At 44.7% G+C, this 53,091-nt stretch overlaps 3 protein-coding genes across 3 annotated transcripts; 1 reads left to right on the top strand and 2 right to left on the bottom strand.

Annotated features, from left to right (window-relative positions):
• Positions 1-22,754: 22,754 nt before the first annotated feature.
• LOC119338836 (ALBINO3-like protein 2, chloroplastic) lies at positions 22,755-30,874 on the bottom strand. The gene is made up of 15 exons (XM_037611056.1): positions 30,411-30,874; positions 30,062-30,168; positions 29,584-29,711; positions 29,288-29,359; positions 28,531-28,632; positions 27,624-27,683; positions 26,840-26,905; positions 26,321-26,368; positions 25,342-25,455; positions 24,995-25,129; positions 24,850-24,905; positions 24,658-24,775; positions 24,499-24,564; positions 24,305-24,414; positions 22,755-23,276 (listed from the first exon to the last, which is right to left on the bottom strand). Exons 1-15 carry the CDS (start codon positions 30,872-30,874, stop codon positions 23,114-23,116), a joined length of 1,809 nt encoding a protein of 602 aa, XP_037466953.1. The 3' UTR covers positions 22,755-23,113.
• A 179-nt stretch (positions 30,875-31,053) lies between these two features.
• On the top strand, positions 31,054-33,030 carry LOC119340097. Its single transcript, XM_037612007.1, has 5 exons — positions 31,054-31,232; positions 31,338-31,411; positions 31,504-31,607; positions 31,716-31,784; positions 32,433-33,030. Exons 1-5 carry the CDS (start codon positions 31,159-31,161, stop codon positions 32,694-32,696), a joined length of 585 nt encoding a protein of 194 aa, XP_037467904.1. The 5' UTR covers positions 31,054-31,158; the 3' UTR covers positions 32,697-33,030.
• Positions 33,031-33,363: 333 nt separating this feature from the next.
• On the bottom strand, positions 33,364-41,092 carry LOC119340972 (fanconi-associated nuclease 1 homolog). The gene is made up of 15 exons (XM_037612874.1): positions 40,882-41,092; positions 40,643-40,793; positions 39,769-40,304; positions 39,585-39,689; positions 38,005-38,266; positions 37,861-37,923; positions 37,599-37,673; positions 37,397-37,515; positions 35,958-36,028; positions 35,793-35,880; positions 35,567-35,707; positions 35,261-35,484; positions 34,515-34,788; positions 34,153-34,386; positions 33,364-33,952 (listed from the first exon to the last, which is right to left on the bottom strand). Exons 1-15 carry the CDS (start codon positions 41,023-41,025, stop codon positions 33,503-33,505), a joined length of 2,937 nt encoding a protein of 978 aa, XP_037468771.1. The 5' UTR covers positions 41,026-41,092; the 3' UTR covers positions 33,364-33,502.
• Positions 41,093-53,091: the final 11,999 nt, after the last annotated feature.

Here is a 53,091-nt window from a genome sequence, read left to right on the forward strand (position 1 = left end):
AGGCTGCAGCTAAGCCTCCGAGTGAGAGGGTTGCTCTTCACTCGGTAGGATTTTTATAACTTAGGCGAGCACGAGGCTGCAGCTAAGCCTCCGAGTGAGAGGGTTGCTCTTCACTCGGTAGGATTTTTATAACTTAGGCGAGCACGAGGCTGCAGCTAAGCCTCCGAGTGGAAGGCTGGCTTACCACTCGGTAGGATTTTTACAACTTAGGCGAGTGCTTGGACTGCAGCTAAGCCTCCGAGTGGAAGGCTGGCTTACCACTCGGTAGGATTTTTATAACTTAGGCGAGCACGAGGCTGCAGCTAAGCCTCCGAGTGAAAGGCTGGCTTACCACTCGGTAGGATTTTGATAAACTTAGGCGAAACGGATTCGCAGCTAAGCCTCCGAGTGAGAGTCTGGCTCACCACTCGATAGGATTTTTACAAACTTAGGCGAAACGGATTCGCGGCTAAGCCACCCACTGAGGGGAAGTTTTTATGCGGACAAAAATAAAAAGTGATGACACAATTATTTCTAAACCCATGAACTACAGAAGTACTTTATTGCAACTCATCCGAGTGATAAAACTTAAGTGTAAAATGGGCGGAGTAGCTCCGCGTTCCAAGCTCGGGGCTCATCGATATTATGCTCGACGTTGTAAAGACGGTACGCCCCGTTGTGGAGAACCTTGGTGACGATGAAGGGGCCTTCCCAAGAAGGAGCAAGCTTGTGTGGTTTGTGCTGATCCACTCGGAGAACCAAATCCCCTTCCTGGAAGGCTCGACCTCTCACATTTCGGGCGTGGAAACGGCGCAGATCTTGTTGGTAGATGGTCGACCGGATCAGAGCCATCTCCCTTTCTTCCTCTAAAAGGTCGACTGCGTCCTGCCGCGCTTGTTCAGCTTCTGCTTCGTTGTAGATTTCGACTCGAGGAGCATTGTGGAGAAGATCACTCGGTAAGACTGCTTCGGCTCCATAGACCAAGAAGAATGGAGTTCTTCCGGTCGACCGATTGGGCGTGGTCCGCAGTCCCCAGAGCACAGATGGAAGTTCGTCGACCCAAGCTCCAGCCGCGTGTTTGAGATCACGCATCAGTCGCGGCTTCAGTCCCTTGAGAATCAGTCCATTAGCTCGCTCTGCTTGCCCATTCGACTGCGGATGGGCGACTGATGCGTAGTCGACCCGTGTGCCCTGGGAGTTGCAGAAGGTTCTGAATTCCTCTGAGTCAAAGTTCGACCCATTATCCGTAATGATGCTGTGCGGGACTCCATATCTGAATATTAGTTCCCTGATGAAGCTAACAGCAGTACCGGTGTCGAGGCTCTTGATTGGTTTAGCCTCGATCCACTTGGTGAACTTGTCGACTGCCACCAGTACATGCGTGAAGCCACTTCGTCCTGTTCTCAAAGGACCGATCATGTCCAGCCCCCAAACTGCAAAAGGCCAGACGAGTGGGATGGTCTTCAAAGCTGACGCAGGCTTGTGCGACATATTCGAGTAGAACTGACATCCCTCGCACTTATCCACTATCTCCTTTGCCATCTCATTCGCCTTGGGCCAGTAAAATCCGGCTCGGTATGCTTTGGCCACGATGGTCCGAGAGGACGCATGATGACCACAGGTCCCCGAGTGAATATCATTGAGGATGAGTCGACCTTCTTCTGGTGTTATGCACTTCTGACCAACTCCAGTCGCGCTTTCTCTGTATAATTGTCTTTTGATTACGGTAAAGGCTTTAGATCGACGGACGATCTGTCGAGCCTCTTCCTCATCCTCCGGAAGCTCTTTCCTCAAGATATATGCGACATACGGAATCGTCCAGTCGGGAATGACCACCAAAACCTCCATGATCAAGTCGACCACTGCTGGGACTTCAACTTCAGTCGGATCTGTGGCGCTCTTGGGCTGCGGAGTTTCTTCGATGAAAGGATCTTCTTTGACTGACGGAGTGTGTATATGCTCCAAGAACACACCACTCGGAATGGCTTCTCTCTTGGAACCTATCTTTGCTAGATCATCAGCTGCTTGATTTTTCAGTCGGGGTATATGATGGAGCTCCAACCCCTCGAACTTCTTCTCCAGCTTCCTCACTGCACTGCAGTATCCAGTCATGGCTGGGCTTCTCACGTCCCACTCTTTCATCACCTGATTGACCACTAGATCCGAGTCACCATAGACCATTAGGCGACGGACGCCGAGTGAAATGGCCATGCGCAACCCATATAGGAGGGCCTCATATTCTGCCTCATTGTTGGAGGAGTCAAAGTGAATCTGGAGCACATATCTAAGCTTATCTCCTCTGGGGGAAACCAGGACGACCCCAGCACCGGAACCATTCAACATCTTAGAGCCATCGAAAAACATGGTCCAATGCTCCGAGTGAACTTCAGTCGACTGCTGTTGTTCAATCCACTCGGCGAGGAAATCTGCTATCGCCTGGGACTTAATGGCTTTCTTTGCCTCAAACTTGATATCAAGGGGAAGAAGTTCAATCGCCCATTTGGCCACTCGACCAGTTGCGTCTCTGTTGTGCAAAATCTCTGATAGTGGAGCGTCGCTGATGACTGTGATGGAATGGTCAGAGAAATAATGAGCAACCTTCTTTGTGGTCATGTATATTCCATACACAAGCTTCTGATAATGAGGATATCTCTGCTTGGATGGAGTCAAGACTTCAGACAAATAATACACTGGGCGCTGAACTTTGAGAGCTTTTCCTTCTTCTTCCCGCTCGACCGTTAGCACAGTACTGACGACTTGTCCTGTGGCTGCGATGTAGAGCAACAGAGGCTCTTTGCTGATTGGAGCAGCAAGCACCGGCTGGGTGGAAAGCAGAGCTTTTAGCTCGGCAAACGCTGCATCAGCTTCTGGAGTCCACTCGAACTTGTCAGCCTTCTTCATCAGTCGGTAAAGAGGCAGTGCCTTTTCACCGAGTCGTGAGATGAATCGACTTAATGCGGCCAAGCATCCAGTAAGCTTCTGGACATCGTGCACTCGCACAGGGCGTTTCATTCGGAGAATAGTGCCAATCTTCTCTGGGTTAGCGTCGATTCCCCGTTCGGAAACGAGAAAACCGAGTAACTTGCCACCAGGAACTCCAAATGTGCACTTTGATGGATTGAGCTTGATATCATACCTTCTGAGGTTGGCAAATGTTTCGGCGAGGTCAGCGAGCAGGTCGGAACCTTTTCGTGACTTGACAACAATATCATCCATATAAGCTTCCACATTCCGACTGATTTGAGTGAGTAGACACTTCTGAATCGTTCGCATAAATGTGGCTCCGGCATTCTTGAGGCCGAATGGCATGGTGATATAGCAGAAGCACCCGAATGGAGTGATGAAAGCTGTTTTTACCTCATCGGGCCCGTACAGACGGATCTGGTGGTACCCGGAGTAAGCATCTAAAAAAGACAACCTCTCGCATCCCGCGGTCGAGTCAACAATTTGATCTATGCGAGGGAGAGGAAAGTGATCTTTCGGGCAGGCCCGGTTGATGTGCTTGAAATCAATGCACATTCGGAGCGACTTGTCCTTCTTAGGAACCATGACGACATTAGCGAGCCACTCGGAGTGGTATATCTCTCGGATAAATCCTGCCGCCAACAGTCGAGCCACTTCTTCACCGATGGCCTTTCTCTTCTGGACGGCGGACCGCCGAAGATGCTCTTTGACTGGTTTTGCAGACGAGTCGACTCTTAGGCGATGCTCAGCCAGTCCCCTGGGAACACCTGGCATGTCAGCGGGCTTCCATGCAAAAATGTCCCAGTTCTCACGGAGGAACTGGGTGAGCGCTTCTTCCTATTTTGGGTCGAGTGTTGTGGAGATGCGGGTCGGAGCTGCTTCGGGATCGGTCGGGTGAATGTGAACAGGCTTCGTCTCACCGGACGACTGGAATGCAGACTCTGTGGCGGGCTTCTTGGATCGCAGCAAGTCACTCGGGTCTGCGTTTTGCTTGTATTCTTCGAACTCGACCGCTGTCACTTGGGAATCGGCAATCTTGGAGCCCTTCTGAAAGCACTCCTCTGCCTTTTTCCTATCACCGGTGACAGTGATCACACCTTTGGGACCGGGCATCTTCAATTTGAGGTACACGTAACATGGTCGAGCCATGAACCGTGCATAGGCCGGCCTCCCCAAAATGGCATGATATGCACTTTGAAAATCCACGACCTCAAATGTCAACTTTTCTTTGCGAAAATGCTTCGAATCACCAAACACTACGTCCAAAGCTATTTGGCCGAGTGACTCGGCCTTCTTCCCTGGTATAACTCCATGGAAGCTCATGTTACTAGTGCTCAGTCGGGACATCGGAATGCCCATACCTTTCAATGTGTCTGCATACAATAAGTTCAGCCCACTTCCACCATCCATCAGCACCTTTGTCAGTCGAGTGCCTTCGACAACTGGATCGACCACCAAAGCTTGCCTCCCGGGGGTGGCAATATGAGTCGGGTGATCAGATTGGTCGAATGTGATGGGTGTTTGAGACCACTTCAGATAATTTGCCTTTGCTGGGGCAACCATGTTAACCTCTCGGTTAATCACTTTCAGTCGACTTCTGCTTTCCACATCTGCGAAGATCATCAGAGTGGAGTTGATATGCGGATATCCTCCCTCACTGTCCTCTTTGTCTTCGGCCTTGTCCGGCTCCTTCTCCTTGTCCTTAGACTGTTTTCCCTGAAACTGCTGGATCAGGAGTCGACATTGGCGAGTGGTGTGCTTTGGGTAAATGATATTCCCCTCTTCATCTTTCTTCGTGTGAATATGACACGGCATATCCATCACATCGTTCCCTTCTTTATCCTTTACTTTCTTGGGGTTCCAGGATCCTTTTGGTTTCCCCTTAAACTTTCCTTGAGTCACGGCCAGAGCCTCTCCAGGAGCTGCCGGTTCAGCCTTCCGCTTCTGTTTCCGACTGGTGTTTCCTTTTTCCGACTGACTCGGCTTGTGCTTGCCGCTTCGGAGTCGGTCTTCTTCTTCGCCGTTGGCGTACTTGGTAGCAATCTCCATCATCCGACTCAAGGTCATGTCACCGGTTCGACCAGATTTCAAACTCAGTTCTCTGTTCTTGACACCATCTTTGAAGGCGCATACTGCCTGATGGTCAGAGACATTTTCCACAGTGTGGTGCAAAGTGATCCACCTCTGAATATACTCTCTGAGAGTCTCATTAGTTTTCTGCACGCAGACTTGCAACTCTGTCAATCCCGCTGGTCGCTTGCAAGTCCCTTCAAACGTTCTGACGAACACTCGGGACAGATCTTCCCAAGTGTGAATGCTGCTAGGAGGTAATTGAGTCAACCATGCCCTGGCAGAACCTTCCAACATGAGGGGCAAATGCTTCATGGCCACCTCGTCGTTCCCACCACCGATCTGAACTGCCACTCGGTAGTCTTCAAGCCAAGTTTCAGGCTTAGACTCACCAGTGAACTTGCTGACTCCTGTTGCCAACCTGAAATTGGGGGGGATAACTGCGGCTCTGATAGCTCTGCTGAAACATTCAGGACCAGAAACATGTACTCGACTGCTCGCGGGTACATCTCTGTCGAGTGCACCTCGATGGGCTCTGTTCCGGTCGACCAACCCTTGCACGATAATGGATCGCGCGTCGAAGCCTGGCTCTCTGGGGTCAACTGGAACCCTACGCCCTGTACTGTACTGACGCCTATCATCTGGCTGCCGAGGAGCGTAAGACCCACCCCTCGGAGGGGAATAGGGCACTCGACGCCTATCATCTCGGTCGAGTCTGTCGCCATATTGATCTCGCCGATTCTCACGCCCTTCGCGCCGCGGAGGCGATCTGGGGCTGTGAGCCGACTGAACCGTATTCACAGTGACGGATCGACTGTGAATTCTGTTGCGCGACTGAGACACGGCTGAATTCTGATCTCCTGCTGCTCGGAGCAGATCCCTGATCTGCAGCAAACCTCTGCCAGCTTCCGACTGCGAAGGCTGAATGGACTCTGCTATACGGGTCGCAGCTGCTAAATTCTGAATTGGGGTTCGATATACCTGAGTCGGCGGGAAGAGTTGACGTCGACTGGTGTCGGGAACTCGTTGCCGCGCGCGCTCGTCGAGTGCTCGCTGAAGGTTCTCCAGTCGAGTGCGCTCGGCCAAATTGGCGAGACGCGCCTCCTCTAAGGCACGAGCCTCGGGGGTTTCTCCTGCAATGGGAATACGCAGGGGATCTTCGTTCCTGCGGCGAAGCTCTTCTCTTTGCAGAGAGTCGAGTGGCTCGGGCTGATACTCTTCGTAGCCTCGTGCAGGATCGCCGCCGTCACCTGCTCCACCACCACGGGCGAAGCCAGGAGGGCTATGGGGCCCGTCGACCATCAAGATTTCCGCCGCTGGATCACTGCTTCCGCACTCGGATGCAGTCTCTACGGAGCCAGTCGACCGATCGAACAAGCCGTAGAGAGATTCGTTGGGCTCGATTGTCGCAACTTGGGTAGTGGCCGATTGGCGAGCCACCGCGTGACTCACCCATCGCTGAAGCCTCGACCGGCCTGAGCGCTTGCGCTGGCGGGAGACCGGGAGGGTGGACGATGGAGGAGCTGACCGATACTGGGTCGACGGTTGCCGCAGCAGAACGCCGCGGACACATGCGCGAAAATGCGTCGCACCGCGGACGGGGAGCGCATCTACGTCGAGTGGAGCCTCCTGGAGCCATGCGGAGTCGTCGGCGATGAAGGTGAGAGTGCCGAGACGGATCTCTTGACCCTCGACCAAAACTCCAGCAGACACCATGATGAAAGTACTCGGAAGAATCGCAACTTCTCCACAAAATCGCTAAAACACCAGCCCCACGGTGGGCGCCAACTGTCGTGGTTCTAAGCCTGACAGTAGAGTGGGGGGTAGGTATGGAGAGGCAAGGTCCTAGCTATGGAGAGGTTGTAAGCACAAAGGATGTACGAGTTCAGGCCCTTCTCGGAAGAAGTAACAGCCCTACGTCTCGGAGCCCGGAGGCGGTCGAGTGGATTATGAATGTATGGATTACAAGGTGCCGAACCCTTCTGCCTGTGAAGGGGGGTGGCTTATATAGAGTGCGCCAGGACCCCAGCCAGCCCACGTAGGAGAGGGTTTAAGGTGAGTTAAGTCTGGGGCGTTACTGGTAACGCCCCACATAAAGTGCCTTTACTATCATAAAGTCTACTTAATTACAGGCCGTTGCGGTGCAGAGTGCCTCTTGACCTCCTGGTGGTCGAGTGAGTCTTCGTGGTCGAGTCCTTCAGGCCAGTCGAGTGAATCCTCGTTGGTCGACTGGAAGGCGACCTCTTCTAGGGATGTCCTAGGGTAAGTTACTTGGAACAGGTCCATGACCCTACCCTAGGTACATAACCCCATCAACAACCCCAAAGTCCTGTCTTGGTTTAGTGTTCGAGTTACTGGCCACTACCGCTTGCACAAGCTATTCAAACTCACTGTCTGAATCATTTCGGTTTCTTGAGTCTCAACTACAAGCTGAAAGACATCGATCAGCTATGCTGTGACAAGAAGCGGAAGGACTGCGGAAGTCCCTGGAGCATTCAGATGCATACTTTCTAGTGCAATAGCAAGCGTTGGAGGATTTTAGCGCCAAACAGGACAAAGCTAATCAGCTTGCTAAGCTTATTGCCAGCATGGTGGATACCCAGGATAATGTTTCTTGAGCTCTTCTGAAGTTGTTTCAGTTATGCTCTTGTTTTACTGCCGTGTTTATTTGCACTGGTGACCAATTTTGACGGCCAAGTGTATGTAATATGCTGCTTTGTTCCCTATATTTGCACTGGTGGCGAACTTTGATGCCTAGTGGATGTAATATGTGTAATAGTAGTAATAGGCTAGCCTTAATTGCTTGCTTATTTATTTCCTTATTGTCTTGTTTAGTTGTTTGCTTGTAGTCACTGTAGTTCTTTTTCTGTGTTTTTCTAGTGGCCACAATAGCCTATTTTTGGTAACTAGGCCAAAATAATCATGGCAACACACGGACTATTGTAACCATGGGCCTCCTGCAGGCCTTATGATCCATGGGCCTTCGTTCGGCCATAGGACCATTGGCCTTCTATACGGGCCGTAGGATCCATCGGCCTTCTATACGGGCCTTAGGGATCAATGGGCCTTCTACGGGCCGTAGGATCCATGGGCCTTCTACGGGTCGTACTATCCATGGGCCTCATACGGGCCGTAGGATCCATGGGCCTTCTACGGGGCGTATCATCATTTCGCCAATCATGGGTCATACTACTCGTGGACCATAACGGGCCGTTAATAGGCCGTATTTGATAACTCTATGAAAACAGCCCAACGGGTTTTTTTTGACATGAAAACGGCCCAACGTATTAATGGTCCGCAAACTGGCCGACTATAACGACGGGCTGAATTTGGCCCACAAGCAGAAAATGACAGTAACGGGCCGTATGTAACCGAATGCTGCAAATGAGCCCAAGAATTAATGGGCCTGAGAAGGCCGAAAGATAACTTGGGCTGGAAACGGCCCAATGGAATAACGGGCCGTTAATGGGTATAAAGTGATACACTGTTCATTACGGGCCAGTTTCACCACGGGCCGTTAATGGGCCCAGAGTTACAAAGGTCATCATATGGGCCGAAAGAAGTCATGGGCCACACACGGGCCGGAAGTTAAAACGGGCTGAATCATATTGGACGGCCCAGATGACGCTACTGGGCCTAATTCGGATAGGGCATAACGGGCCCTGGGTTAGCGGGCTGTAAATGGGCTATATGCGAACAGGTCGTTAATAGGCTTTCCGTGGGTCGGCCTTTTCATAGGAAGGGGCCTTTGTTGGGCCGTGCCACGTGTTGTCGTATCATAGGCGCCTTCGGTCCAATGAGCGGATGACATCTGCCCCAACGGTGAGCCAACACGTGTTTCCTCCAGCCAATGATGATTTTACACGTGGAAAATCCCCATTGGTCGGGGCTGTTAACGGGTTATCGGATCCAAAACCCGACCCGATAGCTTAAAAGCGTTCCGTTACAGTGGATGCCACATGTCGGTCACCCTTGACGAAAGCAGTTCTGTGACGCGTGATTTATCATCATGGAAGTGGACACTTACGTGATGATAATTTTGGTAATGTCATGGAACACTTCTACGACAGCACAGGTATGACTATCTTGATTATGTCATAAATTTGTCATGGATGTACATGCATGACAAAAAATGCGACCTACTGTGACAAACACGTATCATCACGGAAGTGTATTTTTTTTGTAGTGACAATGCTCTGCATGGAGCTACTCTAGCTAAATGCTCCCACTTTCGATATGTATCCAGATTGAGACTCAGAGTCATCTGGATCGGTGAAAAAGCTTGCATCGATGTAATTCTTTGCGACGAACTCTTTATCACTTCCATAACAAAGAAATATTTTCTTAGTCCTCACTAAGGATAATTTTGACCGCCATACAGTGATCCACTCTTGGATCACTATCGTGCCCCCTTGCCAAACTCATAGCAAGGAACACAACTGGTCTGGTACATAGCATGGCATACTTTATAGAACCTATGACTGAGGCATAGGGAATGACTTTCATTCTCTTTCTATCTTCTGTCGTGGTCGGGCTTTGAGTCTTACTCAATTTTACACATTGTAATATAGATAAGAACTCCTTGTTTGACTGATCCATTTTGAACTCTTTCAAAAACTTTGTCAAGGTATGTATTCATTGAAAAATGTTATCAAGTGTCTTGATCTATCTCTATAGATCTTGATGCCCAATATGTAAGCAGCTTCACCGAGGTCTTTCATTGAAAAACTCATATTCAGGTATCCCTTTATGCTATCTGGAAATTCTATATCATTTCCAATCAACAATATGTCATCCACATATAATATTATAAATGCTACAGAGCCCCCACTCACTTTTTTGTAAATATAGGCTTCTCTTAAAGTCTGTATAAAACCATATGCTTTGATCACACTATCAAAGCGTTTATTCAAACTCCGAGAGGCTTGCACCTGTCCATAAATGGATCGCTGGAGCTTGCACACTTTGTTAGCACCCTTTGGATTGATAAAACCTTCTAGTTGCATCATATACAACTCTTCTTCCAGAAATCCATTCAGGAATGCAATTTCAACATCTATCTACCAAATTTCATAATCATAAAATGCGGCAATTTCTAACATGATTCAGACAGACTTAAGCATCGCTACGGGTGAGAAAGTCTCATCGTAGTCAACTCCTTGAACTTGTCGAAAACCTTTCGCAACAAGTCGAGCTTTGTAGACAGTAACATTACCATCAGTGTCGGTCTTCTTCTTGAAGATCCATTTATTTTCTATGGCTTGCCGATCATCACGCAAGTCCACCAAAGTCCACACTTTGTTCTCATGCATGGATCCCATCTCAGATTTCATGGCCTCAAGCCATTTCGCAGAATCTGGGCTCATCATCGCTTCCTCATAGTTCGTAGGTTCACCATGCTCCAGTAACATGACTTCCAGAATAGGATTACCGTACCACTCTGGTGTGGATCGTACTCTAGTTGACCTACGAGGTTCGGTAGTAACTTGATTTGAAGTTTGGTGATCATCATCATTAGCTTCCTCACTAATTGGTGTAGGAATCACTCGAACTGATTTCTGTGATGAGCTACTTTCCAATTCGGGAGAAGGTACAATTACCTCATCAAGTTCTACTTTCCTCCCACTCACTTCTTTCGAGAGAAAACTCCTTCTCTAGAAAGGATCCATTCTTAGCAACGAATATCTTGCCTTCGGATCTGTGATAGAAGGTGTACCCAACAGTTTCCTTTGGGTTCCTATGAAGACGCACTTCTCCGATTTGGGTTCGAGCTTCTCGGGTTGAAGCTTTTTCACATAAGCATCACAGCCCCAAACTTTAAGAAACGACAACTTTGGTTTATTGCCAAACCACAGTTCATAAGGCGTCGTCTCCACGGATTTTGATGGTGCCCTATTTAACGTGAATGCAGCTGTCTCTAATGCATAACCCCAAAATGATAGTGGTAAATCGGTAAGAGACATCATAGATCGCACCATATCCAATAAAGTGCAGTTACGATGTTCGGACACACCATTACGCTATGGTATTCCAGGTGGCGTGAGTTGTGAAACTATTCCACATTGTTTTAAATGAAGGCCAAACTCATAACTCAAATATTCTCCTTCACGATCAGATCGTAGAAACTTTATTTTCTTGTTACGATGATTCTCCACTTCACTCTGAAATTCTTTGAACTTTTCAAATATTTCAGACTTGTGTTTCATTAAGTAGATATACCCATATCTACGCAAATCATCTGTGAAGGTCAGAAAATAACGATACCCGCCACGAGCATCAACACTCATTGGACCGCATACATCGGTATGCATTATTTCCAATAAGATACTAGCTCATTCCATTGTTTCGGAGAAGGAGTTTTAGTCATCTTGCCCATAAGGCACGGTTTGCAAGCATCAAATGATTCATAATCAAGTGCTTCCAAAAGTCCATCTTTATGGAGTTTCTTTATGCTCTTTACACCGATATGACCCAAACGGGAGTGCCACAAATAAGTTGCACTATCATTATCAACTTTGCATCTTTTGGCATCAATACTATGAATATGTGTATTACCACGATCGAGATTCAATAAACCATCAACATTGGGTGTATGAACATAGAAGGTTTTATTCATGTAAATAGAATAACAATTATTCTCTGTCTTAAATGAATAACTGTATTGCAATTAACATGATCTAATCATATTCATGCTCAACGCAAACACCAAATAACATTTATTTAGGTTCAATACTAATCCCGAAAGTATAGGAAGTGCTCGAGGATGATCATATCAATCTTGGAACCACTTCCAACACACATCGGCACTTCATCCTCAACTAGTCTCTATTTATTCTGCAACTCCTGTTTTGAGTTACTAATCTTAGCAACCGAACAAGTATCAAATACTCAGGGATTACTACGAGCACTAGTAAGGTACACATCAATAATATGTATATGAAATATACCTTTGTTCACTTTTCCATCCTTCTTATCCGCCAAATATTTGGGGTAGTTCCACTTCCAGTGACCATTTCCTTTGAAGTAGAAGTACTCAGTTTCAGGCTTAGGTCCAGCTTTGGGCTTCTTCACGGGAGTGGCAACTTGCTTGCCATTCTTCTTGAAGTTCCCTTTCCTTCCCTTTGCCCTTTTCTTGAAACTAGTGATCTTGTTTAATCATCAACACTTGATGCCCTTTCTTGATTTCTACCTTCGTCGATTTCAGCATCACGGAGAGCTTGGGAATCATTTTTGTCATCCCTTGCATACTATAGTTCATCACGAAGTTCCAGTAACTTGGTGATGGTGACTAGAGAACTCTGTCAATCACTATCTTATCTGGAAGATTAACTCCCACTTGATTCAAGTGATTGTAGTACCCAGACAGTCTGAGCACAAGCTCACTAGTTGAGCAATTCTCCTCCATCTTTTAGGCAAAGTACTTGTCAGAGGTCTCATACCTCTTGACACGGGCATGAGTCTGAATACCAATTTTAGCTCTTGGAATATCTCATATGCTCCATGATGTTTCAAAAACATTTTTGAAGTCCCGCTTCTAAGCCGTAAAGCATGGTGCACTAAACTATCAAGTAGTCATCATATTGAGCTAGCGAAACGTTCATAATGTCTGCATCTGCTCCTGTAATAGGTCTGTCACCTAGCAGTGCATCAAGGACATAATTCTTCTATGCAGCAATGAGGATACACCTCGGATCACGAACCCCAGTCCGCATCATTGCTACTATCATCTTTCAACTTAGTTTTCTCTAGGAACATATAAAAAACATAGGGAAGCTATAACGCGAGCTATTGATCTACGACATAATTTGCAAAATACTATCAGGACTAAGTTCATGATAAATTAAAGTTCAATTAATCATACTACTTAAGAACTCACACTTAGATAGACATCCCTCTAGTCATCTAAATTATCACGTGATCCAAATCAACTAAACCATGTCCGATCATCACGTGAGATGGAGTAGTTTTCAATGGTGAACATCACTATGTTGATCATATCTACTATATGATTCATGTTCAACCTTTCGGTCTCAGTGTTTCGAGGCCATATCTGCATATGCTAGGCTCGTCAAGTTTAACCCGAGTATTCTGCGTGTGCAAAACTGGCTTGCACCCGTTGTATGTGAACGTAGAGCTTATCACACCAGATAATCACGTGGTGTCTCGGCACGATGAACTGTAGCAACGGTGCATACTCAGGGAGAACACTTGTACCTTGAAATTTAGTAAGGGGTCATCTTATAATTCTACCGTCATACTAAGCAAAATAAGACGCATAAAAGATAAACATCACATGCAATCAAAATATGTGACATGATATGGCCATCATCATCTTGTGCTCATGATCTCCATCACCGAAGCATCGTCATGATCTCCATCGTCACCGGCGCGACACCTTGATCTCCATCGTAGCATCATTGTCGTCTCGCCAACTATTGTTACTACAACTATCGCTACCGCTTAGTGATAAAGTAAAACAATTGCATGGCGATTGCATTGCATACAATAAAGCGACAACCATATGGCTCCTACCACTTGCCGATAACTTTGTTACAAAACATGATCATCTCATACAATAATTTATATCACATGATGCCTTGACCATATCACATCACAGCAAGCCCTGCAAAAACAAGTTAGACGTCCTCTACTTTGTTGTTGCAAGTTTTACGTGGCTGCTACGGGCTTCTAGCAAGAACTGTTCTTACCTACGCATCAAAACCACAACGATTTTTCGTCAAGTGTGTTGTTTCAACCTTCAACAAGGACCGGCCGTAGTCGAACTAGATTCAACAAAAGTTGGAGAAACAAACACCCACCAGCCACCTATATGCATAAGCACGTCGGTAGAACCAGTCTCATGAACGCGGTCATGTAATGTCGATCCAAGCCACTTCATCCAACAATACCGTCGAATCAAAGTAAGGCGTTGGTGGTAAGCAGTATGACTATTATCACCCACAACTCTTTGTGTTCTACTCGTGCATATAACATCTATGCATAGACCTGGCTCGGATGCCACTGTTCGGGAACTCGGTAATTTCAAAAAAATTCCTACGATCACGCAAGATCTATCTAGGTGATGCATAGCAACAAGAGGGGAGAGTGTGTCCCCGTACCCTCATAGACCGAAAGCGGAAGCGTTAAGTAACGCGGTTGATGTAGTCAAACGTCTTCGCGATCCAACCGATCAAGTATTGAACGCACGGCACCTCCGCGATGTGCACACGTTCAGCTCGGTGACGTCCCTCGAACTCTAGATCCAGCTGAGGCTGAGGGAGATTTCCGTCAGCACGACGGCATGGTGACGGTGATGATGAAGTTACCGGCGTAGGGCTTCGCCTAAGCACTACGATGATATGACCGAGGTGGAAAACTGTGGAGGGGGGCACCGCACACGGCTAAAGATCAACTTGTGTCTATGGGGTGCCCCTGGCCACGTATATAAAGGAGGGGAGGGAAGAGGTGGCCAGCCCAAGGGGGGCGCGCTAGGTGTGGGGAATCCTACTAGGACTCCCCAGTCCAAGTAGGATTCCCCTCCTCTTTCCTATTCCTAGTAGGAGGAGGGAAGGAGGAGGAGGAGAGAAGGAAAGGGGGGTCGCCCCCCAACCCTAGTCCAATTCGGTTTGGGCTAGGGGGGCGTGCGCCACTCCTTAGCCTGCCTCCTCTCTTCCACCACTAGGCCCATGAGGCCCAATAACTTCCCGGGGAGGGTTCCGGTAACCCTCGGTACTCCGAAACTTATCTGAAATGACCCGAACCATTCTGGTGTCCGAATGTAGCCTTCCAATATATGAATCCTTATGTCTCGACCATCTCGAGACTCCTCGCCACGTCCGTGATCTCATCCGGGACCCCGAACAAACTTCCGTCATCAAAACACATAACTCATAATACAAATCGTCATCGAATGTTAAGCGTGCGGACCCTACGGGTTCGAGAACTATGTAGATATAACCGAGACACATCTCTGGTCAATAACCAATAGCGGAACCTGGATGCTCATATTGACTCCTACATATTATACGAAGATCTTTATCGGTCAAACCGCATAACAACATACATTGTTCCCTTTGTCATCGGTATGTTACTTGCCCGAGAGTCGATCGTCGGTATCATCATACCTAGTTCAATCTCGTTACCGGCAAGTCTCTTTACTCGTTCCGCAATACTTCATCCGCAACTAACTCATTAGTTACAATGCTTGCAAGGCTTATAGTGATGAGCATTACCGAGAGGGCCCAGAGATACCTCTCCGAAACACGGAGTGACAAATCCTAATCTCGATCTATGCCGACCCAACAAACACCTTCGGAGACACCTGTAGAGCACCTTTATAATCACCCATTTATGTTGTGACATTTGGTAGCACACAAAGTGTTCCTCCGGTATTCGGGAGTTGCATAATCTCGTAGTCTGAGGAACATGTATAAGTCATGAAAAAAGCAGTAGCAATGAAACTGTAACAATCATAATGCTAAGCTAACGGATGGGTCATGTCCATCACATCATTCTCCTAATGATGTGATCCCGTTCATCAAATGACAACACATGTCTATGGTTAGGAAACATAACCATCTTTGATTAACGAGCTAGTCTAGTAGAGGCATACTAGGGACAATATGTTTTGTCTATGTATTCACACATGTACTAAGTTTCCGGTTAATACAATTCTAGCATGAATAATAAACATTTATCATGAAATAAGGAAATAAATAATAACTTTATTATTGCCTCTAGGGCATATTTCCTTCAGGTGCGCCCCCTAGGGCCGGCCGGCCTCCCCCTCCCTCCTTTATATACGGGGGCAGGGGGGCACCCTAGAACACACCAAGTCTTCTCTTAGCCATGTGCGGTGCCCCCTCCATAGTTACACACCTCGATCATATCACCTTAGTGCTTAGGCAAAGCCCTGCGCCGGTAACATCATCGTCGTCGTCGCCACACCATCGTGCTGATGGAACTCACCTTCATCCTCAACTGGATCAAGAGCACGAGGGACGTCATCGAGCTGAACGTGTGCTGAACATGGAGGTGTTGTGCGTTCGGTACTTGGATCAGTTGGATCGCGAAGTAGTTCGATCTACATAAACCGCGTTACTAAACGCTTCCGCTTTCTGTTTACAAGGGTACGTGGACACACTCTCCCCTCTCGTTGCTATGCATCTCCTAGATCTTGCGTGACCGTAGGAATTTTTTTGAAATTACCGCGTTCCCCAACAAATGAAACAGGGACAGATGCCATAGTGCTTGAGGAAGAAGCCTGCCATGGTCTGGGGTGACCTCTTGCGGATGTCGGGGCCGGAGGAGAGGCAAAGACATGTCTTGGAAACACACTTGAAGTGGCATGGTGACTTGTAGGTCACCCGGGGACAGGATCTCAACAGTGTGGCCCTTAGGGAGGCTCCCAACAGGGTGCTTCTCATGCTCCTACTCCTACTTGTGCTTCTTTTTATTCTCTTCTTCTACAAATAATAGAGACATCTCGTTTAGATTCCTAATTCCCTTTCATGAATCAAAGATTGGAACAAGAAACGGGAGGGGAGAAAACCTCAAAAGCTACAAGAACAGTGAGGATGGACTGTGACATATTATGGGACGGAGCGCCCTCGTCGTGGAGTTCGGTCATCGATGGGTTGTCCTACTCTATGCAACAATGCTCTCCTTCTCCTCCTCCTCCTGGAGGCGTCGACTCCTCATTGGCTCAGGGACCAGTGCCTCGAGGGCCTCTGCTTAATCATTGTGGGCAAGCCACCGTGACTAGTACGAACTCTAGGGTTTAGGAATGGGAATAGAGCGGCGGTTGTGTCCTCGTCTCCGATCCCTGTGGGAAGGCTGGGCATCATGACTTATTTTCCGCATACAGCAACCCTATGGACCAGCACAGGCTCCCATATTTAATTAATAAGCTCACAAATATCTACATAAATAATAGGGCTACAAATAATTAAAAATTAGTAGTGCTCACTCTGTTATTTTTATAAGGTGTATTAACTTTCCAACAGTGAAACCTTTCTACATTTGATAAGTTTATGAAAAATATCAACATCTACAATACAAAATCAGTTCCTTAGATCCATCATGAAAGATATTTTCATATTTCATTTAGTTAGTGTTGTAGATATTGGTATTTTTTCTATAAACTGGTTAAAGATAAAAAAATAACTTCATAAAAAGGAACACAAGGAGTAATAGAAATGTAGGGAAGAGGCATATGTTTTAAAATAGTTATTTTTAAAGTGCATCAAATTCTCGCTCATAGAAATAAATGTAGGGAAAAATAAATTACTCCCTCTGGTCCAAATTAATTGACGTTGGTTTAATACAAAGTTAGTACAATTTTGTACTAAACCAGCGTTAATCAATATGGACCGGAGGGAGTACTTTCGCCCTATTTGTTTCGAGTTAGAGTGTATGACAGAACAAACGAAGGCTAAATAGAAGAGAAAGAGTTACCATAGTTTCCCAGATTTTACTGTTCTTATAACATACTCCCTCCGTCCGGAAATACTTGTCCGAGGAATGGATGTATCTAGATATATTTTAGTTCTAGATACATCCATTTGTATCCATTTTTACGACAAGTATTTCTGGACGGAGGGAGTACTCTTTTAGTTGACTGATAATGATTCGTTCTTTCCACAAAAGGAGAATGTTAAAAAACAGGAATTGATTACGATTGGTAAGCAATAATAATGATTGATTAGCATTACAGCTACATGTTTTGAATCTAGGCCTTGGACAACAATTTGATCCATTGCAATTCTTGAAAAATGACATGATCACTAATATTCTTAAGTAAATACAAGAGTTCAAAAGAATATTAGTGATCATGTCATTTTTCAAGGGTGGCTGAACATATAAAGGGAAATAGATAGAAACTAAGTAAACTAGATGATACCTCGTGCGTTGCTGCAGAACTGTTAACAAATAATTTGATGTTTAAAAACATGAAAAAATTTATGAAGCATAGTCTAAGTTGATGACAAAGAATTTTGTTTATAAAACTATTGTTAGAATAAGCATCTAGAGAAAATTTGATGAAAAGGTCAAAAATGAGTCCAATTTTTTTCTATTAATTTATTAGATTGAGAATATATCAGGGATGCTATATGAGACGGAAAAAATTGAGTACTAACAGTAGAGACATCTGAACCCTTGGCTAAATCTAAAACAACGATAGCAACTATATATGTGCATTCATAAAGAAGCATAGCTCACATAGAAAAATAAAACGTGAGTTCACTCTTAATTTGATTTTTAATATAAAAAAGAAGGTCGTTTATTAATCATGAGGCTGAGTAAGTCATACGTCTCACCAGATCAACCATGTGCAGTGTACTGCAGCCATTCATCACAATATACCCATGTAACTCTAATTCTTGCCCATTAGTTGACTCTTAGTTTTATCACTAAAAAAGTCTTATTAGAGCATCTACAGCCGGAATTGGCAAATCTGATCCCTCAAACGTCCGCGGATGAACCCGGGCGCGTCCGCAGACGGTGAACGGTTACCCTCAAAAAATGTATTCCACATCCAGATACCTCAAATTAGAAACATCAAATCCATATTATTACATGCAACACAACGATCTTTGAGTGGAACTTCGTTCGGTTCCGCTCCCCGCTCGCCCAGCTCCGTCCTAGCCATGTCCAGTGGTCGGCTGCGCCCCTCAGAGTGTTGGTCCGGCGCCGGCAAGGTAGAGTAGGGCATGAGACACAAGACGGCACACGGGACTCAAGGCGCCACTCCCATGCCCTACTCTTCCTTATCGGAGCCCGAAACCCGAACGGTGCTGACGTCCAGCACGATGCGGTTGCGGCGCCCGGACTGATGTGCCATACAGGGCGCCGAAGAATGTGACTCCGCACTGCCTCCCGCGCCCGGTGCCTAGCACGGCGGGCACGCCATGCCATGTTCTCGTCGAACAAGGCCGATGGTGCGTCCCGGTGCTCGGCGCGCCAACATAGGGGTTGTGCGTCTAACACCGTGTTCAGACGCCAGACGAGCCGCACAGCCTAGTGCCAGATCCATGCGCCATTTGGGCGAATGCAATGGATTCACGACGGAAGGAGTCCGAGCGCTGCCGTGTATGGGCCTCCTCGGGCGCAGCGGAGCGTAAGTCAGACGGACATCTCCTCCTCGGGGTTGCATGGTATGAGCTCGGTGTCAACAGATCTGGAGGTGAAGGACTCGGATCCACTGCCCGCCATGCCGGAGACGGCCGGAAGGCGCCGGAGACGAGCTTGGGTGGCGGAGGGAGTGGAGTGAAATGGCTAGGTTTGATCCGGCGAGCGAATGGGGAGGAATTTATGTGGGGTCGGTGGGCCAACGTGGGTCAAGTCCGATGTGACGGGCATGCCCGGGCACCCCATATCCGCCCCATATTTAGGCTGGATATGAGAGGTGTCGGTTAGCCCGGGCGTTTGAGGGCCGTTTGAGGCGCCCATCCGGGTCAAATTTTGTGACCGGGCGGCCTGCCCGGGCACATGAGGCGGGTTTGAGGCTCCCGGTTGTAGATGATCTTAGCTACTTGGGTGTATGCAATTGAACTAGATTGAGACTAAAATGTTGCATGGGAACAGTGGATTTGATGATCCACCTCTCTATACACAATGTAATCAAATTGGAATGTAATGTTTGCTTGGAATACTGGAGGTTCAAGGGAACAAAGGCATTTGGAAATTTTTGTGGCATGTGGGCAGAAAAAAGGCATGGACATGAAGCTCAAGAGAAGGGGAATGATAAAAGACGGTCGTTTGGGCTTCCGGAATTAGACGATCGCATCAACACTAAAGTCAACCAAATGGTTGGACAGGGACTCATGCTAGTTGTCTGGAGTGGATCAGATGACGCCAAGACATATATAGATAGCAAAAGACCTAGCATGACGTTGCTGATTGAGATTACCTGAAAAATAATAATTAATGATTATCGTGGCAGGTTGCATGCACATGAAGAGTTAGAAGGATCATGCACATACTGAGTTAGTGGGAAAGCATCTTTACATGTTAACTTAATGATGTAGATAGATTGCATGTCAAGATAAATAAAATAGTGGGATCAATCCGGAAATCCCTTTTGGAGCTCGGCCTCCAATGAGGCTTCCAAATTCAAAATTCAAATTTATCATAATTCATATTTTTACGGTTCAAAATTTTTTGAAAAAACACAGATATACATGAAGGCATAACACACATGTGTGTAAATTTTCAAGTCAAAATACATTGAAATGAGGGCTGTGCAAAAAAACAAATTTGAGGCTGTTTAAAACATGATAGTATTCATACTCACAGGCCACGAATTTGTCTTTTTTGTGCAGGTCACAACTCAAGGTATTTGAATGTTTACACACATATGGGTTACATCCTTACATACACGCATAATTTTTTTCAGAATTTTTTGAATCATAAAATTTGAATTTGAATTTTTCAAAAATAAAGGCCTCCATGCAGCTCGGCCTCCAAAACGCCTGTCTCGGATGAACCTCTTTACTTGTATGAAGCTCAAGCCCGTGCCATTTCTTCTGGTCTACTCATAAATGTGAGCAGTAAGTACTAACGCCGGAGCACCGGAATATTCCTCCCATGGAAATGCCTCCACTTGATGTTTTTTCCTCAGTAAGTACTCCCTCCATCTGAAAATTCTTGTCTTAAATTTGTTTAAATACGGATGTATCAAATCATGTTTTAGTATTAGATACATCCGTATCTAGACGAATCTAAGACAAGAATTTTGGGACGGAGGAGTACATAACAATTCTCATCTCTTTTGTGTAGAAGCACAGCACCCAGTCGCAAGAACGCCACATCGTGCAAATATTCGAAATTTGAACTTTCCTTTTCGTCGTCAACATGTTCATGGAAAGCAAGTTTGCAAAGGAATCATTAACGCGATGTCGCATTTTTTGGTGGGGTGACGAAGACAATCATAAGAGAATGCATTGGATGGCATGGTGAAAGATGTGTGTAGCAAAAGACCAAGGAGGAATGGGTTTTCGAGACATACATTGTTTCAGTTTGGCCTTGTTAGCCAAACAAGCGTGGCGCCTGCTTGATAACCCTGATTCTCTATGTGCCACCATTTTGAGAGCTAAATATTTTTCGGATGGAGATTTAATGAATGCAAGTCTTAAAAAAAGGATCTTCATTCACTTGGCAACGCATTATGGCGGGAGTGAATTCTCTAAAAAATGGTTATACTTGGAGAGTTGGAAATGGACAAAATATTGATATTTGGAGAGATGTATGGATCCCTAATGGGGCAAATAGGAAAATTATCACTCCTAGAAGAGGGCAGCTTCTGACATAAGTTGTTGACCTTATAGATCCAATCAACAATTGTTGGGATGAAGATTTGGTAAGACAAACGTTGTGGCCAATTGATGTCCAGAGGGTGCTTGCGATCCCCCTCCCCACATATAACATGCCGGATTTCATAGTTTGGAGTTTTACAAAGAATGGACTATTCACGGTTCGTTCTGCTTATCTGGAGGAATGGAAAAAGCAACATGGGAGGAAGTTGCAACATTCTAATGGCATGGGAGGAATAAATGTCAATACTATTTGGAGAAACATTTGGAAATTATCTTGTCCAGCAAAAGTGAAGATTTTTATTTGGCATACCTTACACGGAACCCTCCCGTGTCGTATTACACTTGCTAATAGACATATGAAAGTTTCGTCCACCTGCCCATCATGTTCGAACGAACCTGAAGATACTAAACACTTGTTATTTATGTTTCAAAAGGCAAAAGAGGTGTGGGAGAAGCTGGCACGAAGCCATTAAAAAAGCTTGTGCGGTCGATCGTGCGGGAGAGGCAGTACTCGAATTTTTACTTCTTATGCCAGAACACGAGCTATCTATAGTGGGCATACAGAATGTTCGTGAACTGATAAATGCATACCAAATTTCAATGGGAGCATGTGCTATAATGACAAACTATGTTATTGCCCAATCCTCCGGGGCAACGAAGAGAACAGAGGGATGGACGAGACCCCCTCTAGGTTTTGTGAAATTAAATGTCGATGCTCCGTTCAATCAAGACATGCTTAGAGGAACAGCGGGAGCTGTACTTAGAAATGATAAAGAAAGATTTATTGTGGGAGGGAATTGGAAGATGGATTGGTGCGCAGATGTTTTAACAGCGGAAGCCATGGCACTACGTTTTGGCATATTACTTGCACAAAAGACGGGAAGCAACCGACTTGTTGTTAACTCCGACAATTTGGAAGTAATTGACACAATGAAGAATGGAGGACATACAGCGGGAGCGGCGGCGGTTGTGTTTGATGATTATTATTTTATGGCTTGTGTAGTTAGATTTGAACATTGTAATAGGGAAGCAAATAAAGTAGCTCATGAAATTGCTAGAGTAGCTAAATTTTCTGAGACAAGGGATTGGTTTGAGGAACCTATGAGTGATATTGTAAATTTTCTTACAGACGATGTAACCATTATTACTAATAAATAAAAGGATGTTTCATTTCAAAAAAAAAAAACTGGCTGCCTTGGTCGTGTTAAGAAGGATTTACAGAATGAAGGGCTCGTTAAGGATTTGATATTACTGCACCAGTATCTTAACAGTATTGGCAATATGATGTGCCACGTGACACAATATGAACGTATTGTTCACAATTTTTTCATTTTTTGTGTGCGGTTCATCTGAGACTGGGAGCTACAGGTCTGACATGTCAGCATGCATTGTGAAGGAAAAGCATCCTCTCGACACATATTCAACTCATTTACTCGGTACACTTTTTAGCAGCTGATTCCAGGCCATCTCTGTTACAGATTCATTATATTTTGTGGCTGGGATACCAAGAACATCCATGCAAAAATATATGACACCCTAATGTCTATGATAATAATACAATCGCTGGCGACATCTGTGTCGCGTATGGTTACCCTACAAAATTAGAAGCGCCTATATCATCCCAATACTTCCAAGGGATTCAGGGTTTATTAGGCGATTGACCCTATCCGATTTCAAACACCTTCTAAAAGTACTACAAGGATGAAAATGAACTTGCCGAGTAGGAAAACACAGTTAAACTGCCCATCAAAACTTGTGGAAACAGTATATTGTACCCTAATGTCTTACGGCCCTTTCAGGTTGGGTGGCTCAGTGCTCTGCTGACTTGATTGATCTTCCATTGCTTCCTCACATTCCTTCAGAAATCTCTCAACACCAGGATCATAAGCAGTAGCCGCCCGCAGGTATTTCGCAGCCTCAGATTTCCGTCCTTCATTTGATAGTATACTGCAAACAAATGTAAGTGGCTTCAGCTACTACATAGCAATTAGGTTTCTCTTCCAAAACCAAGGGGTGGAAAAATATAATAAGTCAATTTCATATTTTACAGGGCGCAAAGATTTCTGCTCCTTTTTGTTTCAGAAGGTGCGCATACTAGTCCAACTGCAAGACATAGCATTAAGTCACCCCCTCCCGTTCTAGCCCTGTGCAGCTATTTCTCCACTCATCGTATACACATGCATAATATGGTGCTTACAGAGTGCGTGTGAGAGTGACCAACTAGTTGGAGTGGAAAAAGATTCAGCCGATGCATACCTCCCATGCAAGGTTCGTCTAGTTTTTTTTTCCTCAATACCTCTCTTTTGACGCACCTTAAGAGCATCTCACTAAATTGTGCTTCGAGTAAAATTTACATCACCAAAAACCTCCGAACTCCAACAGATGATGTAAAATTTACATCACCGTGGAGACGGCCATGGTGAGGTGCGCCGGAGCAGCGTTGGCAGTCGCGAGGTCTGAAGAGGTGTCCATGGGGTCTGACAGCGGACGGCGGGCAGCGGGCGCTCGGCGGGAAGGTTCCGCACGGCAGTTGGGGCTGCGCGCGTTTTGCTCGAGCAAATCTCGAGTAAAAACATTTGTATCTACATCATCTGTTGGTGCAGCTTTTTGTGCGGCTTGGTGATGCTCCAATCTTTGTGTTGGGTAACTAGTCATGGAGTTAAACTAAGTTTCATAAGTTCACTACAAGCAGATAACCTGAATAACAGTGGACTAACTGCGTTACTAAATTGGCTACATGCAGCTGACACTACAGCACAACCTAGGTATACCAAGTGTTCAAACCAAACACAACAGTGAACTTATGTACGCCCGCACGCTCCTGCTACTTATAAGACACAAAAAAGATGCAATACAAAATGGGGGAACTGGCAAGTGTTCCTAGCTCATTTTGCCACGATCAATACTCGGAAGAGTGGAGACTACTCAACTTGTAAGCTTACATTGATAAAATGATCTGAAAAGGGTTTAGTTACCTTCCTAGAGCAATAAAGCCTTGGAAATAGCATGCTTTGTTCATCACTTGTTCTGGTTCCTTGAGCTCTGTTAGTCTTTGCAGGAGCTTGATTGCCGTCTCCTTATCGCCCTACAATGGGAAGTGATGATGGAAGCGCTTATGTTATTCACTGCTATTTCTAATGGCTTAAAAACAGGTGAACGGATACCCTACCTGATTTTTACGTGAAAGACCCGCACTAAAGTACGCAAGCACAAGAAGAGGATCTTGTTCTTCAATCTACACAACAGAAAGCAGTAAATCTACTGTGTGTTATATTACATCAATCCATAACCAACAAAGTACCAAAGAACATATGAGATTACAACATACCTTTGGTATAGCATGTTCAAAACACACTGAGGCTTCAGGAAACAACTTATTTGAGAACAAGGTTTGCCCCATTCCAATCAAAGCTATATGTAGATCTGGGTTTTTCTCTATTGCTGTTCTGTAGTAAAAGACTGTTCATCAACTTGTACTGTTTGCAGATGAACCAAAAAGGCAACCAGATACAAATTATACCTGATAAGCGGAACAGCTTGATCTTGGCAGCCAGCTCCCAAATATTGTAACGCTTGCTATCAGAAAAAATACAGATATATGCTTCAGAATTAATGATAAAATAATATTCCATGACAAAGATTCTATAGATTGCAGTCATCCATACTTGAAGAAGCTCCTCAGGTGAACTGGACTCAGCAGATACATTTTCATCCATTATTTTACTATCCTCAAACATAAACTTTGGAGTTGTAGACGATTCCAATTTCGATTGCATGCGAGAATCTCCAAGGGGCCACCGCTGCAAGTTATATTATAAGAGAATAAACCAAATTGCAGCAACAAAACAGGTATATACTAAAAAAATGCAATAATTTGTTCTAGCTGAGAGGAACAGGATGGAAAATTATCAAATCAATAGTTAGATTAGCATGACGGCAACTGCACATGATGCATATAAATATAATAAGAACTGCGAATGGCTACAACATTTAAACCTTCAGATGGTTTTACCTGCATTATCTTCTGACCCTCGTGAAGAGATTTTGGAGATGTATTACCAGCGAGAGCTCCAGTATCAGGCAATCCCAACATCTTGCGGACAATATCATTTCTGAGGGACAATTGCTGCATTTTAATCATTTAAAAAATTAGAATGCAATGTAAAAGCAAAATACATACTGTCAACTGCACAGTTAAGTTTGTTTAAGTAAAACGTATGAGAAGCTACCTGGCCATTTTATTGACTATTGGAACAGCAATATAAAAAATCTACAGCATAACTATGTACTCCCTCCGTTCCTAAATAATTGTCTTTCTAGAGATTTTAACAAGTGACTAGATACAGAGCAAAATAAGTGAATCTACACTCTAAAACATGTCTACATACATCCGTATGTTGTAGTCCATTTGAGATGGCTAGAAAGACAATTATTTAGGAACGGAGGGAGTACACATTAGAGGGCAGGCCTGGCGCAGTGGTGAAGCCCTCCCCACTTGTGCCAAGAGGTCCTGGGTTCGAATCAGCCTCTCTGCAGTGCACTTTGCAGGGGTAAGACAAGGTTCCCATAATCCCTCCCCAGACCCCACCTTGTGTGGGAGCTTCTATGCACTGGGTCTGTCCTTTTTAACTATGTACACATGCCAAAATCACTGATAATAGAACATATACTGGACTAACAGCAAGCTGGCAAAAATGAAAGAGAGAACTGGTGGGCCTTAAAAGCATTCCTTGCATTACTCTACCAGATCTGTTATGACCCGTGTTCTCCCTTTTCTACATAATATGTAAAATTAGTCCATGCCACATAATTATATTTCCAACTCTAGAAAAAAATAACGTAAAAGAACTGGTGGGCCTTAAAATGCATTACTTGCATACATCAAATATATACATATATGTAAGCATGGGGTTCTTAGAAAACTGGTGCAGCAATATCCAAAGTTAACAAAGAAATGGCTTCCATTGCAAGAATGAAAAACTTCAGCTGACCTGAGCTACGTGAAATAAACCATTGGTAGTCCAGTAGACCAGGCTCCCCTGCGAATCAAAGAGAATATGAGTAAACAAAATGCATCACTATCATCTGAATGTGATCTGAATGAAACAAAATTTGCACTAAATAATGATTCTTCTTCCAGTCTGTTGGTTGATGATGCATGATTACGTTTAAGATAATAAAAATCACCTTCTATTGAACTCTTAGTACAACAACATCATTACTAATATTAGCTTAAAGCTCTGCCCCGAGAACTTTGATTACTTCAAACAACTAGAGCAGTTAACATTTCAATATGATATGCTTCCCCCTCCAATTGCAGTATCTTTAATTTATCCAATGCAACGCAGTTTGCTAGGATAGCGCAAACAGGGATAAGTGGATGTACTTTTCAGTACTGTGCACTGAAAAGATCGTAATGTGGGGCAGAAATTGTCCTCGAAATAGAGCAGAAAGATATAACTATCTAATTTGCAGAATTAATATGTCTAAGCAAATTGGAAGGAACTGACCTGAGGGACCACATATGCGATAAGAAACAAAGGAATAGCCAGAATATCAAGGTAAATCTTGTAGTACTGCAATCAAGATAGAAATATTTTCACCACATCAGAGTGAAGATACACATAAGATCATTCCGGAATAAAAGTCATGTGCATTCAAATGTTATTGAGCAAGTTTTCTTAAATAAAAAATGAATGTCATATTGCAGATAGTAAGGCCAACACTGGAGCTTTCACCAAACAAAGTCCATGCCTACGCAAGGTTTTATTCATCTTACCGCAGGACCATAACTTCTACTCCCTCCAATCCATGTTAATTGTCGCTGCTTTAGTACAACTTTGTACTAAAGTTATACTAAAGCAGCGACAATTAATATGGATCATAGGGAGTACTATATTAAACCAGAAAGTCAGCATAGCAGCTCAGCAACAGCAACATTAGCATGCCCATAACAGTACAACATTTCTTTAAGTGAATAACAGTTAAAAAATATATGCCATTTGAAAGAGGAGGATCAAATATTCAACCTTGTGCAATCTAGTTACACGCAGAAAACATGTGGAGTGTGCTCTTGGTAGTACTGACCAACTAAACCCCATAAGTGCACAAATCCATCCAGTGCTACTTACTGAAACAATTCTAGTAAAAATATGTACTTTGGCGAGTGAGCTGCCAACCATTCATGCTCTTTACACAAGATGTTAGCAATATGCCAATTATGCGAGTAATTTACAGGTAACTTGCGACACCTAGCAAACTGTATCAAATATGCCATTGGTTTGAGAAACATGCCTTTGCTAATAAACCTAAAACTCCAGGGTAGTGCTTTGCCTGGCTTTTCTGGAAGGAAATCTGACGAAGGCAAGAAAACAAAGTCAAAGATAGTTTACTGCAAACTGGAGCAAGTCCTAGCTTCATTGCATATATAAAGTAGTGTTATCATCCAGTTAGCAATGAAAAGAACAGATAACCTTTCAACTCTCATCAGAAGAGATCTCACATATAAACTCTCATCAGAAGATATTTTGTGATTAAATCAAGAGAAGTGATTTCATCAGGAAACACAAAAGAAAGATTGCTACTCTAGTGTTAGGTTAATTCACAGATGGACTGATAGCTCAAACTTTGATATCATGGTCCCTCCACTAACAGACAGATGGTCATTAGCAACCAACCAAAAAAAAAAACTTCTAATCGGCTCAAAACTAGTTAAAGCCCTAATTGCAATATCTTAATTCACACTCACGTGATGAGTTCCAACCTACAGCTCCCAGGTATAGCAGTTGGACTTGTAAACCTGAATGTCCAATATTCCAAGACATGCCAACCTCTTTTCAAGAGAAAATTACTAACAGATGTGTCCAGACATTGAAATTAATGATCACAAGATGTAAGACAACACATAGTCCCTCCGTTTCAAATTGTTGGGCACATTTCGACTCCCCAATTTAAAATTTTGACTGCAATTTTCCAGTATAATATTGTTCATATTTCATAAAACCGATATCATAAAACGTATTGTTGATTACTAATCCAATGATATCAATTTTGTGTAACTTAACCCATATTCGGCATTCACCTTTTACAACTGTGTGTTGGCCAGGCAATGATAGGTAACTAACTAAAAAACTAAAAAAGGGGGAAATGGCGAGCGAAATCTTACACACACAAAAAAACTCGATACAAAACAGCAGAGTACCTGGACATTTAAATAATGGAGCCCAGCAACTAAGATAGGAAAAACAGGACCTAAAGCGCCATGTGGAAACTCGGTCAAGTTATTAAACCACAGAATACCGCCCTGTGTAATTGTCAAGAAAAACCAACAGAATATTATATATATCGCTTGAAATCAAAATTAACTTGTCAAATATGAATATTTATATCACAGATAAAAGAACCAGAAACCTTGAACATTTTCCACTACACGATGTATCTTATTAATAAAGATGCAAGAAATTTCTCTCTTTTGCCACAAGAAACAATGCCAATGTTAAGAAAATTTCTTACAATTTCCTATATGATACAAAAAATATCAAATTGCATCACTTATAAGTTATGTGAGTTCAGCTCATCAACTTTCCTTCGTTTAAATGTGAATTAAAGACATTAGTAGTTAAGTTGGTGTGAGTGGCAGACTTTGTTCTCATATAAATTACATCCGTTGGATCATGATCGAAATTTTTTAAAGAATGCTGCTGCATATGAATCATCATCTCTGTAATGGAAATTTAAGCTGCAAAACTATCCAAGTGATTTGTTTCCAATGAAATGAAACGCAAGTCTTTTGCATTCTCCCGATTAAAAACTACTCAAGTGAGCATAGTTCATGAATGCCTATACAACATTAAATATGCACTGAAAAACATGTATGGTTACAAAACCAAACCTTCACAGACGAATACTCTTTTAAAGAAGCTTAGGAAAAATTGGATACAGAGATACCTTGAACATACATTATCTAATCCAGGGTGATTACTGAGGCACATACTCCGGATGCTTGCCATCCACAGTATAAAGCAAGGGAACTGCATATACGACCAAACAGCTGAGTGAAGAGACGAAAACAAGAAAGTGCAGAATTAGTTGGTGTTGAATGCTCTTTTAATTGCTTTTGAAACAACGAATAGGGGGGAAAGGAGATCAGGAACAAGAAACATACAAGGGGCTCTTTGGAAAATCAATTGCAATGTTATCTATTCTCAAACAGTGTGAATCATAGAAGATTTTATCACGAGATTTGTATCATTACCTGAACTGAAAAGTAGGCAAAATTCCAAAGAAAGGAGGGGCAACCAAGCTCTCGCCTTTTCTTCTGGAAAAGAGAGTATTGGTCACGATAACTCCTTCCTGATAGAGGAGGGGGCAATGGAGGGGGCACTTTAAAAGGAGATATATGAGAGTAAAATCAGAGACACATAAACAGAAACAGAAACAGAAAATATAAACAATCTGAATTCAATCAGACAGGAATAGAATAGACTCTGGGAGGCTCAGCTAAAATAAACATTTCGATTTCAAGAATAGAATAGGTCTGGAAGGGGTATTCCCCCACAAATTAAGTTTACCAGTTGGTAAATGCTATATATCCGGAGATTTAAGAATAATTTAAAAAAAGATAAACACTTAAACAGCAGTTGTCTGAATCATGTATTCTGCGGCACCAGCAAGCGAATGCACACCAAACATTTGAATACAAGAAAGTAAAGTGAGAAGCTGGCGGAACATACATTTTCGAAAAAGTTGGCCGATTTTAGCAGTCTTATGAAATTGTACTATCAGGGCGGGGAGTATGATTAGCCGCATGGCCACAGTGGAGGCGGAGATTGTTATCCACCTGCAATGAAAATCAGCGGTTACATTCACAACCAAAGTTGTTCTTAGACATAAAGGATCTGGCACATTCTGAGCGAAGAGGTCGACAAGTCACAGCACACGCGAGTACCACAGAGGAGCCATGTAATCGCATGAGAAATGCCTAATCAAACCTACTAAGTTCAAATTAACACCGGCTATGGTAGCAGCAGCAATAACAACAGTAACGGAAAACTGACGAGCCTTCCACCGCACAATGCCTACCATGGCAGACCGGTGAGATTATGGAAGCCGTCGAGGACGCCGATCAAAGAGTCCATAGCGAACCCCGACAGGCCGCCTCCATTGCCACCTGCGGCCACTCCGACGGCGGCATCCGCCGCGCCACCTGCGGCGGCGGCGAGCTCTTCACCGTAATCGACGGTACTCGCATCGTCCAAGTAAACGAACTCCTTCCCGGCGCTCGCGCCCTCGTTAGCCGGGGCCCCCTCAGCCGCGGCGGGGGCGGGGGAGCGGGAGTACCAGGAGAAGCTCCGCGCGGGCACGGCGAAAGGGGGGGCGGGAGCTGGGAAACGATGCAGAGGGGCAGGAGAGGGCGGCTCGTGGGTGGGGCCTCGGTGTGGCGAGGCGGCGGAGAGGTGGGCGAGGCCGGCGAGCGGCGGCGGGAGGCGGCCGCGGCGGCCGCCGCCGCCGCCGATGCGGCCGAGGAGTCGGAGCGGGAGTGCCATGGGGTCTGTCAGTCCGTGACGTGGCCAAGGGGGCAAAGAGGATCCAAGGCTACAGGCACGTGCACGCGCTCCTCCCAGCCGTCCGATCGAGATCGGGCGGCCCGGATCCGCGATCGCCTGCCCTTTTTGCCAAACGGCCCTCACTTTGCTCGATATAGCGTACACGGGCCTCCGCCTCTCCCCTTCTGCTTTGCTTCCGGTAACGAACCCTAGCCCACTCACCGCGGCGCGACTCACAGGGCAGCCGATCTCGCGCTCCGGTCGGCGGCGGCGGCGGCGGCGAGATGGTGGTGGTGGGGGGTGGCAGCGGGAATGCGTGGGCGAAGGAGATGACCCTCCGCCGGAGGATGGCCAGCATGTATGTGCGCGCTCCCTCCCTCTCCCCAGGTTCCTCTGAACAAAATTTCCGCTGTCGAGGCTGCTAGGCCTGATTCTTTTCTGTGTGGTGTGGATGCGGGCGCAGATTCAACAAGACGCTGGAGCACTTCCCGTCGCTGAAAGACTACAACGATTACCTGGAGGAGGTGGAGGATATGAGTGAGTTGCCCATCCATCCCTGTTTGTTCTTGGATGCAGCAGTTGGCAGGATTTTGATCGGTGCTTCGATTTTTTTTTCTCTTTTGATGAAGCATTCAACCTCATCGAAGGAATCGACGTCGAGGCGATCGAGGCTAGGATTGCCAGGTATCAGCAGGAAAATGCTGAGCAGATATACTTGTCGCGAGCTAAAAGGGTATGCTGTTCTTACATACATTCAGTACAAACTCAGTAAAAATGATGTTACTGTAATAAGGCTTGTCGGCCCTGAACCCTGATTGAGAGTTTTCTGGCTGATGTGCAGGCTGAAGATCTTGCCGCGGCGCTTAAAGCAAGCAGAATGGTCACTGTGAAGGCTGGCCCGAGTGATACGGTTAGTTGATATTCGCAGTCTATGATACACTTCATATGTCCAGTTCCATCAGCTTTGTGGAATTGCAAGCCTTCATGTATGGAGAATATCCAGTACTTTTATTCTAAAGTTACTAGTTGTCAAATATTAGAACTAACAAAAGAATTTATGAAATGGTATCAGTGAAATGCTAATTTTTGAAGTGCCAACTTTTTAGATCTGAGAACGCAATGCGCATATCAGATATTTGTCAAAATCTAGATGAAATATGCTAGCTGGTTTGTGATGGAATGGTCAACTTTAGCAAGCTGGATATTCCACTAGCATTTTTCAGTTTGTGGTGAATTTGCATTTCGTCCCCAATTTATCATCCTGTCTTCAAACAAATTTTGCGTAGAGGTATTGCAACTTTAGATATGGTTGTTTAGTTGTCTAATCATCAACAGGCTATTGTCATGTTAACTTTGTGCCCTGATTTTCGAGTCGCTTATTATATTCAGTTATTTTATTTACTCCACATTGACTACTTGCATATTTACCTGTAAACCATAAAGATCTTGAGTCCTCTTCAGCTTTCCGATGATTTATGTTCTGTGCCACTGAAAGTTTTTGTTTCAATCTATCTGAAGTGATTCTTGTATTTTTGTTGTGCAAATGTCAATGTAACAGGCGGCTGGAACCTCCCAAGGTATTAGTGGTGGAGCAGGAGTTCAAGGCCAGTATGCACCTGCCGCCGTTCCTGGTGGGTTGAATCAGCCTCGTCCGACTGGTAACGCCCCGCAGCCAATCGGTGGTTCATCCGATCCTCTACATGGATATGATGAGGAGACCATGCGACTACGTGCGGAGAGAGGAGCTCGGGCAGGTGGTTGGACTGCTGAGTTGGGCAGGCGAAGAGCACTGGAGGAGGCATTTAACAGCATATTCGTATAAAGGTTAGATCAGGCGCAGCAACTGTCCCAGAGGATGCATGGTTAACTTATTACGACCCTTATACCACAGCGCGTACTTGTCCAGCTATAACCTGTTGGTTGTGGCCTACATTTTGGACATCAAGCAGAAGGGATTGAAGTGTCTGATCAGCATCAAGCGGCCCAGTGGTCGTCCCTTTTTGCGAGTCGAGAAGTTGCATATTGATGTACCTATGATCATGCCAATGACTGAAACTTTTGTCATTGCCCCTCTGTAATGGCATGATTTTTGTTTTTCGTCAAACCTCGGCTCCTTTTGAATATAATATAAGTGCTATCAGTATCACTTTTTTTTTTGTGGCAGTTTGTAGTACCTGATCGTGTTTACCAGCTTGCGTGATCTCTGATATCACCCTTTCACTCTAGTGCGGTTATGAGTATGCTTATATTTCTACTCCCTCCGTCCCATAATAAGAACGTTTTTGACACTACACTAGTGCATGGGATGGAGGGAGTAGTATTGAACCATCAACTCTAGTGCTGTTACGAGTATACTTATATTTCTAGTTTTCTACATATTTCATCATCAAATCAAATTAATCCAGGCATTTCTCAGTCCTGAGCTTTTCGAGATCTGACGATAGTTTTGTTAGAATGACACCATATAAACAAATTGTAACAAGGTTTTACTCCGGACAACATCAATGCAAATATATGCAAATATCAAGAACATTGTTGCTTTTACATGTTACAGCTTTTGGTCTGTTATTTCAATACATTTGCAGAATAGATCAATGCAAACATCAATACATTTTGTATAAAGGAAGCTTATCGCCGCTTAGAAACTAGGCTCACTTTGCAAACTTCCACATCAAACCCAAAATCCATCAGGACGAAAATCCAAGCACGTTGCTGCTCAGAGAGCTGATCCTTTGGTCCTTTGACCTCCACAAGTTTAGCTTCAGCGCCACCTCGTTCATCCAGGAAACGCCATAGCAGCAGATCGGGCATCCCGCTGGACCAGCTCCTGTAATCGAGGGCTAGATGCCGGAGAAGTAGTGCCAAGCGATGCCCACCAACGCCCGCAACGACAGCCCGTACATCGGCCATTGGATGCCGGTCCCAATTGACACCCCTGCAGGATGTCCCTTGATGTAGCTCCCAGGAGCTGATGAGCATCTCTTCGGCCATTCCATCTTGTATCCTTTTCAACTGTGATTCTATAAGGTCCTTTCTTGACTTGTAGAAGTTGTCTGTTTCAAAATCAAGAGGGGCTGTCTGCAAGAGAACACACAAATCAAGGTGTACAAAATCGTTACAAGGAAGCCAGGTAAAAAGACCATGATCAAAAACAGCATTCACTGTTAACTCAAACGTGCAAGCAGTACCAGTATCAAAAGCATAGTCGTTGCAACATGCCGACACAATGCAGGTTATGCAACTCTTAACAAAAAAAAAATGGTCCATAAGTCAAGTACCTGAAATTTAGAATGGAAAACATCGCATACTTCTGAGAATATTACATCCCACATTAGAAGGCCAAAGATTGTCATCCATATGCCACCTTCTGAATGGGTACCTTGCCAGCCACCTCCTTCATCAGCATAATACTGCAAAGCTAATTGCTCTACCCCACAACGGTCACCATCATAGCCATAAAATACATTCTTTGCTCCTATTTCACAATTCAATGGCCTTCCTTCAATGTTCACCTGGTAACAAAAGATATGTGACGCATCCCAATGATAGATTATTTAGCATTTCCATGTTACCACCTCAATCCAGTTGACAGAGACACACAAAAAACTTTCTCCTGACTGACCATCAAAGCAATAATTACCTCTTTTATGTTTCTCTTAAGAGAATCAGCATAACTGGGAACTTTCCAGCGCCGTGGAGGTTTGCCTAAACGCAGAACTCTCTTCTGCAGTGCAATCTTTGACCCAGCACGGATCCATGGATCGGTCACTCCTCCTTCAGCTATTGAAAGGCTCTCATTAGGGCGACCCATATGCTCCAAATCAATAGATAATCTCAGTGTCCAATATCCTCGCCGTCTACCAGAAGCAACTTTACTAAGTAGTATCTTTAGAGTCCTTATTGCATCTGCATACCTGCAGAATAGAGTCAGCGTGATATCTAGTTCCCCCAAAACTAATAAGATAGGTACTGAGTGAAACAGCACACTCAGAAGCTCTTTAAAATTATAAATTTCAACAAAAAAAGGAAATGATCCCTCCTGTGAATGCATTCATATATTCATGAGAAGATTAGGTTTCTTCATGAAAAAAACTGAGCTTCAGTTCAAAACTTTACATTAATCTATAATTTGCATACAAGATGAAACTCAGCCTGCCTAGTGTAAGTGTATGCAACTAAATATCTTTTCTTTTAAATAGTGCAACTCAATATCTGACAGCTGTAAGAGAGCTAAAGCACCCAATTATGCATACAGCAGACCAGAAGACATGTCCACACAACCAAGAAATAGTATAGTCAAGAGTTCCAGTTCAATTGAAATTGAATGAAACACATAAATTCATGCAAATATCAGTTGAGTTGATCCATAAGTTTATCACAACTTACCTGCGTTCGCGTTCGTAAACAGAGACCCCTAATGTGAGTATTTTGGAATAGATCCAGGTAGATGAAAAGCATGAATAGAATGATGGAGGAGAATCAGCTAAACTGCTATCTTCTTCTTTTAACGGAGTGCATAGTCGATTCTCAGACAAATCAGTGCATCTTGACACTAATTCCATGTTATCATTATCAAGAGATTCATCCATGAACTGTGCCACTCGAATTGCCTATTTGAAACATAAGATGTTAAACACATATGCAGATCGGCAGGTTATGCTTCTGTTATTTAGAAAGAAATGAAAAGTTCACCTCTTCATACTCAAGTAAATCATTTCTTTCTTGAAAAATACGATGAACAACGCTGCATGTGTATTCTGGGAATTTCACCAGACCAAGATCCACTAATAGAAAGGATGAAAGGTCTTGATCACCATTTAGAAAAAATAGCCTCTGCATGGTTGCTCTCAATCATCAGACTGTTGGATGTAATAATACTGTAAATAGGATAAACAGTTTAAGCAAGATCTATATTCACCTGAACAAGCCAGACAAGTTCATCAGCCATGTTGGAGACTCTTATACAGGTTCCTGTCCATTTAAAAATTCGCTTTGGTAGCACTGTGCTGCATCAGGAGGTGATTTTGTTTACAGGGCCATAATGTCCAAGAATGACTGAATGAAACAAGGAAAGAGCCTTTACCAGGTTCCATTATTGTACATAGAGAGAAGGGTGCTAAGAAGCTCATGTCGACGAGTGCAGTTTGTGTTATCCTGGGAAGCAAAATAAAGGAATGTGATATTCATTGAGAAAACCAGCTTGAGTATAGAAATCAACTGCAGGTTAGCGCAGAGAGAAAAACAACTTGCAGTAGCTGGTAGTTGATCAAAATATCAATCAGTTTTCCGGGGGTTTTTTCAATATATAGAAATGTGATGCTTGTATTCTTGCATATTAGAGGAACACTGTGTTAACAATGCCTCGAGACTTGTGGTGATTGTGACAACTTCTGAAGGAAACCTAAAATTGAATAGAACACTTGAAATAAGGTATGGATGGTAGTTACAACGTAACACTCCGATGCTAATACATATTGTCAGGCTATTCCTCTACCAATTAGAGCAAGATTACATGTTTCTAAATATCTGTCTTTCACTGGTGTACATTATGTGCTATCAAGTATCATACTCAGAAGTTGTTGGGCATATTTAAAGGAAAAGGTGTAGTTGTATACCCACATCATTTTCTCTGAGCATTGGTAGGCAAACATTATGGATAAATGACTGATATTCTATTTATTGCTAGATCATATGCCTAAGTTGTTTTGCAGGTTATGCATTATCATGGTTGTGCCATCACTGACATGCTATTGTGTGAGTATATGTGAATCAGGATGTGTGGATGCAATGTAGATCAACAGCACTACTACCAAGCTCGCACTGATATGCTGCCATACTGGTATTAAATAAACTAGTAATCCTGTACGTGCAATGCAATGCACGTCGGTATTAAGTAGGACATTAATTGCCCACTTGATATTAGGTAGGATATTAAATGTGTGTTAATCAGGTGGTTAGCAGTGATGTTTATAATAGTTATGATATTAATTGCATGCTAAGCATGTCAGGCGCTCAACATTAGAGCCATGTAGGTCACTGGATTGACATGGTTTGATGGCCAAGATTGGTTGGATCTGCCGTTTGGGTCTTTTTATATTGGTATAGATATAGTGCAGGAGTAAGGTTTGCCTCATACTCCCTCCGTTCCTAAATATTTGTCTTTTTAAAGATTTCAAATGGACTACCACATACGGATGTATAGACATATTTTAGAGTGTAGATTCACTCATTTTGCTCCGTATGCAGTCACTTGTTGAAATCTCTAGAAAGACAAATATTTAGGAACGGAGGGAGTATAATCCTTCCCCAGACCCCACCTGGTGTGGGAGCTTCTAGCATTGGTTCTATCCTTTTTTATAGATATAGATGTGCTACTACCAATCCTAAAGTAGTGTATAACTTCCCTAAGTAGCAACATGAACAAATGGTGATTCTAAACAACAATAGGAAAATGATTGGGTTGGAAAAGGCAAACGACATACTTTTGCATAATAAGAAAGGAGTTAAAGATAAGATTGAAACCTTACGGAGCTCCTTTAGGATTTCCTTCATTTCAGGAACACTTAGCACATTGAGAATCTCTTCCATATCATGTTCAAATGGAACATCGGTGCAAGAAAACATGTCTATGTAACCTGCCACTATAAAAAAAGAACTTCCAGTTCAAATACCTAAAGAATGGCAACATGCCAGTAACAAAAAATGAGTAGGGCTACGTTATTACACTTCAACTCCATGGCTGCATGCTCAACATCTGATATCTCACGATACGAAATGCTGCTCAACCGAAACCATGGCCCTGCAAAAAATTCAGTTAGTCAAGTGCAAAGTTATGTTTGCTTAATAAATGGCTCCCTTTTTCTTAACCTACTAAAAGTAATACATGCACTAAACTTAAGTCGTTAGCACTATACACATATGGAACATGAATGGAGCCAATTCAACATTTTACCTATCAATGGACATTATAGACATCAGGAGCTAACCTTTTCGAGTGTAAATCTTCACAAAAAGCCTTTGGCCATCATTTGATAACGACTTAAAAGATCCTATTGGATGTTAAAACATATACTTTGTCATTAAGATTTCTTGATCATAAGATGGAATGGGAAGGAAATAAAATAAACAACCTAAAAATGATGTTTCCGTATCACTGAAAAGGTGTGTATGGTTGGTCATAACATCCAATAGCATCGTATTGAAATTTGCCTGGTATCTTGCACTGCTAGGTTGCTGGAAATTTCCATTTCTAACAACACCAAGAAAATTTTCCCACAAGGATTGTTGGTACCTCAGATCTTCATAATTCTGATTGTCATTTTCACATTTCTGACAAGTTAGCTGGATGGGCACATTGTCAAGCTGTTGTTCAGGCAAACCAGCCACAAATCCCTAACAAGATAGGAAAGTAAGCAATCAGGAGTTGGATGGTTATCCAGTTGTTACAAAAAAAAAATCTGGCAAAAAGCGATGCTCGAAGTTGCAGCAAAAACCTCACGGCTTTCCTATAGCAAACACAATAAAAAAAAATTACTGCCACCAAAATCGATGGCATCAGAAAATCTGACACAGAAGTCACCACCAGATTTTTTTTCCCTAGCCTTGCTGGTTTAAGGGAATTAATCTCAATAAAAACTATCAAAGCAAACTTTCAGGCTCAAAGAGAGTGTTACTTCTGATTAAGGATCTGTTTACACCAGAGTATATGCGTTATTCTACTTAAATACTTTCACAGCTAGCATGGGCTTCCAGTGACTTGAAGGGCTGCTTGCCCTGAGTATAAATGGATATGAAGTCGGTTCAGTCCTTTCCAGGGATTTAGTTAGGCAATGTACCTCCCGATCCTACAAACCTTTATTCAAACTGAACTTTCTCTACAGGTAGAGTAGGTTTCCATACAAAAGAGTTTTAGGTGGGAGCTTGTATATGAACATATGAACTTTGTTGGAATCCTGATTAAAACAGTGGCGATGTGCCTACAGTTTGAGAGAAATACCCTAAACTGCCTGTCTGAGAAAACTCGTTGAGACCGACTACTGACAAACAGCTTAAATTACAGACACAAGACAACCACCTAAAGTCATTAACATGGTGACATAGCTCACAGCTGAAATTAATGCAGAACAGGAGATGCGCTAGACCTTCCTTACAACTGCTGCGGTATGAAAAGGACAGACCCAGTGCTAGAAGCTCCCACACCAGGTGGGGTCTGGGGAAATATTATACGAGGCAAGCCCTACACCTGCCCAGTGCAATGCAGAGAGGGTGTTGACTGTTGAACCCAGGACCTCTTGGCACAAGTGGGGAGTAATTCACCACTGCGCCAGGCCGTATGAAAATATTAAGGTTTATAGTCAATAAGCATAAAATTAGCTAAAATGTGAGAGCAGAAAAATACAGAGAGAGATCATATATGATGTTACAGTTGTTCTATCCAAATGCAGCATCCAAATTAAAACTTGTAGCCTGACTATGCGAAGTTAATTTACTGCGTCTTTTTAGCATCAGCGGGCATTCACTAAGATGGCATGGAATGAGATTTCTAAGAGAACTTACCACAGGTGTTCAAGGCTAGTTTATTCATCACTAATCATTCAGCGTAAAGTTGATGGCATATGTTTGTTCAACAAGAGAGCAGCCTATATAACTCTGGAGGACCTAACAACTGTATGCCATATTACAATTCTTCTGCAATATAATAAGGAATCACCTCGCATTCAATAAAATGTGTGTCCAATAGAGGAGCCAAGACTTTAGCCAGCTCTCGAGGCAGATATCCAAGCATCTGCGCAGAGTCAGACCCTGCATAAAGCACCTATCCATGGTATTAAGAAAAAAATCTACATGAATGGGATGTCAATAGAAAATATAATTTATTCATAAAGGATGTAAACCTTGACAGCATCAGGGTCCTTGGCATTCTGGGGGTCTCTTACAACAGTAATGCCCATGCCTTCTTGCAGTTCAAAGCTTTCACGGAACCTCCCGCCCACTATGACAGTGTCAACAGCTACCGTGGTGCTAGAATCCGCGTCTGGACATGCATCGATACTGACAGAAGTTGTTCCTGTTGAAAGCGAGCAGGAAGAGGCCTTCTCGACTGCATCGTCATTTTCAGCGTTCTTCATAAGTGGCAAGCCAGCATTTGAAGGTGTACATGTAGTAAGCATCTTGGAAATGCCAGCTGAACCATCCAGGCAACCAGTTAATAAAGCGGTTGTGCTATTCTCGGGACTTCCAGTGTCACTATTCATGGAGCAAAATTCTCTGTCAGTGGATACATCTCCATCAGTCAGTCCCTTGTTTTCTGCCTTGTCAACATTGTTCACAATGTCTGGAGTATGCTCAACTGTTGTTTTCTTACTGAATCTGAAATCAAGAAGGCTGCTCTGTGCGAACTTCCTTTTCGGTCCTCTCGTGAGGCATATATCTGCACAGTTCATGTGAAAAACAGAAGTCTTCAGAACATTATAGCACTGGTAAGCATGGCAAAGCTTCCTATGCATCCCCTTACACCCAGAGCAAAATCGAATAGAACCTGATTATCCTACTGAATCAACCAGCACATCAACATGAACTTGTAATCAGAAAGTACCTAACCGGGTCGAGCTAGGCCTTTACTTGGGTTGTGATTGTCCAGCAGCGATTAGTCAAGGTCAACGCAAGCGGCATTTAGGAATAGTACCACGGCTAAGCAAGCTTACAAAAGAAGCGATTGTTCCGCTGATTTCAGGAGAAGTGGAGAAGTGTGGAGGCTCGCGTACGGACCGAGGTGGGTGTTGACGCAGTAGTCCGAGCCGGGGATGAACTCGCCGCAGACGGGGCAGGCCACCCGCTCCGCGCCGGCGCCCCCTCCCGACGAAGAAGGGCCCGCAGCGGCCGCTTCACTGGCCGCCTCGCCCGCGCCCGCGTCGTCGGCCTGGAGAAAGAAACAGAGAGACGTTAAGCGGCGGAGAGACGGCATGGGTGAGAACCGGCTGGTATATGGCTTTGGGGATTTGACTGACCTGTTGGCGGGAGGGGGAGAGGAGGGCTGCGGCGAGGGGGGCGGGGAGAGGGGAGCGGCGGCGGCGGCCTATGAGGCGGACCAGGCTCTCCCTGCCGGTCAGCATGGCCCCCGCCAGCGCCGTCGGCGGCCGGGACGGGGCCATGGAGGAGGGGACGGGCCGGGAGCGGCAAGGCGAGGCGAGGCGGCGCGCGACGGGGCGGGAAGGAATGGGAATGGGGCGCCGCGCGGGGGGCTCAGTGGCGGGCTCGCGGCTTCCAGTTCCAGTCCGCTTGTTTTTCTTTTCGCGGCTAGTGACACGTTGGGGACTTCGGGGTCGGGATGGGCCGGACGGCGGGTATTGGGTGTTGGGTTTGGGTTTGGGTTGGGTTGGGCCTGGGTTGACGAGTGCGTGCGCCGCACCGTGCCTGCCTGCTTCTGACTTTTTGGGTTTGGGGAATGTCGTGGTCTTAACCTTGTTAGGCACAGAAGACGTCTGCGTACATGTTTTTATAAGGAGAGTAGATCGATCGGTTGGTACATCGTGTACAATATTATACGCGACGAATTGCAGCCGTGGAGCTTGACATTTGACGAAATCGATCATTAATCATCTAGCCGTCGATGGAGACATCATTTTCTCGAAGAATAACCACGTCACCTATTTTGGGACGGAGGGAGTACATATTATTGACAAGGCACGTATATTCATCAAATCTAAAGTTAAAATACATCTTTTTCTTTTGTCATATATATATATAGCTCATGGGCTTTGGGGGCAAGCCTCCTTTTCCAAAAAGAATTAGCTCATGGGCTTAATTTGAAGCATGAATACCTAAATTACTAGCATATGCTTCAACATGGACCGTATACAACTTACAATTTATTTTTATTTTTGAACATAGAACAAAAGTATATACCCACATACACACACATATATACAACTTTGGAATAAATCATTCGTACCTATAAAGATAAGCTTGCATTAGGTTAGACTTGAATATATAGAGCTTGACAAGAATCTATTTTGGTGAGGGGGGAGGGGGGCAAAGACAAAATAATAATAATTTAACCAACCGCAAGAAAACAGAACTTGTAGCCTCTAGACAAATGTATAATTATATTACTCATATTGGTTGCATAATACATGTATGATTAGCAACATATACTTCATAGAACTAACTACACCAAAATATACGACTTGTCGACTTGGATATACCACTCAACCTTCAAACTTCAAAGTCATTTTGTGAGCCAACTAACAACTACTCCCTCTGTTTCTAAATATTTGTCTCTCTAGTGTTTCAACAAGTGACTACATACGAGCAAAATGAGTGAATCTACACTCTAAAATATGTCTATATACATCCGTATGTGGTAGTCCATTTGAAATCTCTAAAAAGATAAATATTTAAGAACAGATGGAGCAGTACAAAAGAAGTGGTACTGCATAACAACTATGAATATAACCAAAGTGAATGGGCAACTGGTGGCAACTACTACTTAGCACAACATGCATGGATGAACCAGGGAGCAGCCAAGCCCAAGCGTGATTAGGGAATAGAAAGTTTAGAAACATAGGCGAAGCAAACAAGCAGACGGGCCTTTCCCAAAGTTGGAGGGGCCACTACTACCTGGTAAACAAAAAATCCCCATTGAGTTGGGGGGCCACGCCCCCCCGGGCTTACACATAACTCCGTCGTTGAATATACACACATAGGGTTTTTTTGCGAATAAAGCATCTCCATTACTTAACCAGAGTTATTACATTCTTGTTGACAAATGGCGTGAACCTCCACGGGTGCACACCTTAACCAAACAACAGTTTTTGGAAGTGACCGACCCAATTGGGCAAGAGTATGACTAGCTCTATTTTGCTCACGTTTGATGACTGAGATTACATGTTGTCGATCACTAAGGAGATTTTGAGTCTCACGTACCATAACTGCAAAAGGTGATCTGTTCGCTGAGGTGTCGCAAACCATACTTGCCGCCCACTACTAGGGAAAAGCCTAGCAGTAGCGCGCATATTAGGTCTATCAGTAGCGCGGGCACCTGTGCTACTGATAGGGCGCTACAGCTAACATTTATCAGTAGCGCCTGCTGGCCCGCGCTACTGCTATACATGTCTATCAGCAGCGCTTTTGAGCAGAGCGCTACTGCTAATATCTGCAACGCTTTTATCTAAGCCGAGCTACTGGTAAGAGTGTGTTGTTGCTAACTTTTCTCCCCTCGCTACTATTAGTTTTTTTGTTGTTTTTTTGCATATTTGTTTTGTATTTGAACAGGCTTTATACAATAATCTTTAGCATATCATACACATATAAATGTAATCATAGCATCAAATCATGTCATCATCATAATCATCATCCAACACAAAGTGGTCTCTCGTCATCATCTCAAAAATAGCGATCCAAGTCTCAATTACTTGCAACTACATCGTCATCCATCTAAACAATGATATACGCGAGAAGAGTTATCACTATGAGTGAGAGCGGAACTATGCAGTACATGAGTTCGTACCCCTCTCTCTCACTAGTGTGAACCTAAACTAACTACTGGTTGTCGCTCGGAAACCGAAAACCGGTGCACCTGGGCCTGACACTCTAGCCACTCGTCGTATACTCCTGGCGTAACACTTCTTCGGCATCGATGATCTATGCACCTACATCGTCACATGAGTTGATGATATGCAACATATATAGTTGAGCAACCCAAAGAGACAGACTTGGCAAAAATAAAAGCAACATATCATTAAGCATAAATAACAAAGTTCATCGTACCCAAAATGCCCTAACTAGAGTGATCTTCGCTAGTCGAGGAGGACGGTTTAATTACATCACAAATAAAGTTTCGTCATGCATAACTCAAAGTTTCGTCATATAGTAAGTATGGACTAAACGGACACATTGTCATATATCGACAATCACTCAAGCATGTCGTGCCATCCATCCAAGTCAGGGAGATAGTCCCTGAGCTTAGTGAAAGGCTTCATGTCGAGACGCTGAGCCGCTACACGTGTTCAGACGTCTTGCCGTGACATTTCCCTTTTCTCGTAGAACAACCCTGTTTTTTCGAGGACCTCCTTCATAATGATTTGGGCAAGTTCATGATGGATGCGATAGAACTCAGCTCGAAGCCGATGATCATTGATATCTCCTACGTTCCTTGCTCGTTGCAGAATATGGGCATCCCCGGCTGTAGGTGACATGCGAAGGTTCTGTCGATCCCGTCTGTACTCCATCATCTGGTGTATGACATAGAATCCATCATTAAGACTATCACTCTGTTGCTGGATGCAGCAGAAGTCGGTCTTATAGCTGAAGGCGGCCCCGTCGTTCCTAGTCTTCTTGATCTTGATCTCTCCACCCCATACGCCGTAGAAAAAGATAGCACTGTTGAGAACAGGCTTGATGTGGGTCTAATCCTTTTTGTTCATGTTCTTCGACGAGTCCAAGTAAAGAGCGTGGGAGTATCGGGGGTAAAGGATAATGAGGACGGCGCGCCCATGGCTGCGCAAAATAAGTACACCTCAAATTAATTAGCCTCCATCGTGCAAATGAATGATTGAAATCAAAGGAAGGATATCCGCGCGGATGACTTACAGGGGATGATAAGGCACGAGAATCGTCTCCTTGTCCTTATTAGCGACCATGAAATTGACGAGGTAGTTCCTCGCGTATTCACGGTGCTCTGCGCAGACTGCCAAGAAGCTCTCGTGCATGAAGTACAGGTCAGTGACACAGATATAAGGTATCTGCTCAATCCCGATAATGTAGTTCATGTACAAGGCATAAAGGCGGACAAACGTAAAATCAAGCTTCTTCAAGTGAAACATGTCGAAGATGTAATCAAATCGAAGGAAGAACTTCTCCGTGGGGATTGTGTCGACGTACAACCTTTGCCGCGGCACGTTAACCACGTAGAGTGGGTATCCAGGATTTTCCGAGGCGATTAGGCTTTTCTCTCTCCGCAGCACATCGTCATGAAGTCTCCTTAGATCACCGTGTATGGCCTATACCGATGCCTTAGGTAGGATTGGTTCATCGGCGATATGGTATTTTGCCGCACCGCGGACAGGTATACGGTCTTGAACCCGAGGCTGCGGAGGCGGCTGGATCATAGCAGCAGCTTTATTGCTGCCTTTCCTCACTCTCTTCCGATGCTTCTTTGGTAGAAGGTCATCTACAGTATGTTCAGGCTCCGGAGGCGGCAATTAAGGCATCGACTCATGACGCTCAAACCCTGAGTACTCATATTGCTGAGCCATCGATCCTCCGTCATCAATGGCGCCAGTATTGAGATACTGTTGAGTGTCATCGTCATCCTCATCCTCATCTATGGCGATGTCATCAGCGACTAATGGAGCCTCTTCCTCACCCAGTCCGCTATCACCCAGCACGACATGCGACGCTAATTGGGTAGGTGGGGTGCTGATGTTCATACCTTGTGGAGTCTGTGTGGTCGTGGGTGTGCTCTCGGCCGCCTCCAGACGAAGCAGACTCTTTGGCCACAACAGGACCCATGTCTTGCAATTGCCAAGCCACCGTGGGGTCTCGTCGTCATCTCCCCCTAGTACCGGAGGAACCAAATTCTCGTGGCCGGGTTTGACACTGGCCACGGAAAACCTTGAAGACGTTAGGGGCGATCGGTCGGCTGTGGAACAATTGTTCCTTCGGCTTCATTATCGTCGCCTTCCCCATGTCCGCCTTCTGGCCGTTGATGTCGTACAATATGGTGCACGGGGCGTCGGCCTACAAATACATGTATGCGATGTGAGACATCCGACAACGGAAACGGGATATTATACATTTATTGAAGAGGGCTTGTGTGATAGGTACCGTGAGGGCGTCGAGCTCAGCCAAAGACAAAGCAGATGCGGGAGCCGGTGCAGGAGTAGGTGCTGGTGTAGGTGCTAGTGCAATGCTAGTCGAGCTGCTCCCAAAGAAGTCGGCAAGGGGAAAGTCCGCTGCATCTTTTTCTGGATTTCGCCTGCTCTGTCAGCTCCCGTTTTACAGCAGCTACCGTTGTTGTGACTATCTTAGCTAAATTCTTCTCAACCGCAATCTCAACCTTCTTGTCGATGCTTTCTTCAGTTAACCTCCATCTTTCCTTTTCTCTCCTCCGTGGTCTCATCGTAGTATTTCTTCCACGTGGCGCTGTCTCCAACACCGTGCACGTGTCCATACGACAACCGATTGTCCATCGGGAGTTGTTTCAATATGTTCAACGCCCGGTTGAATGGGGTCTCCCACTTGGGCATCACCAACACCTCAGATGGCGAGTCGCTTTCGGCCACAATCCAGTGCTGCTCTCTTTGTAAAAGGAGCAAGGATCGTTTACAAATATGACTAAACGTGCAGTCGAATTGATCAGAAACTAAAATTACCAGCAGTCTCATGAACTCCGTCATGACCGGGTCCGTCTCGCAAACCTTGACTGGGTCCCAACGGTACTGGGCCCTGAGGATGTCATACTCCTGTGGGACGATGACCTCCGCCAAGGGGTCTGGGATGCCCAGACTTTCGCGTTCCGCGTCCTCCTTGGCCCATATGGACCTCTTCCCCGCGTAACCACGGCTTCCGAGGTGGTGGCGCCCCATGTTCCTCTCTTGAAGACCCTTTGTGTACTTTGACTTTTTTTGGCATCTTCGGCATCACAAGCCGCCTTGAATAGTTCAAACTGCTCTTCCGTGATTGTCGGATTTTCCTTCACAATCTCAGAGTAGGGTTCCTTTTTGTCGATGGCGCATTTCACCCTTACTTTCCAGGCGGCCAACGCGTCGCTACACTTGGTCATGGCGCATTTGTTTATCTACTTCATTGCCCGATCTTTCTGTGGATCTTTATATTGGATTTCATCCCGGCCCGGGAACAAGAATATCTGGTGCAGCAGGGACTGCTTCATATTTTGCCTCTTCTTTAGTTTCTTATCATTGATGGTAGTGCACACCCGTACGATGCATCCTGTCTGATTGCCGTAGCAGGAGCGCGCTTCCACAGGCAGTTTTGGCTCAAAATTGCCGTCATCCACCTCTGTGACCACTAGTGTAGTAGTGAGGAGCTGGTTTGGGTGTTGACATCTCCTCTTCAATTTCGGTTCTATGGCTTTGCCAGTCTCGGTGCCGGTCTCAGTGCCGGTCTCGGTGTCGGTCTGGGTCTCAATGCCAGTCTCGGTGCCGGTCTCAATGTCGGTCTCGGATGAGACATGCGGGCCCAGCAATAACAACCTTTGATTGTTGTCAAGGCTCAAATATTCGTGTGTTGCCAGGTAGACGTCGTCGCAATCACCAGAACCCTATCCTTCGTTGTTGCTAGCCATGTTTCCTACGATTAAATCTAGTCAATTAATTCTAGACCTAATAAAATGAATAATGACATAAAAAAGCCTATGTTTTGTAGGAACGTTGATTCCTTCCTGGTGCGGCAAATCCCGGGCACTCGATATGTCCTAGTTTGTAGCACAAGTCATCCTGAAATTCACGGAAAATTTCGGCATGACCTTTGTGTTGGGGAACGTAGTAATTTCAAAAAAAATCCTACGCACACGCAAGATCATGGTGATGCATAGCAACGAGAGGGGAGAGTGTCGTCCACGTACCCTCGTAGACCATAAGCGGAAGCGTTATGACAACGCGGTTGATGTAGTCGTATGTCTTCACGATCGACCGATCCTAGTACTGAACGTACGGCACCTCCGCGATCTACACACGTTCAGCTCGGTGACGTCTCACGAACTCACGATCCAGTAGAGCTTCGAGGGAGAGTTCCGCAAGCACGACAGCATGATGACGGTGTTGATGAAGCTACCGACGCAGGGCTTCGCCTAAGCACCACTACGATATGATCGAGGTGGATTATGGTGGAGGGGGGCACCGCACACGGCTAAAGATCAATGATTAACTTGTGTGTCTATGGGGTGCCCTCCTCCCCCATATATAAAGGAGTAGAGGAGGGGAGGGGCCGACCCTCTCTATGGCGCGCCCTGGGGAGTCCTACTCCCACCGGGAGTAGGATTCCCCCCTTCCAAGTAGTAGGAGTAGGAGAGAAGGAAGGGGAAGAGAGAAGAGAAGGAAGGAGGGGGTGCCGCCCCTCCCCCTAGTCCAATTCGGACTAGGCCTGGGGGGGGCGCGGCCTGCCCTAGGTAGCCTCTCTCTCTTTCCCGTAGGGCCCAATAAGGCCCAATACTTCTCCCGGCAAATTCCCGTAACTCTCCGGTACTATGAAAAATACCCGAATCACTCAGAACCTTTCCGATGTCCGAATATAGCCTTCCAATATATCGATCTTTACGGCTCGACCATTTAGAGACTCCTCGTCATGTCCCCGATCTCATCCGGGACTCCGAACAAACTTCGGTCATCAAAATTACATAACTCATAATACAAATCGTCACAGAACGTTAAGCGTGCGGACCCTACGGGTTCGAGAACTATGTAGACATGACCGAGACTCGTCTCCAGTCAATAACCAATAGCGGAACCTGGATGCTCATATTGGCTCCCACATATTCTACGAAGATCTTTATCGGTCAAACTGCATAACAACATACGTTGTTCCCTTTGTCATCGATATGTTACTTGTCCGAGATTCGATCGTTGGTATCTCAATACCTAGCTCAATCTCGTTACCGGCAAGTCTCTTTACTCGTTCCATAATGCATCATCTCGCAACTAACTCATTTAGTCACATTGCTTGCAAGGCTTATAGTGATGTGTATTACCAAGAGGGCCCAGAGATACCTCTTCGACAATTGGAGTGACAAATCCTAATCTCGATCTATGCCAACTCAACAAGTACCATCGGAGACACCTGTAGAGCACCTTTATAATCACCCAGTTATGTTGTGACGTTTGGTAGCACACAAAGTGTTCCTCCGGTAATCAGGAGTTGCATAATCTCATAGCTATAGGAACATGTATAAGTCATGAAGAAAGCAATAGCAATATACTAAACAATCAAGTGCTGAGCTAACGGAATGGGTCAAGTCAATCACATCATTCTCCAATGATGTGACCCCATTAATTAAATGATAACTCATGTCTATGGCTAGGAAACATAACCATCTTTGATTCAACGAGCTAGTCAAGTAGAGGCATACTAGTGACACTCTGTTTGTCTATGTATTCACACATGTACTAAGTTTCCGGTTAATACAATTCTAGGATAAATAATAAACATTTATCATGAATGAAGTAAATAAGTAATAAATTTATTATTGCCTCTAGGGCATATTTCCTTCAGTCTCCCACTTGCACTAGAGTCAATAATCTAGTTCACATCACCATGTGTTTTAACACAAATATTCACATATGTATGTGATTAACACCCATAGCTCACATCGTCATGTGACCAACTCCCAAAGGATTTACTAGAGTCAATAATCTAGTTCACATCGCTATGTGATTAACACCCAAAGAGTACTAAGGTGTGATCATGTTTTGCTTGTGAGAGAAGTTTAGTCAACAGGTCTGTCACATTCAGAGCCGTATGTATTTTGCAAATATTCTATGTCTACAATGCTCTGCACGGAGCTACTCTAGCTAATTGCTCCCACTTTCAATATGTATCCAGATCGAGACTCAGAATCATCTAGATCGGTGTCAGAGCTTGCATCAACGTAACTCTTTACGATGAACTCTTTGTCACCTCCATAACCGAGAAATATTTCCTTATTCTACTAAGGATAATTTTGACCGATGTCCAGTTATCTACTCCTAGATCACTATTGTACTCCCTTGTCAAACTCCGGGCAGGGTATACAATAGGTCTGGTACATAGCATGGCATACTTCATAGAACCTATGGCTGAGGCATAGGGAATGGCTTTTCATTCTCTTTTTATTTTCTGTCGTGGTCGGGTTTTGATTCTTACTCAACTTCACACCTAGCAACACAGGTAAGAACTCCTTCTTTTTGACTGTTCCATTTTGAACTACTTCAAAATCTTGTCAAGGTATGTACTCATTGAAGAAACTTATCAAGTGTCTTGATCTATCTCTATAGATCTTGATGCTCAATATGTAAGCAGCTTCACCGAGGTCTTTCTTTGAAAATCTTCTGTCAAATATCCCTTTATGCTATCCAGAAATTCTATATCATTTCTAATCAACAATATGTCATCCACATATAATATTTGAAATGCTACAGAGCTCCCACTCACTTTCTTGTAAATACATGCTTCTCCAAAAGTCTGTATAAAACCATATGCTTTGATCAACTCATCAAAGCGTATATTCCAACTCCGAGATGCTTGCAGCAGTCCATAGATGGATCGCTGGAGCTTGCACACCTTGTTAGTACCTTTAGGATCGACAAAACCTTCTGGTTGCATCATATACAACTCTTCTTTAAGAAATATCCATTTAAGGAATGCAATTTTGACATCCATTTGCCAGATTTCATAAAATATGACAACTACTAACATGATTTGGACAGATTTAAGCATCGCTATAGTTGAGAAAATCTCATTGTAGTCAACACCTTGAACTTGTCGAAAACCTTTTTGTGATAAGTCGAGCTTTGTAGATAGTAACACTACTATCAGTGTCCGTCTTCCTCTTGAAGATCCATTTATTTAATATGGCTTACCGATCATCGGGCAAGTCCACCAAAGTCCACACTTTGTTCTCATACATGGATCCCATCTCAGATTTTGTGGCCTCAAGCCATTTCGTGGAATCTGGGCTCATCATCGCTTCCTCATAGTTCGTAGGTTCATCATGGTCTAGTAACATGACTTCCAGAATAGGATTACCGTACCACTCTGGTGCGGACCGTACTGTGGAAGACCTATGAGGTTCTGTTGTAACTTGATCTCATGATCATCATCATTAGCTTCCTCACTCATTGGTGTAGGAATCACTAGAACTGATTTCTGTGATGAACTACTTTCCAATTCGGGAGAAGGTACAATTACCTCATCAAGTTCTACTTTCCTCCATGAGGGAGTCCTGGATTAGGGGGTGTCCGGATAGCCGAACTATCACCTTTGGCCGGACTCCTGGACTGTGAAGATACAAGATTGAAGACTTCGTCCCGTGTCCGGATGGGACTTTCCTTGGCATGGAAGGCAAGCTTGGCGATACGGATATGTAGATCTCCTACCATTGTAACCGCCTCTGTGTAACCCTAACCCTCTTCGGTGCCTATATAAACCGAAGGGTTTTAGTCCGTAGGACGAATAACAATCATACCATGGGCTAGCTTCTAGGGTTTAGCCTCTCTGATCTCGTGGTAGATCTACTCTTGTACTACCCATATCATCAATATTAATCAAGCAGGAGTAGGGTTTTACCTCCATCGTGTCACATCCCTAGTCTGGTATGACCTGGACTAGCTGGTCATTTGTGCATCATGTTTAAATTTCATTTAAATTTGAAATGAGGATTGGTGGAACCCTCAGAATCATTTTTTTTAAAAATGACCCAAATAAAAATTTCTCCAAAAGGGTCCAAGAAAATGCTCATGATGCCCTCTAAAAATATTGGACAGAGATAAAAATCAAAACAATATTTTTAGGAGCTCATGGATAATTATTTTGGCCATTTGGATTAATTCGATAAATATTTGCATTGGAAATATATTTCTATATATATGAAATATGGTCCAAAAATTATGCCAATTATAAAAGAGCTCTGGAATAATACCATTAGCCCCTACAAAAATTGGCATAATAAAATTAAATGATTTAATATATTTATTAAATCAAACAAATGTTAGAAAATTAGAAAAGAAAACAGAAAAGGGGAGAGAGACTTACCTGGGCCACTTACCTGGCCCATCTCCAGCTGGCGGCCCAGCCCACCCCCGCTGCTTTCTGTCGTCTCCCTCCTCGGACAGAAGGACGAGGGCGTGTGCCCGACGCTCGCCGGCACGCGCGCGCGCCACCTCCCCCCCCTGCTGGCCACCTCCTGCTTCCCCGGACTCCCTCCCAATGCCACGAAGACGGCCACGCACCCCAGGCCCTCTCATTCCTCCTCCCCCCCATGCTCATCCCCTCCTCTGGCTCCCCCTCACTTCCACCGAACGCGGCCGCCGCCGCCGACGAGAACCACCACGGCCACAGCCACCCCCTCGCCCCTCGGTTGTGCCCACGAGCTCCGCGACGTCGTCCTCGACCCCCTCACCGAACCACGCCCCGCCGGAAGCCCTGCAGCGTCGACTTCGAGCTCTTCTTCAACCTTCGGCCGCCGGTGACCCCGTCTTCGATTCGCGCCGTCTAGGTCGTCCCCAGGCCCACTGAGCTGCGCTTCGACCTCCCAGTGAGCTCCTCCGTCGTTTCCCCCTAACCCCACGGCCTAGCGCTCGTTGTAGCACCACTTCCCATGATGCCCGAAGCACACCGCCGCACGAACTCGTCGCCGACGAGGCTCCGGTGGCCAATCGGCCCCGTGCATATGCCCGTTGGCTTTGTGGGAGCCTGCAGAACGCGTAGTTGCTACCCGTTGATCCTCCCGTGCACGGTGGCGCCGTTTTCATCGGCGCCCGAACTCCGGCAGCCGCCAAAGTCGTCGCCGGCGACGTCTCCGGCCACCCCGAGCTCAACCCTCACAACCAAGAGCTGCGGCTCGTTCCCAGGAGCTCGTAGATGCTCTCCGCCTCCCGTTTGGTGGCCGTAACGTGCAAATGCACTTCCTCCGCCGCGCTCGGCCTCGCCGGCGGCTAAACGCCGGCGAGTTGACCGGGTTTGACCCCCCAGGGTCGCTGACCAGTGGGCCCGACCCCCCCCTAACCTTTTAATTAAATTAATTAACCCCTGTTAACCCCCCTGTCACTGACGTGTGGGTCCCACACGTCAGGTTTGACCGGACCAGCCCAGTTGACCGCTGACGTCGTGCTGACGTCATGCTGACGCAATTATATATTTTCTGGAATTAAAATAATTCAGAAAATCCAGAAAATGATTTAAACTTCAAAAATTCATAACAATTCAACCGTAGCTCAGATTTAAATAATTTATATATGAAAAATTATCAGAAAAATGCAATCTTTCCATCTGTACTAGTTTCATGCATGAAAAACCAACTTATACATGCTGAATATGGGAAAACACATTATGGCATATTAAGAGACTTATTTTTGGAGTTGCATTTGAACCTTTTGTTCAAATGGACTTCATTCAAATGTTTACTAGATGCATTAGCTCAAACAGCATCACATCTACATGCCATGTTCATGCATCATATTGTTGCATATGATTGTGTTTTGATTGCCGGCACCGTTCCTTCTCGA

This window comes from Triticum dicoccoides, chromosome 7B (genome assembly GCF_002162155.2).
Source record: "Triticum dicoccoides isolate Atlit2015 ecotype Zavitan chromosome 7B, WEW_v2.0, whole genome shotgun sequence".
Classification (NCBI taxonomy): Eukaryota; Viridiplantae; Streptophyta; class Magnoliopsida; order Poales; family Poaceae; genus Triticum; species Triticum dicoccoides.

Coding starts and splice junctions, on each gene's coding strand:
- LOC119338836 (XM_037611056.1), bottom strand. CDS start 30,874: ATGGCACTCCCGCTCCGACTCCTCGGCCGCATCGGCGGCGGCGGCGGC. Junction 29,712..30,061: donor CGGCCAACTTTTTCGAAAAT/GTATGTTCCGCC, acceptor CTCCTTTTAAAG/TGCCCCCTCCATTGCCCCCT. Junction 24,906..24,994: donor CACCTGAGGAGCTTCTTCAA/GTATGGATGACT, acceptor TTTTTCTGATAG/CAAGCGTTACAATATTTGGG.
- LOC119340097 (XM_037612007.1), top strand. CDS start 31,159: ATGGTGGTGGTGGGGGGTGGCAGCGGGAATGCGTGGGCGAAGGAGATG. Junction 31,608..31,715: donor ACTTGTCGCGAGCTAAAAGG/GTATGCTGTTCT, acceptor GCTGATGTGCAG/GCTGAAGATCTTGCCGCGGC. Junction 31,785..32,432: donor AGGCTGGCCCGAGTGATACG/GTTAGTTGATAT, acceptor TCAATGTAACAG/GCGGCTGGAACCTCCCAAGG.
- LOC119340972 (XM_037612874.1), bottom strand. CDS start 41,025: ATGGCCCCGTCCCGGCCGCCGACGGCGCTGGCGGGGGCCATGCTGACC. Junction 40,305..40,642: donor CTGCGTCAACACCCACCTCG/GTCCGTACGCGA, acceptor TGAACTGTGCAG/ATATATGCCTCACGAGAGGA. Junction 35,708..35,792: donor AACTTGTCTGGCTTGTTCAG/GTGAATATAGAT, acceptor GCAACCATGCAG/AGGCTATTTTTTCTAAATGG.